General features: G+C 43.3%; 2 protein-coding genes across 5 annotated transcripts; one reads left to right on the top strand and one right to left on the bottom strand.

Moving 5' to 3' along the window:
* Positions 1–17,582: 17,582 nt before the first annotated feature.
* slc30a4 (solute carrier family 30 member 4) lies at positions 17,583–43,616 on the bottom strand. Of its 2 annotated transcripts, XM_060924296.1 has the most exons (9): positions 43,412–43,616; positions 27,471–27,591; positions 26,992–27,360; positions 26,720–26,866; positions 26,485–26,638; positions 26,194–26,389; positions 25,788–25,893; positions 19,209–19,343; positions 17,583–18,729 (listed from the first exon to the last, which is right to left on the bottom strand). In XM_060924296.1, the coding sequence occupies exons 3-9, from the start codon at positions 27,218–27,220 to the stop codon at positions 18,575–18,577; spliced, it is 1,122 nt and encodes a 373-aa protein (XP_060780279.1). In that variant the 5' UTR covers positions 27,221–27,360; positions 27,471–27,591; positions 43,412–43,616; the 3' UTR covers positions 17,583–18,574. The 2 variants fall into 2 exon arrangements, with proteins under 2 accessions (XP_060780279.1, XP_060780278.1); XM_060924295.1 differs by having other exon boundaries at positions 26,992–27,591.
* Positions 43,617–43,949: 333 nt separating this feature from the next.
* Positions 43,950–46,236, top strand: bloc1s6 (biogenesis of lysosomal organelles complex-1, subunit 6, pallidin). 3 transcript variants are annotated; one of them, XM_060924299.1, is made up of 6 exons: positions 43,950–44,055; positions 44,343–44,428; positions 44,535–44,670; positions 44,755–44,842; positions 44,940–45,026; positions 45,299–46,236. In XM_060924299.1, the coding sequence occupies exons 2-6, from the start codon at positions 44,374–44,376 to the stop codon at positions 45,416–45,418; spliced, it is 486 nt and encodes a 161-aa protein (XP_060780282.1). In that variant the 5' UTR covers positions 43,950–44,055; positions 44,343–44,373; the 3' UTR covers positions 45,419–46,236. The 3 variants fall into 3 exon arrangements, with proteins under 3 accessions (XP_060780282.1, XP_060780280.1, XP_060780281.1); XM_060924297.1 differs by having other exon boundaries at positions 43,953–44,055; positions 44,529–44,670; XM_060924298.1 differs by having other exon boundaries at positions 43,955–44,055; positions 44,312–44,428; positions 44,529–44,670.
* Positions 46,237–72,089: the final 25,853 nt, after the last annotated feature.

The following is a 72,089-nucleotide window of genomic DNA, read 5'->3' as shown; positions in this document are numbered from 1 at the left end:
AGCATGGGTCAAAAATGACCCGCATTCATTTTCCAGGTTATTTCATGCTGACTGAGTTTTTCTTTGCTCTATCTTTTGAAATCAATTTATTTTATGATTGAATATTCCAAGTATTCTTTAAATATCTTGTTTTTAATTACCACAAATCATTAATTTAATTTTCTCTACTTTATGAACAAAAATACTTTTTATATTACTACACATGGGTCATCCAAGTGTGATTTAAAATTAAATGTCTTAATACTATAATAATAATTTGTTTCAAGTAATTACTTTAGCAGTGAATGGGGCCAGTTATTTATTTATTAACTATGTCGTTAGCTAAGCCAACTACAATAAAATTAGCTAACTAAAGTAGAATATGTCGACAGCTCGGTAGCTAATAGTAATTACTGTAACTTTCTGACAGGTAATCGACTCACTCTCAAGGGAACCTAAACATCATCGATTTTTTTCTAAGGTAATGTTAGAACAATTGAAAAACATTCCTTGCATGTATGAGATGGGCAAAGGGCGCCGTGCTGAGCTGTGAAATGTCCGACACAAGCGCAATTCACAGTTCCCACCAAACGCTGGAGTAAATGCATGCGGGTCGGTTCTGACCCATGTGTGTAAACTTGATGTAGAATTACAAAAGCTGTGCTTGTTCATAACTTAAGAAAGGAAAAATAAAAATGATGATTTGTGCTAAACAAAAACAAGATATTTACTGCATATTTGGAAAAGTAAATGACAAAATGAATTTATTTCAAAAGTATATGATAGAAACACTCAGCCATACATGAAATAACCTGGAAAATGAATGCAGGTCGTTTTTGACCCATGTTGTGCATTAGAAGGGTAGTGATACAAAAAGGGTTTTTATTCAAAAAGTAAGAAAGGAAAAAATAAAATAAGGATGTATGATGATCAAAAACAAGTTAATTGAGGAATACCTTGAATACTGAATGATGGAATTAATTTATTGCAAAGATATAGAAGATAAAAACTCAGCCGGGTCACTTTTGACCCATGTTTTGCATCAAAGGGTTAAAGAACAACTTTATTTGTGACGTGCACACTCAAATTCCTCTCTGCATTTTACCCATCTGAAGCAGTGAACACACACACACACACACACACACACACCCAGAGCAGTGGGCAGCTATGCTACAGCACCCAGGAAGCAGTAGGGGGTTAGGTTGCTAAAGGGCACTTCAGCCCAACCTCAGGCGCTAGCTGCCCCACATTAACCAAACTGCATGTCTTTGGACTGTGGAAGAAACCAGAGCACCTGGAGGAAACCCACACAGACACAGGGAAAACATGCAAACTCCACACAGAAAGACCCCTGCCAGCCACTGGGCTCAAACACATAACCTTCGTTCTGTGAGGCAACAGTGCTAACCACTACACCACTGTGCTGCCCGCAGCCCCTGTATAGAGTTACCTCCAGAAATATTGTCACCTTTCTATTGAAAATGAGTAAAAAGCCAGTGTAATGTTTGGACTAAAGTGTACAGAGACTATATTGAGTTGTATCTGAACTAGAAATGGCATCAATCTGATACCCAGCTTCACTCTCAGGCCAAACCCGGTTAAAAATGGTGGATTGGATATTTTTGGAGAAAACATGATGAATATCAGACTGTGTAAGAAATGGTGAAGAGTGACTAAGTGTGTATTGTGGTGCACCTGTCAGACAGGTAACACTGGTGCAGGTGGTTGGTACAGTAACGAAAACCAACACGAGACAGAGGGATTAAAGTGGCTGGTGTGTGATGGAGGCGTGTGGAAGTTTATCACTGAGGGCTTGTGGAAGGAAGCTGTTCTTCTGCTGAAGTTGATAGGTGGGATGGGTGTGGTCAGCTACTATTATGGTGGCTTGACTGTGGCAGAGTTTGTGGTCTGTGTCCCATTGCGGAGGCAGAAGTACATCACCCCATGGTGTTCTCCACTGTCTTCAGAGTGGTCTTGTGGTCTGATTCGCTGCAGTTCCCGTATCAGACAGCGATGCTGGTTGCAAATGCGATGTGTTTGAAATGTGAAGTTCATCTGATTAAAGATTAAAGTCCCCAGAAGCATCTGGCTGTGCAGTCTGTAATCTACTCACTGACTCGCGCTTCTTCTGTATGAGCTTCTGGAGGGATGTGCACAGGGACACAGATGTGAAGCAGATAGAATGATCCAGATTTTACCACTAAAGACTCAGGTATGCGAATAGTTCACACTACCACAGTGTTCACACTCCAGTCCATGTTTGTGTAGTTCTATAAACCACACCATGAGTCTTCCCAGGTACAGCATTAAAGTGCATCCAGCTGAATAGTGAGTCAGGAATGTTTTTCTGGATCCACGTTTCGGTGAAAATGAAGATGCAGCAGTCCATTTGGTTTGGATTGAGCAGAAGTTGGTGAGTAAAATGGTAGGGATGGACCATCTGCTGAGGTTAGCCTTTAGCCTGGCCTAGATATCACTTCTGTTTCCAGGGTTGCCTTCTTCAGGGAGCTGTGTCAGGTGATGTCGAGGTCCTGAGGCCAACGCCCCATCACTACTACGGCTAACTCCGTTTTTTTAGATGCCTGTAAAACACCATTCCACAATTTGAAGGACTCATTGATAGGAAAAACCCACCAGTAGGAATGCTGAAGTGATGTGAGCCAGCCAATGGTTGGTCTAGCAATGTAATTTCTGCGTGACACACAAGAAGAAGAAGCCTGGACTTCACTGTCGGCCCATTTGTCCATTTTTTCTTTTTTAACAATAACGTTGTGTTTATTTACACAGCTAACATTTTACATGGATTTTTTTTTAAATGGCTGTTGCTGGTGCTGCATTGGCTTGTGCTCCACCAATCACTGTACACTTCCATCACTCAGGGTTCCTCTTGTGCTGGGAGAGAACCTACCCTGAACTATCCATCCATCCGTTATCTGTAGCCACTTATCCTGTTCTACAGGGTCGCAGGACCCTGAACTAGGAGATAAAAAAGTCCCTCAAAACAGCATTCTAAGAACCATGATCATCCTCAGGTCCTGCAGTATGAAGACACAAAGAAGGGGGAATCCATAGGTGCTAAAGAAGGCAACTGGACTTGCTTGAAATCCTTGAAGATGTTTCACCTCTCATCCGAAAGACTTCTTCAGTTCTGTCTGACTAGTGCGGAGTTCCAGGTATTTATCCTCCAGTGGACCAAAACCAACCCTAAGGAGAGTCATTGAGGTCACATGGGTCGTTGACTCGCTCAGTCATCCTGTAGGTGTTAGGGTCACTGGAGGCCGGGTGTGAGCGGTGTTAATAGCCTTGAAGGTCGTTAGGCTTCTTTAGCACCTACAGATTACGACATATATGTCAAGTTATACGGTTTCCCCGTATTTTGTACAGGGAAATGCAATTTTTTGGTTAATACAGCGTACACTGATTTTCATATGGGAAAATTATGTTTTGTATCAGAGATTTTTTCCGTTACTCCGAGAAAATTTTCTTAGCATCCACCATTTATTTTTTCAAACATGTATGCTCAATGAAATGGAACTATTTTCGATTTATGTGGTTTTATAGTTGCACGTGGTTTTTTCGGTCATTTGTAGTTGAGTGGTCCTCGTGTGTACATCAAATTTGACAAGTTTTATCTTTTAAAAATGGGATCTGGAAACGCAATGGCAAAGAGAAAACATGCTGGAACTGGAAAACATCTGAAGGAATGGGAAACTCTGGATGGAGAATACAAAGGATGGATCCAGGCGTCTTCGAATGGCCCCCAATATTCGCTCTGTGTTCCGTGCAGAAAGCACATTAAAGTGGCAGCTTCATGTTTTTATGACCTGAAATTGCATTTCCAAACCAAGGCACATAAAGACTGAATAGTTAAATGCAGGACCTTCAAGTCTGTGGAGCAGTATTTTGGCACAAGTCCATCGGCTCGGACTGCCCAGGCTTCTGTGACGGCTGCAGAAGTCATGTTCTGCCAATTTTTCATGGAACACAACATTCTCCCGACTGTGGCAGACCATTTTTTGCAGCTAGCAAAAAAAAGTTTCCCGTTTCAAAGACTGCACAGGTAAGCATTTGTGTGTGTTTTTTTTTTTTTTAAGTTTTTACTGTTTGCATGTAGGAAAGCTTCCTCCATTATGATGATAATTTAGGGAGGCGATAGTGGGATGCGCTGTTTATACAACGGCAACTGTAGTTACCCGCGATTTCTGGTTTCGCTTCCCTAAACATTTTAATTGCTGATAGACAATTGACAAAAAAGTACCAATAGCTGTATACTGGGGAAAGGTCTTGGATGTAAAAACTGCTCTGGGTGTTGCCAGGCTTCCAACGCTGAAACAACTTTTTACTGCTTTGCTGTGCCTCCCACAGAGCGATGCAGATAGCGAGAGGGTTTTTTCATTGGTTAGGAAAATTCATCCTGAGGACAGAAAAAATACGGCTGCAGACACATGAACTGCACATCTGCAAATTAAAATGAAGTGTGATAAGGAGCTACAACTGCGACCCAAGCAGTGATATTATAGCTCGTGCCAAATCTGCAACATCTTTGTATAACAAAGAACACTCCACAAAGGAATAAGATTTAAATTCTTGTTATAAATTACTGGGAAGATTTTCAATTTAATGTCATCATTTATTAATATTTTCACTTATCCTTGTTTACATAATATACTTGATGTGGTTCAGCCATCTTTAGTTGGATCGAACACCGCTTGTGGTGTCGACACTTTTTTTCTCAAATGGAACTTTTACTAACCTTCATTTCCTGTTTGACATGATTATATATAATTTATTACATGTAACCTACTATTTTATTTAACACACCGACTTAGTACTGCTGTTATATTTCCAGTAATTTTCTTCGGTGGAGTGTAATATTGTAGGTGATGTCAACACTTGTCAAATAGAACTGTGTAATTTTTATGAACTATTTAATATTAATACATTTTATTTGCAAATTTTACATCAATATTTCTGGTATTACTGATAGAATGTATATTAAATAATTAAGTTTATAGTTCAGTCATTCTCTTTAGTAGATAATCGTTTACTTGACTGGACATATAGTCCTTTTTAATTCAGTTGTTTTCTCTGGGATCTAAAATTTCTTTTTATTCAGTACATGCTTATTTGATCCCTTTAACTTGATGCAGTGTGATAAATATGCCGATTACAATAGGAGTGTATAATGTGGAATAAAACAATCGGTGCGTTGGATTATATATTGGAAATGTTTCTGGTGTATAAGGGCTCATGGGTGTGTGTAAGGGGAAAGTACAGATTTTGTAAGGGTATGGGGAACTAAAGGGTGACATGTATGGATTACGATGATCTGGATGACTGAGAACCTTCACAAAGAAAAAAAGGGGAACTTCCTTGAACAGTTCTAAGAATTATGAAAAAGTCTGAAAGCGTCTGTAGACAAACAAGGAGGAGAAACAACATTTAATGCTTTTTTTGTTGCTGTTGTTGGAACTAGATTAGCCTCAGGGCTAACACAGTGCCATCTTGGTAGCATGACACCATCAATGTTTATACAAGCTGCAAAACAACTCCAACACATCGCTGATCATCACTCCGGTTCCTGTCAGACTCTAAAGGGTTCATGAGAGTGATGTTTGTTAGAGAACATTTCAGTTGTTTATTTTAGAACAGTAATTTTACCAAATAAGCAGTTTATTGAGCTGCTGGAAAGTAAGTTGCTTATACGTTTTTCTATAAACAAGGACAGGAATTTAAAATAAATACATTAAATCTCGTTCATGGATAAAATTCTGACGTGATTGAAGGAGTTTGATGCTGCAAAGGTGAAAAATTAACCTTCATCTGTCCATCCTTCCAATTCAACGGCTTATAAACACATCGTTCCTTTCAAGAAGTGTGCTGGTGTAGTGTGTGTGTGTGTGTAGTGTGTGTGTATTGGGTGTAGTGTGTGTGTGTGTGTGTGTGTGAGTGTGTGTATGTGTATTGGGTGTAGTGTGTGTGTGTGTGTGTGTGTGTATTGGGTGTAGTGTGTGTGTGTGTGTAGTGTGTGTGTGTGTGTATTGGGTGTAGTGTGTGTGTGTAGTGTGTGTGTGTGTGTGTGTGTGTATTGGGTGTAGTGTGTGTGTGTGTGTGTGTGTGTGTGTATTGGGTGTAGTGTGTGTGTGTGTGTGTGTGTGTGTGTGTGTGTATTGGTGTAGTGTGTGTGTGTAGTGTGTGTGTGTGTGTGTGTGTGTGTGTGTGTATTGGGTGTAGTGTGTGTGTGTGTGTGTGTGTGTGTATTGGGTGTAGTGTGTGTGTGTGTGTGTGTGTGTGTGTGTGTATGTGTATTGGGTGTAGTGTGTGTGTGTGTGTGTGTGTGTGTGTGTGTGTGTGTATTGGGTGTAGTGTGTGTGTGTGTGTGTGTGTGTGTGTGTGTGTGTGTGTGTGTGTATGTGTATTGGGTGTAGTGTGTGTGTGTGTGTGTATGTGTATTGGGTGTAGTGTGTGTGTGTGTGTGTGTGTATTGGGTGTAGTGTGTGTGTAGTGTGTGTGTGTGTGTGTGTGTGTGTGTGTGTGTGTATTGGGTGTAGTGTGTGTGTGTAGTGTGTGTGTGTGTGTGTGTGTGTGTATTGGGTGTAGTGTGTGTGTGTGTGTGTATTGGGTGTAGTGTGTGTGTGTAGTGTGTGTGTGTATTGGGTGTAGTGTGTGTGTGTGTGTGTGTGTGTGTGTGTGTGTGTGTGTGTGTATTGGGTGTAGTGTGTGTGTGTAGTGTGTGTGTGTGTGTGTGTGTGTGTGTGTGTGTGTATGTGTGTGCGTGTATTGGGTGTAGTGTGTGTGTGTGTGTGTATTGGGTGTAGTGTGTGTGTGTAGTGTGTGTGTGTATTGGGTGTAGTGTGTGTGTGTAGTGTGTGTGTGTGTGTGTGTGTGTGTGTATTGGGTGTAGTGTGTGTGTAGTGTGTGTGTGTGTGTGTGTGTGTGTGTGTGTATTGGGTGTAGTGTGTGTGTCATGTGTGTGTGTGTATTGGGTGTAGTGTGTGTGTATTGGGTGTAGTGTGTGTGTAGTGTGTGTGTGTGTGTGTGTGTGTATTGGGTGTAGTGGTTCCATAGTGATGATGTTTCAAGGTCAAATGTTTCTCTATGTACACAACATTACAGCAGGAATGAGTTAAACGATAACCCCATTGTGTGTGTGTGTGTGTGTGTGTGTGTGTGTGTGCGTGCTTGTGTGTGTGTGTGTACGTGACTGAAACACACGTCCTGTCATTGTCATACACTGAGGAAGTGGTCTGTGTGAGACCTGGTGTACGTGTAACACAGTCAGGACTGATTTATCCTCTTGTGATGTACAGTGCCTTGCAAAAGTATTCATACCCCTTGAACTTTTTCACATTTTTCCACCTTACAACCACGAACTTAAAAGTTCTTTATTGAGATTTTATGTGATAGACCAACACAGAGTAGCGCATAATTGTGAAGTGAAACGAAAATGATAAATGGTCTTCAAAATTTTAAACAAATATAAATCTGAAAAATGTGGTGTGCATTAGTATTCAGCCCCCTGTCCTCTGATACCTCTAAATACAATCCAGTGCAATCAATTGCCTTCAGAAGTCGTCTAATTAGTTAATAGAGTCCTACTGAGTGTAATTTACTCTCAGCATAAATACACTTGTTCTGTGAAGGCCTCAGTGGTTTGTTAGAGAACACTGAAGAACAAACAGCATCATGAAGACCAAAGAACTCACCAGACAGGTCAGGGATAAAGTTCTGGAGAAGTTTAAAGCAGGGTTAGGTTATAAAAAAATATCCCAAGCTCTGAACATCTCAAGAAGCACTGTTCAATCCATCATTCAAAAATGGAAAAAGTATGGCACAACTGCAAACCTACCAAGACATGGCCGTCCACCTAAACTGACAGAGCGAGCAAGGAGAGCACTGGTCAGAGAAGCAGCCAAGAGGCCCATGATCACTCTGGAGGAGCTGCAGAAATCCACAGCTCAGGTGGGAGAATCTGTGCACAGGACAACTATAAGTCGTACACTCCACAAATCTGGCCTTCTTGGAAGAGTGGCAAGAAGAAAGCCATTGTTGAAAGACAGGCATACAGTGGTGCCTGAAAGTTTGTGAACCTTTTAGAATTTTCTATATTTCTGCATAAATATGACATAAAACATCATCAGATTTTCACACAAGTCCTAAAAGTAGATAAAGAGAACCCAGTTAAACAAATGAGACAAAAATGTTATACTTGGTCATTTATTTATTGAGGAAAATGATCCAATATTACATATCTGTGAGTGGCAAAAGTATGTGAACCTTTGCTTTCAGTATCTGGTGTGTCCCCCTTGTGCAGCAATAACTGCAACTAAACGTTTGCGGTAACTGTTGATCAGTCCTGCACGCCGGCTTGGAGGAATTTTAGCCCGTTCCTCCGTACAGAACAGCTTCAGCGCTGGGATGTTGGTGGGTTTCCTCACATGAACTGCTCGCTTCAGGTCCTTCCACAACATTTCCATTGGATTAAGGTCAGGACTTTGACTTGGCCATTCCAAAACATTAACTTTATTCTTCTTTAACCATTCTTTGGTAGAACAACTTGTGTGCTTAGGGTCGCTGTCTTGCTGCATGACCCACCTTCTCTTGAGATTCAGTTCATGGACAGATGTCCTGATATTTTCCTTTAGAATTCGCTGGTATAATTCAGAATTCATTGTTCCATCAATGATGGCAAGCCGTCCTGGCCCAGATGCAGCAAAACAGGCCCAAACCATGATATTACCACCACCATGTTTCACAGATGGGATAAGGGTCTTATGCTGGAATGCAGTATTTTCCTTTCTCCAGACATAACGCTTCTCATTTAAACCAAAAAGTTCTATTTTGGTCTCATCCGTCCACAAAACATTTTTCCAATAGCCTTCTGGCTTGTCCACGTGATCTTTAGCAAACTGCAGATGAGCAGCAATGTTCTTTTTGGAGAGCAGTGGCTTTCTACTTGCAACCCTGCCATGCACACCATTGTTGTTCAGTGTTCTCCTGATGGTGGACCCATGGACACATTAACATTAGCCAATGTGAGAGACTCCTTCAGTTGCTTAGAAGTTACCCTGGGGTCCTTTGTGACCTCACTGACTATTACACGCCTTGCTCTTGGAGTGATCTTTGTTGGTCGCCCACTCCTGAGGAGGGTAACAGTGGTCTTGAATTTCTTCCATTTGTACACAATCTGTCTGACTGTGGATTGGTGGAGTCCAAACTCTTTAGAGATGGTTTTGTAACCTTTTCCAGCCTGATGAGCATCAACAACGCTTTTTCTGAGGTCCTCAGAAATCTCCTTTGTTCGTGCCATGATTCACTTCCACAAACATGTGTTGTGAAGATCAGACTTTGATAGATCCCTGTTCTTTAAATAAAACAGGGTGCCCACTCACACATGATTGTCGTCCCATTGATTGAAAACACCTGACTCTAATTTCACCTTCAAATTAACTGCTAATCCTAGAGGTTCACATACTTTTGCCACTCACAGATATGTAATATTGGATCATTTTCCTCAATAAATAAATGACCAAGTATAATATTTTTGTATCATTTGTTTAACTGGGTTCTCTTTATCTACTTTTAGGACTTGTGTGAAAATCTGATGATGTTTTAGGTCATATTTATGCAGAAATATAGAAAATTCTAAAGATGTTCACAAACTTTCAAGCATCACTGTAAGAAGCCATGTAGGGGACACAGCAAACATGTGGAAGAAGGTGCTTTGGTCAGATGAGACCAAAGTTGAACTTTTTGGCCTAAATGCAAAGCGCTGTGTGGCGGAAAACTAACACTGCTCATCACCCTGCACACACCATCCCCACTGTGAAACATGGTGGTGGCAGCATCATGCTATGGGGATGCTTTTCTTCAGCAGGGACAGGGAAGCTGGTCAGAGTTGATGGGAAGATGGATGGAGCTAAATACAGGGCAATCCTGGAAGAAAACCTTTTGGAGGCTGCAAAAGACTTGAGACTGGGAAGGAGATTCACCTTCCAACAAGACAATGACCCTAAACATACAGCCAGAGCTACAATGGAATGGTTTAGATCAAAGAATATTCATGTGTTAGAATGGCCCAGTCAAAGTCCAGACCTAAATCCCATTGAGCATCTGTGGCAAGACTTGAAAATTGCTGTTCACAGACACTCTCCATCCAATCTGGCTGAGCTTCAGCTATTTTGCAAAGAAGAATGGGCAACAATTTCAGTGTCTAGATGTGCAAAGCTGGTAGAGACATACCACAAAAGACTTGCAGCTGTAATTGTAGCAAAAGGTGGCTCTGCAAAGTATTGACGCGGGGGGGGGGGGGCTGAATACTAATGCACACCACATTTTTCAGATTTTTATTTGTTTAAAATTTTGAAGACCATTTATCATTTTCGTTTCACTTCACAATTATGCGCTACTCTGTGTTGGTCTGTCACATAAAATCTCAGTAAAAAACTTTTAAGTTCGTGGTTGTAAGGTGGAAAAATGTGAAAAGTTCAAGGGGTATGAATACTTTTTCAAGGCACTGTAACTCCTCACACATGCAGTAGTGGGCGTGTCCACTAGGGAGCAGTTTATATTTATAATAAGCTTTGACTCAATGCACAACACTGTTTCTGTTCTTCCCCCTTTATTTTATGTAATTTTATTTTCTATTGTTTACTGTTTTGCCTTTACCTCTGTAAAGCACATTGAACTGCCACTGGGTATGAAATGCGCTATAGAAATAAACTTGCCTTGCCTAGAATTATAAATTATATATAGTGATATGACTTTCTCTCTGAAACCCTTGATAAATCCCACCAAAAAGGGTTGCAGTGTTTTGGGACACGCCCCTGGGGCTTGACCAGCTGTACGCGTCAGATAACTCAGTATCAACATGCTGTTAGGATTTTGGGGCGTGGCATTAGTGTGTGTGATACTGGGTGATTGAGCTGGCAGGAGGACATGGTGCATGACCTAATTTGCATATTTAAATCATCATCATAGGATTTGCTGTTGCTTTAAACCAGAACTGAAACACGGTGGTTTATTCCACAGGAAGTGTGTTTACTTGGTGTCAAGTCAAGTCAAGTTTATTTGTATAGCGCTTTTAACAATAAACATTGTCACAAAGCAGCTTTACGGAATTGGAACGACTTAAAATACGAGCTAATTTTATCCCTAATCTATCCCCAATGATGAAGCCTGTGGCGACGCTGGCAAGGAAAAACTCCCTCAGACGACATGAGGAAGAAACCTCGAGAGGAACCAGACTCAAAAGGGAACCCATCCTCATTTGGGCAACAACAGACAGCATGACTATAACATTAACAGCTTTAACATGAAGTCAGTTTCGTTGATGCTATAAACCCCCACCAATGGAAACCCGAGCGCAAAACCATTCATGATAACCGCAGTCCCAAAGTCAGCAAGTCAACTGCAGTCCCCAGCCACAAAAGCACCACTGTAAGAGTCCAGAGCGTCCTCCAGGCGCGACCCCCAACTGTCCACATGGGGCCGTCCTCCACAGGAGCGATGCGATGAGACTCTAAACAGACACAGGGCACCAGGATGGATCAGGCAGGTCCGAGGAGCAGAAGAGGTTCAGCACCTCGATCCCAGGACCGACATGTAACTCAGAGGGACAGATTTGGGGGGGAGAAAGTCAGAACTCTGTGTGTGTGTGTGTGTGTGTGTGTGTGTGTGTGTGTGTGTGTGTGTGTGGTTTCCTGGAGATGAGCATGGAGTCACACTGCTTCCTGTTCTCCAAGTTCTCCTCACAGAAACGTCTTTATCTGATCTAAATCTCCATTTCTGCAGTCTTTGATGATGGTGATAATGATGCCTGGAGCTCACTCTGCCCTGTGTCAAGGGAAACTCTGTGTAAAATATGCTAACGTGATTAGCAGTGAATATGACCTTGACCTGCCAGCTAGCGTGATGTTAACTCTTCCCTCTCAGCCTCAAATAGAAGAAGAAGAAACCTTTATTCGTCACATGCACACTTCAATTAGAGGTGCATTAGAGGTGGCGATGATGGCGGTCAATCTCTGTGAAAAGCTCTTGCTTGCTTTCGTTATTTGTGCAGTTTTAGTGTTACAAATCAAAGTCAAACCGAAATCATTGACAACTGGAAGATACATAGACCTCATTGGTGAACTTTTAACGGCTGATGGTGATTTTATTGGTGAGAATTTTGGACTTTTGTGTGCTGGTGGCTTGCTGCCCAGCGCTGACGGTCGCGAATGTAAACAACAACAAAGATGGCGGCGCCCAGGTGACAGTTTGACAACAACAAGATTGACAACTTCACAGACCTGCTGGCATCACGGACTGATACTACTGCTGTTGAGCGGAGATGTTCACATAAATCCTGGTCCAGTTCAACAGTTTAACCAGGATCCCTGTGGAGTTTGCCAAAATCAGGTGAAATCCGGTGAGAAAGGGATACAGTGTGATTCTTGTGATGTATGGCACCATGTCAGGTGTCTGCCAGCAGCAATCTCGTTGACTGATTACCAGTACGATGTCCTGTCATCAAGTGATGCCGAGTGGCACTGTCATACGTGTAAACTTCCGGCCGTCGGGGCTGATTCAGAACGCGAGGCTGAGCCGGCGCAGACTGAGATTGAGAACGATGACTGGACGTGTTTGAAGAAGAAAGGTCTTCACATACTACATCTGAACGTGAGGAGCCTTTTTCCGAAGATTGATGAGGTGAGAAACATCGCTCATCGATGGAACCCATCAGTGTTGTGTTTCTCCGAAACCTGGCTGGACTGTACCATCTTGGATCCAGAAGTTGACATCCCTGGCTATTCCTATGTTCGAAAGGACAGAGATCGGAATGGCGGCGGTGTCGTAGTTTATATACGCAACAACATTGCGTTCAACGTACGACCTGACATGATGGACAATGACCTGGAAGCTGTTTGGGTGAATATCCTCCTCCCAAAGACTAAGCCCATTCTTCTCGGTGCCTGTTATAGACCACCCGATGTGAACAATTTCTATAACATCTTGGAGGAAGTGTGCTTGAACGCTGAAGGTTTTGTTGACAGTGAAGTGATAATAACTGGTGATTTCAATACAAATGTGTCAACATCTAAGACTAATTCACTTGTTAACTCTCTAAAATATTTCTGTTCAATGTTTGATCTTCATCAAATGATTACAGAACCAACAAGAGTGTGTGAATCTAGTCAGACTACTGTAGATTTGATGCTTGTATCTGATCAGGATAAAATCTGTCAAAGTGGTGTGATAACTTGTGGTATGAGTGATCATATGGCTATTTATTGCACCAGGAAGGTTCTAAGATCAAAAGCAACAGGTCATAATACGATAAAGGTTCGGTCAATGAAACATTACACTGCTGAGGTATTCTGTGAAAGACTGTCTATGATTGATTGGTCGAGTGTATTAAACTGTATGAATGTTGATCAAGCTTGGTGTAACTTTACAACCATGTTTATCTGTGTGTTGGATAGTATCGCTCCTGTCAAGTCTATCTCTGTGAAACACCGTACTGAGCCTTGGGTCAGTACTGAGATCCTGGAGGCGATCAACAGAAGAGATCAAGCTTTGAAGGAGTCCAAGAAATCAAATGATCAGTCTGAATTCAAACGTCTTCGGAATAAGGTTAATCGAATGATAGACAAGGCAAAGGTGGACTACTACAAAAATAATCTTCAATCAAACCAAAATAATCCCAAAAAACTTTGGCAGCTGTGTAAACAGCTTGGTTCTTCCAAAAAACAAAAATCCAACTTTTCAATAGGTCTCAAAATTGATGGGATTGTATCTTTTAATCTTACAGCAGTGGTGTTAAAATTTAATTCCTTTTTTACCACCATTGCTACAATTCTTGTAGATTCCCTCCCCATACCTTCTGGTACATTTGGTCAAAATCACATAAATAATTTTTATAAAACTTTCGGAGTTTAGCAGGACGCTTTTGCTTTGTCTACCATCGAGGTTTCTGAGGTGTGTAAAATGCTGAGGACTCTGGACTCGTCGAAGGCCACAGGTCTGGATAATATCCCCGCCCGATTTGTGATTGATGCAGCAGAGCTTATTGCTCCAAGCATCACTCTTATAATTAATATTTCGATCCAAACGGGCAAGTTTCCCAAATTATTTAAAATAGCTAAAGTAACCCCCTTGTACAAAAAAGGTTCAAAAACAGACTGTGGTAACTATCGGCCAGTCTCTGTCCTCAGTATTTTGTCAAAGGTGCTGGAAAGGGTTGTTTACAACCAGTTGTACGAATACTTACAAAACAACGGTTTATTGTACCATCTTCAATCAGGTTTCCGTCAATCATATTCTACCGATTCATGCTTAATATACCTAAAAGACTACCTTAAAGGTGAGATTGATCAAGGTAGATACTGTGGTATGGTTCTTTTAGACCTACAAAAAGCATTTGATACGGTTAATCATGAGATTTTGTTGTACAAACTAAAGGCAATCAGAAGTTGTGATAGCGTCGTTGCATGGATGCATTCATATTTAACTGGTCGAGAACAAAGAGTGTCTGTAAATGGTGTTTTGTCGGAAACGGCAGCTATAACCTGTGGTGTACCTCAGGGTAGTATCCTCGGTCCATTGTTGTTTTTACTCTATGTCAAGGACATGAAATCAGCTGTCAACTGTGAGTTACTTTTATACGCAGATGATTCTGCTCTCTTGGTGTCAGACAAAGATGTACAGGTCATCGAACAATCTCTGAGTACCGAGCTATCCAATGTGTACGAGTGGTTAGTCGATAACAAATTGTCTCTCCATCTAGGTAAAACGGAATCAATCCTTTTTGGCTCAAAACCAAAAATCAATTAAATTCAAAATTTAAACATACAATGTAACAGTAAACAAATTATTCCAAAACTCAAAATAAAATATCTTGGAGCAATCATTGATAATTACGTTTCTGGCGAAGATATGGCCCAATCAGTTATTCAAAAGGTCAGCTCCAGGACCAAATATCTGGCTCGTAAATCAAAATACCTGGATGCCAAGACGATGAAGTTATTGGCTACCGCTCTGGCTCAGTGTCACTTCGACTATTCGTGTTCTTCTTGGTACAGTGGTCTTACTAAAAAAACTAAGCACAAACTTCAAACGTGTCAAAATAAGTTAATTCGTGTTGTATTAAAACTCCATCCTCGTACCCACATTACCCCTGCCCACTTTATTCAACTTAATTGGTTACCAATAGAAAAACATGTTGTCCAACTAAAGCTAAATCATGTTCATCAAATTGTAAATAACACCTCCCCTTCCTATCTCTCTTCGTTTTGTACCACTGTCAGCCAAGTCCATAACATCTGAACTCGAGCAAGTGTCGGGTCACTGGCCTTACCCAGATTTAAGACCACACTGGGTAAGAGTACATTCAGGTACACGGGAGCTGCAGACTGGAACAGCCTACCCACAAGTGTTCAAACGCTCACCAATAAACAAACGTTTAAGAAACAAGTCAAAAGGTTTTTATTAGAATCATTAAAAATGGACTCTCCCATGTACTTTTAATATGTTTGTAAATTGTCATTTAATTTCTGTGTAATAATAAGTCTGTGATAACAATTGTGATATTTTGTGATATATAAAACTTGTGATATGTTATATTTCTTAAATTTATTTACTATTAATATTATTAATGTTATTTTTATACACTTTTATTTACACATTTTTTGTAATTTTTGTCCTCTATCATATTGTCACCATTTTGTAATTTTTTATGAGGACCACAATGGAAATAAGTCATTTTATTAGACTTTTTTGTGTCATCCTCAGTTTTTTACGTCTTTATAATAATTAAATGTGTATTTTATTGTAAATGTACATGTGGAAAACCTAAATCAAATCAAATCAAATCAAGCACAGTGAAATTCATCCTCTGCATTTAACCCATCTGAAGCAGTGAACACACACACACTCAGAGCAGTGGGCAGCCACACCAGAGCGCCCGGGGAGCCGTCAGGGGTTCGGTGCCGCGCTCAAGGGCACCTCAGCCCAAGGCTGTCCCATATTAACCTAACCTGCATGTCTTTGGACTGTGGGGGAAACCGGAGCACCCGGAGGAAACCCACGCGGACACGGGGAGAACATGCAAACTCCACACAGAAAGGCCCTCGCCGGCCCCGGGGCTCGAACCCGGACCTTCTTTCTGTGAGGCGACAGCGCTAACCACTACACCACCGTGATCAACCAATCACAAACTAAAGTCTAACGTTCTTCCTGCACCGTATGGCGCATTAGGCGGCGCCAATCTCTGTTTCTGTAGTCCTCGGCTTCTCACCTATTAAATAGCTAGGGTTACAGTGGGGGGCGGGTCCTCTGGTAACCGCGAGAGTTTGACAATCACAAACTGGATCCTGTGATATCACTAACTTCTCTTTTCACTGCTTTGGAGCAGTTGAACCATAAAATTATTTTAAAAAATAAACAAATTCATAATCCATTAGCTACATTAGCTGAGCTCAACTAGCCAACAAATAAGATTGTTTTTTTTAACTAGTGTCTTTAATACTGGTAGCTAGAGGTGATTTCATATGATCAAGTTTGTGATTGGCTAATTCAATGTACTGCCAGCTCCGCCCACTTACTAACCCTCACACAACTAACAGGGAAAAACCCCATCTTTCTGAAGTGCTTTTGGTGAAACTTTGGACTGGAGTTTTATACATCAATATACATCTATACATGTGTACACACACACACACACACACACCTTTATTTTTATTGCAGTTATTGCCAGCTCTTTGGAAACAAGATAAGAGCTCTGTTTATCCCAGTTAACAACCAATATCCTGAGGCCTACAAGCTCCTCCTCCTCAGTGCCATCCTGAGGCCTATAAGCTCCTCCTCCTCCTCCTGGGGCCTACAGGCTCCTCCTTCTCCTGCCATCCTGAGGTCTACAAACTCCTCCTCAGTACCATCCTGAGGCCTACAAGCTCCTCCTCAGTACCATCCTGAGGCCTACAAGCTCCTCCTCAGTACCATCCTGAGGCCTACAAGCTCCTCCTCAGTACCATCCTGAGGCCTACAAGCTCCTCCTCCTGCCATCCTGAGGTCTACAAGCTCCTCCTCAGTGTCATCCTGAGGCCTACAAGCTCCTCCTCCTCCTGAGGCCTACAGGCTCCTCCTTCTTCTGCCATCCTGAGGTCTACAAACTCCTCCTCAGTACCATCCTGAGGTCTACAAGCTCCTCCTCCTGACATCCTGAGGCCTACAAGCTCCTCCTACTCAGTCCCATCCTGAGGTCTACAAGCTCCTCCTCCTCCTGATAGCCTGGGGCCTACAAGCTCCTCCTCCTCAGTCCCCTCCTGAAGTCTACAAGCTCCACCCCATCACAGAGAAAACAGCAGTCACACTAACCAGGGTTCATTAAAAGTTCATGTTCTGTTTAAGTGGAGACTGTTAGCGCCATCTTGTGTTTGTTTGGAGATTATATATCTATATATATATATATATAAAGTTTGTGTGTGTGTATATATATATATATATATATATATATATACACACACAAAAAAAAAATATATATATATATATATATAAAAAATGTATAAAATAAATAAAAATAAATATATAAAAAACAAATATAAATAAACAGAGAGATTCTTGCACAGGATTTTAAAAGAGCTTTATTTTGGGAGCGCTCTGATCGACTCCCACAGGCCGGAGTTTAACTGTAATGTAAATACTGCAGACAGAGAGGAGTAACTGCTGGTCAAGTTACTGGAATGTGCAGAACATCAGGCAACAAAAATCATTTAAAAAAAAAAAAATCAATGATAAGTTTTAAAGCAAAAACATTTATCGGCATAGATTGTGTTTTTTGGGTGATATACAACGATCACAAAACAAAACTATTTCTATCTGAAAAAATTAAAATAAAGACAGTAAAATACAAGGCTGTGATGCTCAGAGCCCAGCGGTATAACGTACAGGGCTGTTAGTGTAAAGGCACACACTGCATCGCCACTTAGAAATAAACACATGAACAGAGTGTGAGGAACACAAACACGGATTAAACACTTCAAACTCTGCATCGTCAGAGATCATTCATCAATTAAAGGCTGACACTGGAAAGGAATTTATAAAACACTCTGCACTTTCAAATACATTCAACTTCTTTTCAGACGTTTGAGTTAAACATAAAGATTATTAAATTACATTTAAAAAAAAAAAAAACGTAACCAAGCTCTAGTCAGATTAGCTTTGAGTTAAAGATGATCTGCTGAAACTCTAATCCAGGATGAACACTGACTCAGGATGGAGTTATCCACACCGAACAGCAAGACAGCGTGGCGCGCTCTCAGGAACTGAACGCCAATAAAAATGTTCAGGCTCGCAGTGGAGTTCGGCTTTATTTATCAGATGTTTATTTACTGGTGTGTGTGCGCGTGCGTGCGTGTGTGTGTGTGTGTGTGTGTGTGTGTGAAGGTGAAAAGAAGAAAATAATAATAAAACTGTTTCATGAATGAAAACAGCCTCTGACTGATTCACTAAAACTGAAAACACACTCGCTCAGACTTTGGTGCTTTTCACTGTTGCATAGCAACCTGTTGAGGGAGGAGATGCCCTGTGTGTGTGTGTGTGTGTGTGTGTGTGTGTTTCAGGCACTGGTTAACACACAGCTGGAGCAGGACTGTGTGCCGAGCTGTGTGTTGCTCTGCAGCTGCACTGTGCAGTGCGACACGCCGTGTGACATCATCAACAGGTGACGAGCTTTAGACTGCACTTCCTCCCAGTTACCCACGCTGCCTGGCGCTGGAGGGACACACACACAGTACATCTTTAAATCCTGAACAGTGGGAGGAGCGTTGCTGTTTATCAAATAAGGGGGTGGGGCAGAATATAAGATACACATAAACTAAGTATTTTTGACTCACATCAATATTTCATTTAAATTTCTTTAAAAACATGATTTTCGATGATTGTTTATAAGTTAGAATTTGGTTAATGATTTAACGCCAGGGCAGTGCGACCATTGCTGTTGCTTAGCAACCGTTTACTAAACACTAAATATTATATTACGATAATACTACATTATAATATTAGCTGATGTGCTAAGTGGCTAACGCAGTGTAAACTAGCCCCTAGTTTACACACTTGATAGCAATATTATTACACTGTTGCTTAGCAACAACACTGTGTGTAACTCGTTTTTTTCAAGGTGGACAATAAAAATCAGAAAAAAAACCTGCTTTACTTCAAAAGTAGTAAGTGTGTGTGTGTGTGTGTCTCACCGAGCTGAAGGTGTGCGAGAGCCACAGTGCGATCAGCAGTTAAAGCCCAGACCTTCAGATCCTCCACAGACTCCACACCATCCAGCTTTAACAGCTCTTCCCTCATCACACTCACATTCAGGTGTCTGGGAACGCCTACACACACACACACACACACACACACACACACACACACACACACACACACACACACACGGCAGTATTGTATACAGTATGGTCGATGGAGTGACAGTTGACTTGTGGAGTTGAAATAAATGTCTCTGCTGCCCTCTACTGGACACTCACACATTACATTTAGAATCCCAATCACACGGCCAGTCTCTCTCTTTTTTTCTTCCTTTCAGCAGTCAGTGCTGTCAGTCTTTCATCATTTCAAGTACAAGCAAGATGTAGAATCTGTTCACTTTTTACTTTCAGAACCCCAAAGGTGCCATTCTGTCCAACTATAAACAGTCTCAGGTCTCTGTTTAGCCAAGCCTTTTGTTAATGGTGTTTATGAGGTAAAGGAGTAGATCTGGAGGGTCCTCAGACAGAGTGTTTTGGTAAACTGGGATGTATGGATGCTGTCAGTCCCCACTCACTTGTTCACTCGAGTTTGTTGACGGTGTAGTGGCTGCTGCTTTATGTCCCGGGGCCCCTCATGCCTGTGTTACCTTCTGGCTCTCCCCTTTTAGTTATGCTGTCATAGTTAGTTGCCGGAGTCCCTGCTTGTACTCGGTGCAATATGTATACTGTTCCTACTTATTCAGGTGACATTGGGCATACCTAACCACCTGTGTTTTCTTTCCCTCCCCCCCACCCCAAATCTGTCCCTCTGAGTTACATGGAGTCAACAGGAAATCTTTTGGTGGAGACGGTGGGGACCTCGACTGGCTATCGTAGCCTGCAGGGAATCGGCCGTCAGACATTCTGTCGCATGTCCCAGACCCGGTGAAATGTAACTGAATTGTCTTGGCCAGGCCTAAGGGTCCCATCTGCATCTCATCATTGCTGAGGAGTGTGCTCCCATCACCCAATCAAGCATCCAGCCAGAGCAGGTCATGATATATTTTTTACCATATTAACATGCCATTGTTGTGTGTTATGCCTGATGTAAAGACTCTCGTCTCTGCGAGCCTACCACACAGATTTAATACTTGTCATTTTTAGGGCATACCTAACAACGTGTTTTCTTTCTCTCTCTCTCCCCCCCCCAATCTGTCCCTCTGAGTTACATGTTGATCCTGGGATTGAGATGCTGGCCTCTTCTGCCCCTCGGACCTGCCTGATCCATCCTGGTGCCCTGTGTCTGGTCGGAGTTTTATCGCATCACTCCTGTGAAGGATGGCCCCATGAGGACAGTTGAGGGTTATACCTGTTAAAACTGTTAATATTATAGTCAGGCTGTCTGTTGTTGCCCAAATGAGGATGGGTTCCCTTTTGAGTCTGGTTCCTCTCGAGGTTTCTTCCTCATGTCGTCTGAGGGAGTTTTTCCTTGCCACCGTCGCCACAGGCTTGCTCATTGGGGATAGATTAGGGATAAAATTAGCTCATGTTTTAAGTCGTTCAAATTCTGTAAAGCTGCTTTGCGACAATGTTTATTGTTAAAAGTGCTGTACAAATAAACTTGATTTGATTTGTTTATTATTCGTCACATGCACACTTCAAGCACAGTGAAATTCGTCCTCTGCATTTAACCCATCTGAAGCAGTGAACACACGCACAGTGGGCAGCCACACCAGAGCGCCCGGGGAGCAGTCAGGGGTTCGGTACCTCGCTCAAGGGCACCTCAGCCCAAGGCCGCCCCACGTTAACCTAACTGCATGTCTTTGGACTGTGGGGGAAACCGGAGCACCCGGAGGAAACCCACGCGGACACGGGGAGAACATGCAAACTCCACACAGAAAGGCCCTCGCCGGCCACGGGGCTCGAACCCGGACCCTAACTAACACTTATCAAGGGAGAATTTCATAATTGTCTTTATTTTCACACACACATTTATTAGGAAATCTCTTCATTTAATTAAAAAAAAAAAACAGCTGGGACACAAACTGCACGTTATGAGGAGAATGACCCCCCTCCCCCTAAAACACCCCCATCAGAATGGACTGCCCCGGGACACTATTTTCCCCCCCAAGTGGAACAGTCCATGTTTCTCCAAACGAGACACGGAAGAGCGTTTTGAATGCCCGGTGAGTGAATTGCTACTAGTCTGGCTAACGCGACTTCAAAGCTCTGTGAGCATTTGGTCTGGCAAAGATATTAAGCCCAACCGTTTCCCAAAGGCGTGGTTGACCCGCCTCCCTGAAATGCCTCAGTTTGCTACTGGTCGAAGCCAGAAAAGGCTGTGACGAAGCTTAAACCAATCACATCACTCTTTCCTCTGACGTATGTGACGCGACGGAAACTGCTTGAGTAACAGGAAGAAGATAAATACCTCCAGGGCTGCTCTTTGCTCCGTTTTCAGTGAGAACTTGCTCCATGTTCGTAATGTTTCTAGTGAATGAAGCGCTTCCGGCAGAGATTCTGTAAACAATCTATGGCTTCCAGTCGCAGTTCTACTACGTCACTGCCTTGAACACGCCTCTACCCAGGGCTGTTGGAGATGCTCAGAGTTGATTGGCTCCCGATTTTTCGGGAGCTTGGAAGAGCTGGAGATAGCTTGCCTTGCCAGACTAAGCTCACAACAGGCCCTCGTGTTGCGTCACACAGGATGGGCGGGCCCAGGCTAAATTGCTACCGGAGTTGTAATAAAAGGTTTTAACCAATAAATGAAGTTTTTAACAGCCAGTGTGGATTATTTTACTTTTTGAGACTAGACAAAGATTATACAGATGAAGAATGTAGCGACAGGACAGCAGTGATTTAAAAATGCCGGCAAATGGCGGCCTGCGCGCTCGCGCTGTCGGCGTCGCGGCTCAGCCCGTCACACTCTTTCACAGCATTGTGAAGGGAGACGCTTCGCGCAGTGAAATCTCCTCTCCACGCTTTTATATGTTTTTCAATGTAATTAAGAGGTTTTACAGGGTTTAAAACATGGATTTGGCTGTAAAATCGCAGTTTTAATGTTTTTTGCTGCTGTGCGTGCTCTAACATCGAGAGTGGGGGAGCTCCTTATGACGTCATCACTCCCATTCATTTCAATAGCACGGAATTTTACCGAAAAACGGGAATACCGGACGAACGACAAGGGGTAGCGCAACCATTTGAACAAGCACACCGTTCCAGACCGGGCTCTACGTTTCAGCGTCGGAACAGCGTCTCTATCTCAAAAGCCCTGGGAGGAGGAGTGGATCCAAAAAGAGGGTGAAAACGAATAATAAAAAAAACAAAACGCAAGAACAACAATAGTGTGCTTTCTCAAGCATGCTAATTATACCACAGTGCAGCTAAATCCTCTGACTCAGCAGGTGTTGATTAATTTTCTACACCAAAATGTTTGTGTAATTATGACTCTACCATTAGTTACTGGTTTATGTTAATGCACTTGCTCTAATACGGTATCGTTTCCATAGTAACTGCTCACCACGGATGTTCCACATAAACAGATTTTAAAAAATAAATGTCGATAAGGTGAAATTTTCTGTAAGATGATATTTATTTAACATTTGTAGGAGGAGTTACACAGTTCCTGTCCTCACTTCTTACAGTCCCTCAGCGGAACAAAACACACCGTCTCTGAGAAACCACAAGGAAACGTAAACAACTCTGTTCACAAGAGTCGAGCTTCATGACATTAAACGTGATGTGTCAACTGTTGACAAAGTGCTGCGGTATAAGAGGAATCAGCATACAAACACAAAAACTGAAAAATACTCCATTTTAAAGATGTTTATCTACGGGCTGTTTTACAATCAGGGGACAAAGTTTGTGTCACAGGGGTCCAAAATTCAAACTGGTTCAAACCGGTTCTTGTACCAGTGTTTAAGTGAAGGACGAGTTAAAGAACAGATTTCAGGTAAGTTTTTGACGTGTGTGTATGGTAGTTTTGTGTGATCTGCTATAAGATAAAGAAGATGAAGTGCAGCTTTAAGCAGGGCTGGGAGAAACAAATGAAGTGATTCTCAGAGAGGACTTTTTTTTTTGACAATTCAGAATCCACTACTTCCATAGTGCTTTTAAATATAAGGCTGTAAGCTTTGTGTTAGTCGTCTCTAATATTTATGTCCCAATATCTTGACCACATTTTAGGATGAAAATAATCATTTTAGATATGTTATTTTATATTGAACAATTAGCTGTCTCGGAGAGGACTTTTTTTTGACACAATTACAGACTAATTTGATCAAAATAGTCTGAAAACTTACTGGCATTCAACATTAAAACTTAACTCTGTTTCCAATGATATGGAACCAAATACAGTGGGGCAAAAAAGTATTTAGTCAGTCACCAATTGTGCAAGTTCTCCCACTTAAAAAGATGAGAGAGGCCTGTAATTTTCATCATAGGTACACTTCAACTATGAGAGACAGAATGAGGGGAAAGAATCCAGGAAATCACATTGTAGGATTTTTAATGAATTAATTGGTAAATTCCTCGGTAAAATAAGTATTTGGTCACCTACAAACAAGCAAGATTTCTGGCTCTCACAGACCTGTAACTTCTTCTTTAAGAGGCTCCTCTGTCCTCCACTCGTTACCTGTATTAATGGCACCTGTTTGAACTCGTTATCAGTATAAAAGACACCTGTCCACAACCTCAAACAGTCACACTCCAAACTCCACTATGGCCAAGACCAAAGAGCTGTCAAAGGACACCAGAAACAAAATTGTAGACCTGCACCAGGCTGGGAAGACTGAATCTGCAATAGGTAAGCAGCTTGGTGTGAAGAAATCAACTGTGGGAGCAATTATTAGAAAATGGAAGACATACAAGACCACTGATAATCTCCCTCGATCTGGGGCTCCACGCAAGATCTCACCCCATGGGGTCAAAATGATCACAAGAACGGTGAGCAAAAATCCCAGAACCACACGGGGGGACCTAGTGAATGACCTGCAGAGAGCTGGGACCAAAGTAACAAAGGCTACCATCAGTAACACACTACGCCGCCAGGGACTCAAATCCTGCAGTGCCAGACGTGTCCCCCTGCTTAAGCCAGTACATGTCCAGGCCCGTCTGAAGTTTGCTAGAGAGCATTTGGATGATCCAGAAGAGGATTGGGAGAATGTCATATGGTCAGATGAAACCAAAATAGAACTTTTTGGTAAAAACTCAACTTGTCGTGTTTGGAGGAGAAAGAATGCTGAGTTGCATCCAAAGAACACCATACCTACTGTGAAGCATGGGGGTGGAAACATCATGCTTTGGGGCTGTTTTTCTGCAAAGGGACCAGGATGACTGATCCGTGTAAAGGAAAGAATGAATGGGGCCATGTATCGTGAGATTTTGAGTGAAAGCCTCCTTCCATCAGCAAGGGCATTGAAGATGAAACGTGGCTGGGTCTTTCAGCATGACAATGATCCCAAACACACCGCCTGGGCAACGAAGGAGTGGCTTCGTAAGAAGCATTTCAAGGTCCTGGAGTGGCCTAGCCAGTCTCCAGATCTCAACCCCATAGAAAATCTTTGGAGGGAGTTGAAAGTCCGTGTTGCCCAGCGACAGCCCCAAAACATCACTGCTCTAGAGGAGATCTGCATGGAGGAATGGGCCAAAATACCAGCAGCAGTGTGTGAAAACCTTGTGAAGACTTACAGAAAACGTTTGACCTCTGTCATTGCCAACAAAGGGTATATAACAAAGTATTGAGATGAACTTTTGTTATTGACCAAATACTTATTTTCCACCATAATTTGCAAATTAATTCATTAAAAATCCTACAATGTGATTTCCTGGATTCTTTCCCCCCATTCTGTCTCTCATAGTTGAAGTGTACCTATGATGAAAATTACAGGCCTCTCTCATCTTTTTAAGTGGGAGAACTTGCACAATTGGTGACTGACTAAATACTTTTTTTCCCCACTGTATTAGTTTTATGGTATAAAGAATGATGTAAGTGCATCCCTTTTGGAGCTACCTGTGGTCAAAAAAAGCACTTTTTCTAAATGACACGAGTAATTTTGCTAAATATGACACATATCACCATACATTCACCAAAAATAACGTTATCACCATTTTTTTTTTGCATGGTAAATAGAGCTATCACAGGGCTACAATAAACAACCAAGTTTATTTAGTCAAGCCTTTTGATATTGAAGATAATAAGTGTTAAATGTGATTTTTAGCTTGCGTACCCTGATTGTAAAACAACCCTTACATATTACATCACTCGCTCGTCCAACTATGCCCAAACAAACCTCTGGGGTGCCAATACTTTAGTATTATGTGAAAATAGAGACTGAGGTGTAAGTTTTGTCAGATGAAAAGCAGAAGCAGTCAGATCTGCCATGTCTGAACCTCAGTCAGTGATGGCGAGTACGTAGTGAACACTGGACTTGACCAATCAGAGAGTGGCACTGTTTATAGCTCCGCCCACAAGTACGAGTCTTGTCGTAATAACGGAAATAAGAAAAGGAATGAGAGAAGAGGTAAAGAGAAAGTGAGGAAGGAAAGAAAGGAGTGAGTGTGTGTGTATGTGTGGTGTGTGTGTGTGTGTGTTACCCTCCAGCAGGATGAGCCCAGTGTCTCGGATGATGCGCACCGTTGTGACCAGCACCAGCACGGAAAATATGTATGTACACACAGGATCAGCCAGCTTATACTCTGGCTAGAACACACACACACACACACACACACACAGGTTCAATTATAAATAAATAATTATGTTTGACTAGTACAAGTGTAAAAATATCTGCAGCTACAATAACATAACGGAGTGGACCTCAACACACACACGAAGGCTTCACACTCTCAAATATCAAACACACACAAAAAAGCAGAGTTAGCAAGCTACAAAGCATCAGGATACAAATCAACCAACACGCTACTAACACACCACACACACAGAATATAAAAGTCTTAAAAGAGCCTGAAGAGTGTGCGTGTGTGTGTGTGTGTGTGTGTGTACCTTAAACCTGATGATGTATGCAGCGACGAGAACCCCGACACTCTGTACCAGATCCCCCAGCGCATGGACAAACGCTGCACGCACTGCTAAGCTGCCATGAGACTGTTGACTCCGCCCCCGTCCTTGATCCCTCCTCTGGGTGTGGCCAGAAGAGTGGGAGTGGAGGTGACCTGACTGGTTGAGGAGAACACCCATTCTACACACACACACACACACACACACACTTTATACCAGTGATAATACAATAAACAGATTTAAAAATCCATTGGCCAATCAGAAAGCAGTACACACAGGAGGTTGACGGCCACGCCCACAGCAGCGGTGATGAGCATGACATCTCCATTGATGGTGAAGTCGGGCTGGATTGTTCTCTCCACCGCTTCGTTCAACAGCACGCCAGTCAGGATGTAGATCAACAAAACACTGATTGCTGCAGCGATCACCTCTACACACACACACACACCAGAACATGAAGTGTGTGTGTGTGTGTGTGTGTGTGTGTGTGTGTGTGTGCGCGTGTGTGTACCCAGTCTGTGCAGGCCGAAGCTGAAGGTGCGTGTTGGTGGTTTTGCTGAGAGCCACAGAGCCAGCAGCGACACAACAATCCCCACCAGGTCAGTGAGCATGTGCAGAGCGTCAGTCATGATGGCCAAACTGTTCGCAATGTAGCCACCTGGAGAGCGCGCACACACACACACACACACACACACACACACACACACACACACTCAGGGGTCTTAATAATATTTATTTTCTGTCGTTTTTTTTTATCATCATCATTATTATTTTTTTTTTTACCTACGAGCTCTCCGATCATGAACAGGAAATAAAGCACAGCGGCGATCACCAGCTTCTTCATCACTTTGCGCCGTTTGACGTCCTCCTTCCTCTTCACACAGTTCTCGCATGGCTCCGTCTCCAGCTCGGAGGTGGAGCCCAGCAGCAATTCGTCATCGTCGTCCTCTCTGGTCCTGAGGAAGGTGCTGATGGCGGCGCCGTTCGGCGACGACCCGTTGTACTCGTCCATCTCGGCCGACACCACCACCTTCAGCTTGGTGAACCTGGGCGGCTCGTCCTCGGCAAGGTCTTCAGAGAAATCGAAGGGGGCCGAGTCACTCAGCTCCCAGGCTGTTCGCTCCCTGCGGAACACAGAGCTCACACGGGACACTAGGTCCGCCCCCGACATCGTCAGAGAGACAGGGAGGGGGAGAGAGAGAGAGAGAGAGACACAGACAGAGAGAGCGAGCGCGAGTGGTGCGAAAATATTAACCAATTACCAGAGTCGATTAGAGATCAGCTCGTGTGATGCAACGCCGCCAGCCGAGAGCTTTGATTTACAGCGGAAAGGGAATCTTCCAGTTTCCTTCTCATGGTGCAACAAAATCCACACCAAAGCACCTGGAATTCAAAAAGAAAGCAGGTTAAACCATCCAGACGTTTCAGATCCTCATCATCATCTTTAGTCTTGACAACAAACTGGAGTGTTTTTACGTTCATGACAAGAACAATGTGATCAATGTCACATCTGAGCATTTTCACCATAAAACGGAACAAAACAAACCTAGTTAAAATGTAATTTTAACCATTTAATAAAAATGTACAGTTTAAAAGATTAAAAACTTTAGAAACTTTTTTTTTATTATTCAAAATAAGGCTGGATGATCCAGCCAAAAATTTAAATCTCTTTTTTTTTCAGTGTTCTGGAGGATTCACAATTTGAGTCCAGTTTATTTTCTGTCTACAGTCCTTCGCGGTTCACACGGCTCATCAGACGTCACCAAGCTCCGTTCCAGTGACCCTCGGCCTCTCGCCTGTTACACAGCTGAGGTTGCAGTGTGGGCCAGGTCCTCTGGTAACCATGCGAGTTTGAGTCCCGACTCACGTCTGTATTGTCGGGCCTCACGCAGTGGCAGTAGGAACCATTTCTACGATGGTCTTTGGTACCCGACCAAGAGTAGAACTCGCGCTCTCCCGGTCGAGAGGCGGACACGCTAACCACTAGGCCAACTCGCAGTCTTTTCCGTCTACGTGAACTCAACCTAAAACAAAATTTATTAAAATTATCAAGCATGTATGAGGGTACTTCAAAAAGTTCTCCTCCTCACCTGGAAATAAGGGGCGTAACTGTAGACTATAAAGCTTTAGATCACAGTCCACAAAAACTCAAGTCTTAGAAGCAATCAAAGAACAACGGAGACGAACGCTTGGAGCTGGCGTGCTGTTTCTCCAGGACAAATGCACCCGTCCACACAGCACAGGGGGCAGAAGCAGCCAGATGTGGCTGTAAACTGTTGCCCCGTGCACCTTACTCACCCTCCCTGGCACCGTCTGACTTCTATCTGTTCCCCAAACTGAAATCCCACTCGCGTGGTCTCCATCTTCACAGTGATGAAGTCATCCATGCTGATGAGGAGGAACTGGAGGCTCAGGATGTGACCTTCTTCCACAAAGGAACAGTGAAGCTTGAACATCAGTGGACCGAGTGCATTGAAGTTAAAGGAGGTGATGTTGAAAAATAACGCAAAGAACGATCTTCCTCCTGCGTGAGGGCGAGAACTTTCTGAAGTACCCTCATACGCACAATATTAACAAACACCAATAACAAACCTCTTCAGCAACTCCAGAACGACAGTGAGCTGAACATCTTCTGGAATTAACAACCTTCCGACTGTAAACTGAACATATAAAGAGGACGAGCTGCAACACGGGTCACCTGCGTGTGTGTGTGTGTGTGTGTGTGTGTGTGTAGCTTCCGCAACACACCATGTTAACACACAGGGGTTCAGGTTTCACTCAGCTGATGGTCGTTAAATATCTGAGCTGTTTCACAATCAGGGGAAATTTTCACAATAGTCCACAAATCAGACTTCAGATTTTTGTGGTTCTTTGCTGCCAAGAATGCTGCGTTCTGAGAAGGAAACGAACGGCGCAGAGTTTCAGAGCTACAGGTCGGATACTGGGTGCTGGGCGTGTCGCTGTGGCAAGAAGAGGCATGGAGCGAGTTTCGACAACTGACCACCTTTCCGATAGTCCACAACAGAAAGCTGTAGAGCGTAAACCTGTCGAAACGTCTGTGACGGATGTTAAGCCTAGGTCACAACCGGACGTACGATTTTTTGGCGTTTCCCAAATCGCTGCGGTTTTTTGGTTCGTGGAGAAAGACGCACGTTGGCCGCAAGTTTGTCTTGCAACCTGAAAAAAACATAAGCGCCCGTAGAGTTTGTTTGACATGACAAAGAACCTCTGCGGCCGGTCTGCGGCTCGAAAATCAGCACGTCACACGCGTGCCCTCCGTGCGTTTCACGCGTTTTTTGCACGTACGGCCGGTTGTGACCGAGGCTTTAAGGATGAACTTTCCCGTCCTGTGCAGCGGTGTGTGTACACGGTGGTGACTGTAATAACCGCTGAAGTGATGATCCTCATGGCTTTTCCAGAGAGGACACTTTCCGACAGACTAACATTTCAACCACATGTGAAGCTCTGCTGCAGATGTGTCTCACATCTGTTTCAGGTCCTGTTTTTTACCGAGCAACAACAGAATACAGTATTCCAGTTCTAAAGAGAAATATTTTCTTCAAAAATCGTTTCCAGCCTCATCACACGGGGAGTGATTTCCAGAGAGGACATTTCTGATGGACAGAGGATACAGTCAGAGGCACTTCGTTTACAGAAAATATAACTTCCACTTAATATCTTTCTCTTGTGAATGAAAAGTACTGAATACGTCTGAAAGTAAAACCGAGTTGGTGCTAAAAAACACAGTTCTGAATTTAACCAGTAAAATTTCAGTGTAATAAAGTAGAATTAAATGAAATGAGCACAAGGTCAAAACTGAGCCACATTTAACTCTTAAACATATAAAGAGACGTTTCTTCCCCTTGTGGCATCCATTTACGGAAGAGCACCCCATTTTCCATGAAGTATCCCCTCGCTGCTCCCAGTGCGTCTGTGGGGGACAAAACGTTTTTAAACAAACCAGCCAACCCTGGGTCAGCAGCCTGCTCCCTGCTTAACTCCTCCCCTGACAAAGGAAAAGGTAGGTCAGACAAGTCAGGAACCCCAAGCACAGAGCTAAAACTCTCCCCCCGCTCATCAAATGGCCCCACTGGTTCAGCGGCACTCATTGACCTAGTAACTGCACAGGAGAAGCTCAACTCCTCATTACTTGGGGCCCAATCTGCTGCAATTGGTAAATCACATACAACAGGTGCAGGCACATCACCCCAAACACGACACCCCGCAATTGCATTTCCCAGTATAACATGAACCCCATCTACTGGAAGAGCAGGACGGACCCCAATGATAATTTCCCCCTGCACGAAATCAGATTGGATATAAAGCCTGTGAAGGGGAACAGAGATAGTATTCAAACCAATGCCACGGATCAGAACACTTTCACCAGTATAAGACTGCTTATTAAATGGCAGCACAGACTGCAAGATGAACGAATCCACCGCGCCCGTGTCTCGCAGGATTTTTACAGGCACAGTGGGTTGACCTTGGAAAGAAACACAACCGTCAGTAATGAAAGGCAAATATGAAAGCAAACAATCCTTGGCATTAGCGACACCTCGGCCCTCCCCCAAACTATGCTTAGTTGACTCGATGGAATGGAAAGGCCCCGCTAATACATTCGGTTTAACATATTTATCACTCGAGCGCGTTGGTCTTTTCTTTAGGGCGGGGCAATCTACCTTCCAATGCCCAATTTCGTGACAATAACTGCACACGTCCGATGCCGGATTTTGCAACGACGTAGAAGACACCGGAAATAGTCGATTCCACCCCTGCGCTATATTAACCTCAGATTTACCAACAGATTGCAAACTGCTCTTATGTATTAATGTAAACTCATCTGCCAATTCCGCTGCTTTTTCAGATGTTTTAGCCTTAAGCTCAGAGATGTAAATAGCTACACGTTCAGAAATAGCAGATTTAAACTGCTCAAGTAACATCAACTCAAACAAGTCATCAAAGGTTTGGACTCCGCTAGCAGAACACCATCGTGTGAAATGAAACACGCCGCTATACCTACCAGGGGGAAATCACATTCATTTGCACACAGTTTATTTACCTTTTGAGACTTACTCCAATAAGGACCCACTAACCCTATACTCACCCAATCTATTTAATTAGGCTAAATAAACTAAACAGAAACTAATCAAAATCGCAATTAGACGAGCCCCCATTATGTTACATTCTGACTCAAACAAATAACCCCAAACCCAAAATAAGGCACTCAAAACAGAAAATCATGCTCTTTACTGGAATTCATACAATTTTAACAAATACAAATTACCAAGCCCAAACCCATGGCCAACGTGAAGCCTAACACTCACGGCGCACATCACACACAAACAAAGTCCTATTAATAGGCCCAGGTGAAGGCTTCGCAGCTGGCGACATTCAGCACGATCAACTTCCAGCTCCGCGCTGTCAACAGAGGCACCGCCCCCGAAACACTCGCAGGCGTCACACGGCTTCCTTTCCCATGTCACAACGTCACTGCCGGGGTCAGCGTATGGTCAGTGTGACTGCGTATATTTTATATAGGAGTGCCTTGAGAATTTGCATACTTCTGAAGGGTGCCGTGACTGAAAAAAGGTTGAGAAACGCTGCAATACAGCATTAGAAACTCCAGCGTGTGTACAGAAACACAGCCGTGATTGTGAAAGAACACGGTTAATCACGTTCATGAAACACGCTGTGGATTTCAGCGTGCTCATCAGGTTCAGGATTCACTTTCAGTCCTGAAACGTCCCTCTCTCTCTCTCTCAGACTGGAATAACAATAAGGAAATCTTCCCATTAAAGATCTTCTGTTGTGCGGAGAACCACATGACTCGGAGGAGGAAGAACTTGTTTATATTTACTGATGTTCAGCATCACATTGAGATACAAGTGTGGAAAAACCCACCGACGTTGAGAGGAGGAGGAGGAGAACAGGAGGAGGACAGGAGGAGTGAGGAAGAGTTTACACTGAAAATTCTTTCATTGCTTCAGTAGATGCCAGCTGGAGGAAGCTCAGCTCCAGGGTTGTCTGAGGTCACTGGATGAACAGAGGTGACTCATTTCACTTTCAACATTCTGGTTGTTTCCACAGCATCATTTCCTCTCTGGGTGTGTAACAGTGTTCTCGGAAACACAACTGTGATTGATATGGATTTCATCATCACTTCCTTCTGAGTGTTTGTGATCTGGGCTCAGGTTCATGCTGAAGCATGCAGAAGAACGACAGCAAGGAGACGTGCGGAAAGATGGAGCCTGAGAGCATAATGGGGTTACAGCAGGACTTCACTGTGGGGAAATAAAGTTCTCTTCGTCTGTGATGATAAATAACGGAGGTTACCGGTGTATCGTTGTCACTGTCCACTCGCGACGTTTTCTAAATCTTCACCGTTCACTTCATTCATGTGTCGCAACTCACCGATGATGTCAGCAGTCATTTTGTCCCTTTATCGATCCTTTGATCACCGTTCTCAATAACGGTTAGTGATCAACACCTAAGCGAGGCTCGTTAAGCCTCTCTTATGGCATTAACACGTATTGTTAAATAAAGTCAAAACATGCTTTTCTGAAATAATTTTAAATTGCAGTTTAATTATAAACTGGCAGGATGGAGCTGACGTAATGTTAGAATTTTGTACTTAAAACTATAATTTTTTAAAACAGATTTCTCTTTCTACTTTTCAGTGCTCAATTTATTTTTATAAATTAAAATTCTGTTTCCTGTAGACTAAAAGCAGCACATTTTTTTCAAAATAAATAAAATCCTGAAAGCGGTTTAGTGTGATGTCGGTTAGAAATTTACACAGCGTCTCTGAGAACTCTGAGAATCGGAACCTGATGCTTCCCCGAGCCCCGTTAACTCCACAGCACTGTGGAGCCCCGACAGCACCGGCACCGGATCCACTCCGCATACCGTGATCACCCACGGGGAGATATTTATATAAACTCATACAGTCAGCGGTTACAGTCACGAGTTTGTTCTTTGGTTATAACAAGGAATGAACGGTTTTGGCCTCAGATACTGGATGTTTTGAAATGATACCCAGGTCTCAGAACAGAAATGGGAGATGAACAGAAGCTGTAAATTCTGATCAATCACTGAGATGTTCGGTCCGTCCTCACTGAGCCCGGTGCTGATGTTACTCTGAGGCTCTGACCACTTTTCTGTCAAACCAAAACCCTACGGTTCAGATCCTGAGTGGAACCTTCAAAGCTGCTTTATTGTTTGAGTCCCGTCACCTGAGACAAAGCCGAGGGCGGGGCCACATGACTCACATCCTCCAGAGTGGAAAGCTGTGCGTGTTGTAGCATGTTTCTGTCCTTCAGAATGCAGCAGGATAAAAAGATAAGCTCCAGTGAAGGCTCTCAGACCAAACACACACTGGTTAAACAGCGGGGAAGATCTAGTTTGTTATTCTGGCCCCAAACTCTGGAATTCTCTCCCTGATGACCCGAGAGTGCTCCATGACCTGGATGGGTTTAAGGAGAATCTAAAGCTGCATCTCCTCCACTTACAGTCATTTTATTAATTTTTCACTGTCTGTAAAGCAGTGAGTAAACTGAGCTCCTGAGGGAAAATGTAATGTTGGATGATGGTGGTGGTGAGGGGGAGGAGGACGACGGTGGGGAGGAGGAGGACGACGGTGGTGGTGGGGAGGAGGATGGTGGTGGTGGTGGTGGGGGGGAGGACGATGATGGTGGTGGGGAGGAGGAGGACGATGATGGTGGTGGGGAAGAGGAGGACGGTGGGGAGGATGATGATGGTGGTGGGGAGGAGGAGGACGGTGGGGAGGAGGACGATGGTGGTGGGGAGGAGGAGGACGGTGGGGAGGAGGACGACGGTGGTGGGGACGATGATGATGATGGTGGTGAGCAGTTTTATCTCCTGAAGCAGTCGAATCCCTGCACCATCCTCATCCCCTCACAGCTCCACTCCACTGGTGGGAAACATTTTCTCATTACATCATTAAACTCTGTGACCGAGTTCTAAAGATCAGGAACCTTTTCAAATCCAGGACGTGTTAAATCGTTTCTCTCGTTACATTTAATGGTTTGTTGGATTGGTTCGAGACGAACAGCTGAATCATAACTGAGTGGAGATTATATTCACGTGCTGAATGAATAAAGATTAATATTCATCCACAGGAGGGGACAGAAGAGTGCAGGATTCAGTACATATCAGTACGCCCACATTCAGTACTCCCCTTCACATTCAGTACATATCAGTACCCCTGCATTCGGTAGGCCTGTCATGATAAATTTTGTTGGACGATATATTGTCTCAGAAATTATTGCAATAAACGATATTATTGTTGACGTCTTTTCAAGACAATTTTATGCCACTAGTAAAATAATAATGATCATGCAAATACACCCTTTCAAAGAACAGTAAACTTTTTAATTAAGTCAACTAATTCAATTCAACAGTGGAACGTAAAAAATATATAAATATAAATAAATAACTTAAAGAAATAAAACAATCAAACAAAACCACTCAACAAAAACAAGAAATAAAATAAAATCTGTGGCTCTTAAAAACTGCACTTCAGTAAATATTAACTTGGCACAGGGTAATAAAGACATTCTTTTCTTCACAGGCGACATTCTGCCAATCCAGTTTCTCAAAGATTAGCACCCAGATAAACAAAGTGCAAAGTAACAACGTATTGCCAGCTGTCATTTAGATAAACGTAACAATTAGAACGAGATAACATGTCGGCAAGGGCGCAGGTTTGGTATTAACACTGGTGGGGACAAAAACCCAATGCCAACCCCCAGTGGTGCCAATTTCAGGTCAACATTAGAGGATCACAATATTTTGCTCCGTTGTGTTCCACCAAAAGAGTCTCCATCATCTCTCCAAAGGCCAGACTTTTCCTTTCCCTCATAAATGGAAATAAAACCCATCCGGAGCCTTAAACACTGCGTTCCATGAGGCTGCAGGGGGAGTCGCTCTCTTCTGTGGGATCTCTAACTGGTTTAGAATGCCAGTTTAAGCTGATGTGTGATTGATCGAACAGTAAAACAGCACGAGGGCTCAACAACTTATTTGATACGTTGAAAGGTTACAATTTTACTTGGCAACAGAATGTATCTGAATTCTGATTGGCTGTTGTATCTGGATTCTGACTGGCTGTTGTATCTGGATTCTGATTGGCTGTTGTATCTGGATTCTGATTGGCTGTTGTATCTGGATTCTGATTGGCTGTTGTATCTGGATTCTGATTGGCTGTTGTTATATTATTGCCCTTTTGTTGTCTTCTTGAGCCGGGGTGGGGGGGTGGTGGGACAGGGTTCTACAGAGAAAAGTTTTTGGCCTCCAGCTTTCAAATGAACCGCCTCGAAAACCAATCAGTTCAGCGGATGTGTGGACTGAGTATGTGACGTTTTCAAAAAAAGAGGCGGAGTCACCAAACATTTCTGATCCAGAAGGCGGAGGTTGTTCTGCTTATTACGTGAAAATGTTTGATTTGATTAAAAGGTGTCTGGGCCTCGAACAATGTCCACATCACCATTGGGTTGTTGTTGTTTACATGTGCCATGTTCCCCGAACTCGGTCAGGGCTCTGCAGGTCTGAACTGAAGCGCTTCAGATTCAGGGTTAGCGGGCTGCTAAAGTTTGCAGGCACTTCACAAGCAAGACTCGGTGCAATATTAGCTAACATCAGCACAATCTGATATGATTTAATAATGTCTTTGGGACCTTAATGAACACCAGTTGTTGTCGGTATCAAGTCGGATTGTTATTTACACGCCACACAAACTCAGAAAACAGTCATATTCATATGTTGTCGTTTTTACACACTGAATACAAACTGTTGTTAACTGATTCATTTTACGAGCTAATCTAATGCTACATTCCTCAAGGACAGTTTGCTAGCTAGCAGCCGCTCACTGCACTGCAACCGCACTTGCTAATTGACACGGTAGCCAAACCTGCTTGCTGTTTTTGCGACCACGCCCCCCAGAGCGAATATTCATGAGCAAATTTTGTGTGGTTTCGCCCAGTGGAAACCTACAGGAACCATTTGTGTACCGCGCACGGAGCAGGATTTTTTTTTCTTCAAACAGAAATATTGGTAGGGACACGCCCACACCCAATTCTACACCTATGGTCTGTACAACGGAGCACCGTGTTGTTGTCTTTTCCCCATTCAGTGGATCCCCTGGCTGGATAACTGCTACATGCTGGGAGGCCCCGCCTCTGACAGAGAGCCGCGTGAGACGACAGAAAACAGTGCTGTGTTTTATTCAGTCAGTGGGTCAAGCTAATACTCTGGCAACTTCCCTTTGTAGATGTAAACGCAGAAACAGGGGACAGAAAATATTAACATGGGTAAAAATATCCCTCATTTGTTCCAGTTAGTGGGGACAGAAAAAATAATACATTGGTAGATATTTTCAAGAGTACACCTATAAACAGAACAGTTTTATTAATCTTTACTTTTAGAATATCATTAACATAATACTAAATTGAACTTTCAACAAGAAAAATTAAACAAATTACTAAAAAAAAAACTAGCAATCATGTAGAATGTGTAAGATTACCAGGACTACAAAAATGCAGAAAAATAGGCTTTACTTATCCAAATGCACCTGTTGGTTCAAAAGTTAAAGTGCAGAGAACCTCACAGCACAACATGAAGTTACCTTCAAATATAATATAAATGCCTCAGCTTTCATGGAAGAAAAAAAACAAACAAACTTAATACTAGTACTGTGTGCAGGCAGTCTCTCCTGAAGACTAAATTAAACAATAATTATAAACTAATAAAATAAATGGCTCAGGCTTCATAGAAGAAAAAAACAATTTGAACAGAATCTCACAGTATGATGCTGAAGCTGCCTAAACAATGGAAAATAAAATACCATTTTGGCAAAAATGTTGGCATCCATTAATTTCTTGTATTAAGTTAAAAAACAAAGTGCGCACAGTCCTTCACTGTAAACATAACACACTTTCAGTAAGAGAATTTAAGCCTATTCATGCAGTGTTGCCAGATACTGCTGACGTTTTCCAGCCTAAATATGTTCAAAACCCGCCAAAATGCACTTAAAACCGCCCAATCTGGCAACACTGCGCGCATACTGCTTCTCTTGAACGTATACACGGAAGTAAGGCGGAAGGTAGTTTGTCGACGTCACCGCAAGACAACGCCAACGACTGGTCAGATTTGCGGGAAAGTTGCGGTGATTGGATATAATTGCAACACCGCCCTGAATTCGCGGGGATTGGTTGAATTTGTGTTGATGTTGCAAATCGCGAAATCCTGGAGGCTCTGAATGTTATGTTTGGATGAGACAGAACGATATGCCATGTGCTTTTGGGTATTTTTAAAACACTTCACACGATTGGTTGAGATACACTGTCTTCCGGTTCAGTGACCAATGATATAATAGTTCACAAAACTGTTTTACCCGCTAAATAAACCATTCGGAATACTTCGGTCCTTTCCGATATTTTCCGATTGGTGTGTAAACAACGCTGTATTTACCGCAGTGCTTGCTAGCGGGTGCTGACAAATTGATGCGCACAAGATTCAGTAAAACGTGACTACACGCTCTACTTATAAATGCGCCACAAAATGAACAGATACGCGATATCACTCTCGCGCCCAAAAAGTGGATGTGCGACAGACAGATAAAAAATGCGTATTATCGCGTATTACGCGCCCTAGGTTAGGCTCTGAGCAATCAGTACTCCCCAAACATCAATACCCCTACTGTCAGTACCCCCGACATTCAGTACATATCGGTATCCCACATTCAGTATTCCCCTACACATTCAGTACATATCAGTACCCCTACATTCAGTACTCCCCTACACATTCAGTACATATCAGTACCCCTACATTCAGTACTCCCCTACACATTCAGTACATATCAGTACCCGTACGTGTCAGTACCCCTACATTCACTACTCCCCTACACATTCAGTACATAATCACTACCCCTACACATTCAGTACTCCCCTACACATTCAGTACATATCAGTATCCCTACATTCAGTACTCCCCAAACATCAATACCCCTACAGTCAGTACCCCGACATTCAGTACATATCAGTACCCCCTACATATTCAGCACATATCAGTACCCCTACATTCAGTACTCCCTGAACATCAATACTCCTACAGTCAGTACCCCTGACATTCAGTACCCCTACACATTCAGTACATATCAGTACCCCTACAGTCAGTGCTCCCCTACACATTCAGTACATATCAGTACCCCTGCATTCAGTACTCCCTGAACATCAGTACCCCTACATTCAGTACTCCCTGAACATCAGTACCCCTACTTTCAGTACTCCCTGAGATGATTATTGACCTGAGGAAGGGGAGGAGAGACCAGCATGCCTCGCTACACATCAACAGGACACAGGTGGAGAGGGTGAAAACATTTAAATTCCTTGGAACTCACATCAGTGAGGATCTCACCTGGACACAGAACACACAACAGACAATCAAGAAGGCTCAACAGAGACTCTTCTTCCTGAGGAAGCTGAGGAAACTTGGACTGTCCACCAAACTCCTCAGCAACTTCTACAGGTGCAGAGTGTCCTGACAAATTCCATCACTGTGTGGTACGGGAACTGCACAACTCAGGACAGAAAGGCTCTCCAGCGTGTCATTAAAATGGCACAGTTCATCTGTGGAGCTGTCCTCCCCCCACTACAGGACATTTACAACACCCGGGTCACAAAAAGGGCACAGAGCATCATCAGGCACCAGACACGCCCCCAACACAGACTATTCACGCTCCTACCATCTGGCAGACGCTACAGGAGTGTGAAAGCAAGGACTACAATGCCGCTTTTCCACTACAAACGCGGCTGAGTTGGGCTGAGCCGTGCCGTGCTGAGTCGAGCTGAGCGGGGCTGTTGGAGTTGCATTTCGACTACAACCGCGCTGAACCGTGCTGGCTGGAAGTGGGTGGACACATTGGGTGGAGTTAGCAAAAGTGGGTGGATGTCACGTGATGTCGTTAAGCAGCGCAAACAGTGACATCAGTGAGCTTTTAAGCGGTAGTCTCACGACCCGGATAGTAAACAATAAACATGGACATGGAGTCGTTAGTGTTGCTGGTCTTGGTTCTGTGGCTTGTTGTCACCGACAACGCCAACAGGTACTGGCAAGAGCGTATAGATGAGGCGAGGCGCATAAGGCTTCAGGAATTCTCGTAATTCTTCTTCCGGGTTTACGGTGTTTACAGATCCCAGCGTGCTCGCGGGGCATGTGTGGGCATGTGAGGACACTCCTCCTCACCAATCAGTGCACAGGGGAGTGCCTGCTCACGCCCCCAGCCTCACTCGGCTCGCTTTGGCTCGCTTCAGCCCCACTCCAAAACGGTGCGAGTTTTAGGGGCTAAGCAGGGCTGAAGCGAGCTGAGTCGTGCTGTTTTTTGGTAGTCGAAACGCGAGCCGTGTCGGGCTGAAGTGAGCTGAAAAAGGGTAGTGGAAAAGGGCCACTAGACTGACAGTTTTTACCTCCAGGCCATCAGGCTTTTGAACCACGGATTATAATCACCATCTACCTCTATATTTCCATCAGGCTTTGAGCCACGGATTATAACCATCTACCGCTATATTAGCAATTTTTCACAAGACATTGCACAGTATATCTACCTCTATGTTTGCACATTGTTTGCCTTTTTTTTAAAATTATGTTATCTTCGTTTATTTTCATTCTACTTTTATATTTTGCATTGCATATGAACTTTATATTTTATATACATTTCTTTTTATACACTGTGTGCACAATTATTAGGCAAGTTGTATTCCTGATGATTAATTTTATCGTTGAACAAATACAGTGCTCTCAGTCAATCCAAATTGTTAATAAACCTAAAATCAGAATGATTAACAAAGGAAAGGGGAGTTTAGGCCTTCTCAGGGGAATATACAAGTGTGCAGAATTATTAGGCAACATTTAGTGTGCAGAATTATTATGCAACTAAATGAAAAGCTTAAAGTTTCCCATCTCACTTGTTTATTTTAATTTTCAGTGTAACAAATAAACAACTCAGAATTAACAAATAAACACTTCTAGCATTTCAAAAATATTCAGTGACCAAGATAGCCACCCTTCTTTTCAATAACTGCCATGAGCCTTCCATCCAGTCTGTTAGTTTTTTGATTTGTTGACGATCAACTTTTTGTGCAGGAGCAACCACGGCCTCCCAAATGCTATTCAGAGTGGTGTATTGTCTTCCCTCGCTGTAAATCTCATGCTTAAGAAGGGGCCACAAGTACTCAATAGGGTTTAAGTCAGCTGAGGAAGGGGGCCATGTCATTACTTTGTCATCTTTAAGGCCTTTGTGGGCTCGCCAAGCAGTGGAGTACTAGGGTGCATGTGATGGTGCATTGTTCTGCATAACAATCATGGCCTTCTTGAATGATGCAGACTTCTTCCCATACCACTGCTTGAAGAATGTATCTTTTAGAAACTGGCAGTAGGTTTGGAAGTTGATGTTAAGTCCATCTTCAACCTGAAATGGTCAAACTAGCTCATCCTTAATAATAGCAGCCCATGCCATTACCCCTCCACCACCTTGCTGGTGTCGGAGTCAAAGTGCCTTGTGTCCATTAGTTATCCAGCTATGGGCCCATCCATCTGGTCTATCCAGAGTCACTCTCATTTCATCCGTCCATAAAACCTTTGGAAAATCTGTCTTCAGATATTTCTTGGCCCAATCTTGACATTTCAACTTGTGAGTCTTGTTTAGTGGTGGTCGTGTTTCAGCCTTCCTTACCTTGGCCATGTCTCTGAGCACCGAACACCTTGTCCTTCTGGACACTCCAGGTCGGTTGCAGTTCTAGAATATTGTGGCACTGGAGGATAATGGGTTCCTGGTAGCTTCATGTTTAATCCTTCTCAAGTCTTTTGCGGTTAATTTGTGTCTTTTCTTCTCCACACCTCCACACCTGCGACCCTGTTGACTATTTGCAACAAAATGTTTGATTGTTCTGTGCTCACATTTCTATAGCTTAGCTATTTCAAGAGTGCTGCATCCCTCTGATCGGCATTTTACAATTTTTGTCTTTTCAGTGTCTGTTAAATCTCTTTTTTGGCCCATTTTGCCTGAGATAAAGAAGCTGCCTAATAATTATGCACACCTTAATATAGGGTATTAATGACTTTAGGTCACACCCTCCCTCATTACACAAATAAATACCACCTGAGAATGCTTAAATCCAATTAGCATTCAAGTGTATCTAGCTTGCGGTTGGAAAACATGCATAAAAATAATGGTAGGGTCAGAGTACTCACTTGCCTAATAATTGTGCACACAGTGTATAAGCAAGCATAGTTTGGTCAGGTAGTTGCAAAATAAGAATTTCATTACCCAATAATAAACCGCTGTGTCTGTTATTGTGTACATGACAAACATCTTGAATCAGTACCCCTACATTCAGTACTCCCCTACACATTCAGTACATATTAGTACCCCTACACATTCAGTACATATCAGTACCCCTGCATTCAGTACTCCCTGAACATCAGTACCCCTGCATTCAGTACTCCCTGAACATCAGTACCCCTACATTCAGTACATATCAGTACCCTGCATTCAGTACTCCCTGAAAATCAGTACCCCTACATTCAGTACATATCAGTACCCTGCATTCAGTACTCCCTGAACATCAGTACCCCTACATTCAGTACTCCCCTACACATTCAGTACATCAGTACCCCTGCATTCAGTACTCCCTGAACATGAGTACCCCTACATTCAGTACTCCCCTACACATTCAGTACATATCAGTACCCCCACACATTCAGTACATATCAGTACCCTGCATTCAGTACTCCCTGAACATCAGTACCCCTACACATTTAGTCCCCCCGACACAAACATTCAGTATTCCCCTACAGTCATTACCCGTACACAATCAGTACTCCCCCCACATTCAGGACTCTATAGAGTTGGATATTCCTTACACTTTCTACACATTTTCAGTCCTCCCTACTCTTCACCAACATCCCCTTCTCATGTGTTGTCTTTAAAAACGCTATTCTGAAATAGCAGCACACCAGTCAGTCAGACAGATGGTGTTAGTATCGCAATATTTGGTGAACACTGAGCTTCAAATCACAGATACTGTGTAGTATCGCGATATTTGGAATAGACAAGCCAATCGCTAACCGTCACAAACCCGTGCAATTATCTTATAAAGAATCTTAAATGTCTTCAGTAAAGTGAGTTTTGTGAAATTACCACTCAGTGAGATGAGAGTGAGCCTCAGTGAGATGTAGAGTGAGATGTAGAGTGAGCCTCAGTGAGATGAGAGTGAGCCTCAGTGAGATGTAGAGTGAGCCTCAGTGAGATGAGAGTGAGCCTCAGTGAGATGTAGAGTGAGATGAGAGTGAGCCTCAGTGAGATGTAGAGTGAGATGTAGAGTGAGCCTCAGTGAGATGTAGAGTGAGATGTAGAGTAAGCCTCAGTGAGATGTAGAGTGAGCCTCAGTGAGATGAGCGTGAGCCTCAGTGAGATGAGCGTGAGCCTCAGTGAGATGAGCGTGAGATGAGAGTGAGCCTCAGTGAGATGAGAGTGAGCCTCAGTGAGATGAGAGTGAGCCTCAGTGAGATGAGAGTGAGATGAGAGTGAGCCTCAGTGAGATGAGAGTGAGCCTCAGTGAGATGTAGAGTGAGATGAGAGTGAGCCTCAGTGAGATGTAGAGTGAGATGAGAGTGAGCCTCAGTGAGATGTAGAGTGAGATGAGAGTGAGCCTCAGTGAGATGAGAGTGAGCCTCAGTGAGATGAGAGTGAGCCTCAGTGAGATGAGAGTGAGCCTCAGTGAGATGTAGAGTGAGATGAGAGTGAGCCTCAGTGAGATGAGAGTGAGCCTCAGTGAGATGAGAGTGAGCCTCAGTGAGATGTAGAGTGAGATGAGAGTGAGCCTCAGTGAGATGAGAGTGAGCCTCAGTGAGATGAGAGTGAGCCTCAGTGAGATGAGAGTGAGATGAGAGTGAGCCTCAGTGAGATGAGAGTGAGCCTCAGTGAGATGTAGAGTGAGATGAGAGTGAGCCTCAGTGAGATGAGAGTGAGCCTCAGTGAGATGAGAGTGAGATGAGAGTGAGCCTCAGTGAGATGTAGAGTGAGATGAGAGTGAGCCTCAGTGAGATGAACCCCTCCCTCATCAGTGTGAAACTAAAGTCAGTGCCGCTGTTTGACAGGCGCGAGGCCAAACACAGTAAACACACTCACCGTCCGTCCCTCATCCCGGAAGTGAAAGGAGCGAGTCCTGACAGCAGATTACAGGCGCGTAAACGCCGCCATGTCGCAGCTCAGCGCCACTAGCACAGCTGCACACAGCTGCACACACCTCAGTACCGCCAGCACACTGTTACAGGACTCACGCGGACGGAGTTATTATCGCGCTCGCTCTCGGTTTGGCAGGCTGTTTGCGTCACACTTTAGTCACGAGGTACATTTTCCCCACCCTTTTCATTAAAACTCCGCCCTCCTGCGCTAGGATTGGCTCGCTTGGATCTAACCTCCTCCGCTGATTGGTCAGTGAACGTTAATCTTTTAAGAGTCGTTCACAGCCGCAGGTCAGTCAGTGACAAACGGTGAATTAAATAACAGTAATAAACAATATTTATTAAACAAATAAATACTTTTAAAATATTTTAGAGACATTTTCCTTATAAAAAAGAGTCGATAAAAGTCTTCCGGGCAGTACACGTCATCGTGGTCACATGACTAACATGGCGGTTAACCTGACAGACTTACAAATCATTCCCGATTCTCATTTCCGCATTCCAGTATTTTAAAATCAGCGCAATGAGGGTCAACACTTCCGGTGTGGGAGTGTTATGTGATTATTTTCGCGGTTGGTATGCGGGAAGGTAAGATTTTTTAAAGTAAATATTTTTCTTATGTTTTAAGAGAAACAAGGAAATATTTTAACACTTGTAATACATTTATTATTTGCAAAAGTATATAAAAGCGTCCCGGTTTATTTCTGTAAGGGTGAGAGAGGTGAAATAAGCGAGCGGACCGATGCAGGATAGAAACATGGCGGAATGTTAAACGCGCGCTATAGAACACAGGAAGATGGCGGAGTGATGTGATGTGATGTAATGTGATGTGATGATGCTACAGGAAGCTGAACAGCAGCTATTAATATTTCCAGTGAGGAAGTGAACGGGGAGATTTGAGACACGATGGAGTCAGAGGGAGGAGGAGGAGTGGAGGACCTGTCCCCTTCACCTGAGAGAGGTCTCTCACACACACACTCTCACTCACTCACACACACTCTCACTCACTCACACACACACACACAGCAGGTTAAACACATTAATGCTGAGTGTGTGTGCAGGAGCAGGTGTGTGTGCTGGGAATGAGCAGCAGGACGGGTTGGTGTTGGTCAATGAGGAGTGTGTGGAGAAACTGAGTGAGGGTCTGATCTCACACTACCTCCCAGATCTCCAGCGCTCCAGAGACGCACTGCAGGAGCTCACGTAACACACACACACACACACACACAGACAGATGTGTGAGCTCGGAGTCTAGTCTGCTGCTAATAGTCTTTATCTCTCTGTTAGACAAAATCAGGATGTTCTGCTCGACACCCTGGAACAGGAAATAACCAAGTTTAGGGAGTGCAACTCTCTGATGGAGCTCAACGCTCTGGTCAGTCTCCATTTACACACGCGCATAGAACATGTTATTTCATCAGGAGCATGCATGAACGCGTTTCTGGGTGTTTTGATGAATTGTGTATGTTTAGTTCACAGAGGCTAAAGTTTATCACAGTAAGCTGGTGAACATGCGCAGAGAGATGATCAGCCTGCATGACAGAACATCCAAACTGAAGGTCAGATATTTGTTACTTATACATACACACACACACACACACACACACACGCACGCAGATGTGTAAATGCTGGAGAATTTAAACTCTGCCAGCTGGAGAGCAGCCAACCAATCAGCAGCTATGATTCAAGCTCACTTAATCTGGTGCAGATCAGTGCACCCCTTTCCTTTCCTCTCTTTCTCCCCCCTTTTGCCCCTTTCACAGTGCACTGTTGTCTTTGGTTAGTGTTAAGTTTGTTGTCCTGGTGTGTGTGTGTGTGTGTGTGTGTGTAGAAGCGAGCTCTGAAGTTGCAGCAGCAGAAACAGAAGGAGGCGCTGGAGCGAGAGCAGCAGAGAGAGAGAGAGCTGGAGAGAGAGAGACAGCTCATTGCCAAACCAGCCAAACGCACCTGAACACACACACACACACACACACACACACACACACACACACACACACACGTTGGTGTTTTAAGTGAACTGCGTGTGTGGCAGATTGGGGAGACGCAGCTCGGAGTGTGAGGTCTCGTCCTAAACACTCATCATGTCTGATAGAAGTGTTTTATTAGTGTTTATTCAGCAAGAGGAAAAACGATCATGCCATCATTCATCTCTCTCTCGTGCTCTCTCTCCTTCTGGCCCGTGTTCTGAGAGAGAGAGAGATGGATGTGAACGTTCTGCCGCTGAACCCTTCCCCTCAGGATGATTTTTACTCTCCGACTCCTCCTCGACCCCGAGCTCAGAACATGCCGCTGTCTCGCCATCAGCAGTAAACAGAACCGGTTTATGGCACACATCAGTGGGTTACATCTACAACACTGAGTGTTCAGCTCTCTCACACACACACACACCCAGGACCAGTCAAAAGTTTGTATGCCCCTTGTAATTCAGTGTTTTATTTTTATGAATCGAATCACTTCCTGTCTTGATGGATGTCGTTTCTCTTTACTGAATTGTTTTGGTTCTTGACATAACATGGATTTACTACGGTTGTGTTATAGGGCTATTTACTGTATTTTTATTCTTTACTGTTTGATCTCTAACACATTAAGAAGAAAATAAACTCCTCCACTAATGACCTTTTGATGAGACACGGCTGTTAATTGTAAAGTATTCCAGGTGCCTCCCTCATGAAGCTGCTTAAGAGAATGCTAGCAGTGTACAAAACGCCATCAAGGGAAACGCTGGATACGCTGAAGAATCTAAAATATTAAACATTGTTTTTAACACTTCTTTTTGTTCACATAATTCCTGATATGTTCCAGATGTTATTTCATAGTGTTTAATGTCTTCAGTTTTGTTGTACAGTGTAGAGAATAATCACAATACAGAAGCGCCTGTGCATGAGTGCAGTAGGGGTTTACATCAACTGGCTAACTCTCTTATCAACAAAACGCTGTTTCATAGAGGGGTGTGTGTGTGTGTTTCGCCCGGTTACTTGGCACCATGTCCCAGGTGAGGGTTCAGTGAAGTGAAGTGAAACACTGCGTGCTGTTTGAATCCACTCAGGTCTTGAGGGTGGAGTCTGTAGTGTGGAATGCCGGAAGTAGCAGAACTGTTTGACCACTAGGTGGAGTCAGAGCTCTATTACCATGAGATGGTTTAAATACTGTACATCTCATCTCATTATCTGTAGCCGCTTTATCCTGTTCTACAGGGTCGCAGGCGAGCTGGATCCTATCCCAGCTGACTACAGGCGAAAGGCGGGGTTCACCCTGGACAAGTCGCCAGGTCATCACAGGGCTGACACATAGACACAGACAACCATTCACACTCACATTCACACCTACGCTCAATTTAGAGTCACCAGTTAACCTAACCTGCATGTCTTTGGACTGTGGGGGAAACCGGAGCACCCGGAGGAAACCCACGCGGACACGGGGAGAACATGCAAACTCCACACAGAAAGGCCCTCGCCGGTCACGGGGCTCGAACCCGGACCTTCTTGCTGTGAGGCGACAGCGCTAACCACTACACCACCGTGCTGCCTACTGTACATTTATTGCATTAACTTATACACAGTTAACAATTTGTCCAGTTATATAGTTTGTCTTGTGCTTTTTAACGTTAGTCCTTGTGTAAACTTTTGTCAGTAATAAACACCTGGTTAATAAGAGTTTTATATTTTAAAGCTAGACGGCCTTTTGATTTCATCAAATCAGTGAAATTTAGTTCCGTCTGAAATGTGGTGATTGTGATATCTGTTTATTTCTGTAATATCTCACAAAATATCATGGCTGGGAAGTTATTTAATTTGAGGGGATTAAAGCAAATAATGTGCATGAAATCGCTCGCTTGGCGCAGTCAAGCAGACAGAGGAAGTCCGTGTGCGCATGCGCAGGTTTACCTTCTTCTTCTTTTGGGTTTTACGGGAGCTGGCATCCACAGTGTTGCATTACTGCCATCTACAGGTTTCCCTTTGAGCGTGCACTGACAGTTCCATCATTCTGTCGCTAAACGAACAGCTGATCACACCGAGGTGCTCGCTGAGCGCCAATATTTATTAGTTCGGTCCTGCGTTTCCTTTCCTTCATATATAACATAACGTCTTTTCTTCTCGCTTTCCATTACTGTAGTCGCTCTTTCATGTTTCATTCGCACACTCACGTCCTCCATTTTTCTCTCCTGTTTCAAATTTGTATCCCACAATGCCTTGCGTGAACGGGGAAAGCCCAGCACATGATGCATGACATAGTATCTTGTATTGGGTCATGGTGAAGCAGGAAAAAATAGTGGAGAATTTTGGGCCATGTGGCTCTAAAGTCATTAATTGTTCTATTTATAATAATAATAAAACTGGAAGTCTGTGATTCGAATTTAGTAGCTTTCGGTCACTAAACAAAAATAGAGTGTTGGGAAAATTCTTTTTAGTTTTTATGACCGATTGTACTGACAGAAGCAGAGGTATCAGCCAGTTTGGCCAGAATTAAACCACATAAACGATCTGGTCCAGACGGACTTAGGGGCAGGGTGATCAAGACATGTAGATTTGAGCTAACTGCAGTTTTGACAAAAATATTTCAACTCTTACTGAATAATCATGCTGTTCCAAGGCTATGGAAAATATCTAATATCATCCCTGTCCCTAAGAAGAAAATCATTGAGCTACGGAGCTCAATGATTTTAGACCTGTTGCGCTGACCAGTATCTTGTGCAAATGTATTTAGAGGGTCATAGTAAATCATCTTTCAACATCACTTCGTGAGTATTTTGACCCACTCCAGTTTGCATACAAGAAGGGTCGGGGTACTGGTGACGCAACACTGACACTGATGAACACTGTCTGTAAACACCTGCAACAGCCTAAGAGTTATGCCAGAATATTATTCATTGATTTTAGCTCAGCTTTTAATTGTATGTAGAAAAACATTCTTATTGAAAGACTCTGTGATATTAATACTAACAGCTACATTGTACAGTGGATTAAGGAATTCCTTACAGACCGCCCACAGACAGTGAGGTATAGCAGCTTCTCTTCAGACACTGTTATACTAAATTCAGGGGCGCCCCAAGGCTGTGTGTTGTCACCCGTTTTGTTCTCTTTATATACTAATGAAATGCAAATTATGAATTCTACCTGTCATTTATACAAATATGCTGATGATATGGCACTGGTTGGCCTTATGCAGGCAGGGGAAAATGTAGTCAATCAATCCACCTATCTCCAATATATTGATGCGCTTACAAAATGGTGTCATGACAGTAGCCTTCTCATTAATGAGACAAAGACCAGGAACTTGTCATTGCAAGATCTAGCAATGTCTTTCAGGATTCACCTGTCATTATTAATGCACAGCTTGTAGAGGAATTCAAATATTTGGGAACTTTTTTTGATTGCACTTTAAGTTTTACAATGAACACTGAATATATTTTTTAAAAGGCAATGCAACGAATGTATCTAATCAGGAAGTTCGATTCATATGGGGTTAGCAAGTCCATTCTAGAGACAGTATACAGAAGCCTTGTGGAAAGTGTTTTGACTTTTAATATGCATACATGGTATGGGAACCTTGGGGCTAAGAACAGGAATAGACTAACAAGAATTGTTAGCATGGCAAGTAAAATTATTGGAAGAGGCCAGAAACAGCTGGGTTACAGCTATGAGACACAGGTCAAGCAAAAAGCCCAACAAATTGTGTCTGACTGTATGCATCCCCTGTTCCGAGAGTTTATTAAATTGCCCTCAGGAAGACGTTTTAGAGCTGCAACCAAAAACACCGACAAAAAATCATTCATACCAACTGCAATAACACTTCTAAATTCAAAATAGGCATAAAACATCCGTATTCGTGTACTAGGCTTCTTCTGTATTGTCTGTGCAATGTTTAGTAATTAATTGTGTGGGATTTTTTTTGTTTGTTTGTTTTTTTATTTTATTTTTTTAAACAACTACCTGTGGAGCCAAAGATAAATTTCCACATCGGTGGACCAATAAAGTATTTGAAACTCGAAAAATCTGAAAGACAATCTAGCTTTAATACTGTAAATATTAAAAATGCTGAGTCTGGAAAAGTCAATGTTTTTTATTCTTTATATTTATTGTATAATGTGTTTATCAAATATGAATAAGACATGAAGGGTGTGGCTTCACTTTTTTGAATAATTTTGTTTTACTTCTCAGTGATGAACTCCCCTTAATACACACTTTCATTATCAACAACTTTAAAGACATCTGTAAAAGAAATCACAAAATAAATCTTTAAACGAAACAAAAAAAATATTAGTTGTGCTAAAATGAGCTGAAATATTTTTTAATTATGTTGCATTTTATTTGTATTAGTTTGCGCTGTTGTGTTATATGAAAGACAAAAGATTCCAGCTTGTGTGTCACTCTCAGTGTTATTAAAGCGTTTATGAACATGTAGAAGGAGGCAGTCAGCCATCTGATGATTCTTTTCCAACAGAGGAGTTCACACTTCTCCACAGTTTCTCAGGAACATGATGGAACCAGCTGTGATTTTAATCTTTTTAATTTAAAGAGAGAATAAAGAGAAAGTGGTGAAGGAACGACTGTTGATAGCTGCTATAACATAAGTGACAACAGGAACTCCAACTCTTTAAAACAATGCTTGTTGGACACTCAAACATGTCATCATCTGGAGTAATGGTTATGTCATTGTTTTACTAACTGTTTTTTTCCCTCTCTATTTATTTTGACGGGCGGCACAGTGGTGTAGTGGTTAGCGCTGTCACCTCACAGCAAGAAGGTCCTGGGTTCGAGCCCCGGGGCCGGCGAGGGCCTTTCTGTGCGGAGTTTGCATGTTCTCCCCGTGTCCGCGTGGGTTTCCTCCGGGTGCTCCGGTTTCCCCCACAGTCCAAAGACATGCAGGTTAGGTTAACTGGTGACTCTAAATTGAGCGTAGGTGTGAATGTGAGTGTGAATGGTTGTCTGTGTCTATGTGTCAGCCCTGTGATGACCTGGCGACTTGTCCAGGGTGAACCCCGCCTTTCGCCCGTAGTCAGCTGGGATAGGATCCAGCTCGCCTGCGACCCTGTAGAACAGGATAAAGCGGCTACAGATAATGAGATGAGATGAGAGATGAGATTTATTTTGACCAATTTCTGTGTAAGTGTTTCATCGAGCATTTATATGTCTTTGTCTGGTTTGTTCATCTGACTAGCATGAGGTAATGTCCTTGTTGTCTTAATCTGTACTTTTGCATCATTTATGTGTGATGTGCTTTTGCCCATGTTTTCAAAGTCACTGCATGTTAATTGTGTACTAATTGTCTGCGTTAAGTGTCAGTGTCCTTGCTTTTATGCTTCTCGTACATGTCTGTATGTCATGATTGCTTCCTCTTCTTTTTAGCATCAACCTGTCAGGGACTACATCAGGAAATTAGTCTATATGGCTAAATCCAGTACATTTATGTTTAATTATATTGCAGCTATGTAAATGAGCATGTTAATTAATGTACACTGTCCCTTTTAAAGAAATAAACAAACATAAACTATATTTACATTGTGTCATGAATGTAACTATAAACGGATAAAAAGAATAAAATAAACTAATCGTCTGTAGATTGCTGTGGTGTCAGTGGAACAGTGAGTTAATATATTTTCTATAAATGACCAGCAGGAGGCGCTGTAACAACTGATACTTTCATTCTTACAGTATTTATTTATTTATTTATTTCTAAAAATATATATAATCACAACGAAGTGTATTGATGAATATTAACTTCATTGTTTATGTACTTATTATATATTAATTTAAATCCTTGTCTTCTTTTTTTGCACATTAACACATCAAGCTAAACTTTTTATGCAAATTTTTTTTTACAGTTTTATATTTTTTCCTGTCCTCAGAAAGCTATGTAACAGAAACCTGACATCCTCAGAAGTGTGAGATTTCAAAACACGAACATCAGCAGCGCTAATCACAGCTATTAGCATTAGCCAGTGTTACATGGAGTTAATGTAAGATAACCACACATGATTGGTGAATGGGAATTGTATAAACACCCGAAGGTGTGTGTTAACGGTCTCTCTGTTCATGGCTGACCGCTCGGGAAGCTGTAGCACTGTTTTAAGTTAGTAAAAGATGTATCATACTTGTTTTTGTTAAAAGTGCTTCAATAAAGGAGAAGAGCTGTATTTCACGGGGTTTTCGGGTTTTTTTTATAAGAATACACAACAACTGGCGACGAGGATGGGATCTCCGTTTAATCAGCACCTGTGAGTAGCTCCTGTGGTTAACAAAAGCAAGTCACTAGCAAGCAAGTTAACGACCAAAATAAAAAACGGCACTGTAACGCAGTGAAATGGGCTGAGTTTTTGACGAAATGGTAGAAGACTTCAAAACCTATGAGGAGAGGCTTTAACAATTTTTAGAAGCAAGTGTTTCATATTTTTTAAAATAAGAATTTTAAAAAATTCTATTCTAAAAGCCCCTATTGCTTCAGGACAAACTGAACAGGATGTGAGTGGACCCCTGCCTGGTCACCTGGATCTCCAGCTACCTCACTGACAGGCCGCAGTACGTCAGGCTGAAGGACATCACGTCTGACACTGTGATTAGCAGCACCGGAGCACCCCAGGGCACGGTGCTGGCCCCTCTTCTCTTCACCCTGTACACCACGGACTTCTGCTACAACTCGGAGCTGTGTCACATTCAGAAGTTTGCCGATGACAGCCATAGTGGGGTGTATCAGGGACGACAGAGAGGAGGAGTATAGGAGCCTGGTGAGGGACTTTGCTGTGTGGTGCAACAGAAACCATCTGCAGCTCAACACCTTGAAGACCAAGGAGCTGGTCATTGACTTTGGGAGGTCCAGACCAAGGTCACGACCAGTTCTGATCGAGGGAGTCGAGGTGGAGGCTGTGGATTCCTACAAGTACCTCGGGCTGTGGCTGGACAGCAAGCTGGACTGGACTTGCAACACCAAACACTTATACAGGAAGGGACAGAGCAGGCTGTACTTCCTTAGGAGGCTGCGGTCCTTTAACATCTGCAGGAAACTCCTGTGGATGTTCTATCAGTCTGTGGTCGCCAGTGTCCTGTTTTACACCGTGGTGTGCTGGGGAGGCAGCACATCCAAGAAGGACACATCCAGGCTGGACAAACTGATCAGGCGGGCCGGCTCTGTGGTCGGCATGAAGCTGGACTCTCTGGTGACGGTGGCAGAGAAGAGGACTATGGACAAACTGCTGAACATCATGGACGATGCCAGTCACCCTCTGCACACCGTCATCAGCAACCAGAGGAGCCTGTTCAGTGACAGAATGCTCCTTCCCAAGTGCAGGACGAACAGACTCAAAAACTCCTTTGTCCCTCACGCCATCAGACTGTACAACTCCTCTCTGGGGGGGAGGAGGGGGAACAGGAGGACAGAGGACGGGAAGGAGCAGTAGCCTAGCCTGACAATAAGCAATACCGGACAATGTGCAATATAACGTGCAATATCTCTCCTGCAGCCGCCCCCCTTTTCCCCTCCTTCCCCCCCTTCCCCATATCTTATTCTTTTTATATTTGTATATGTAAATAATTTATTTTAATTTATCTAGAAGTTTTTCTCTATTTCTTTTCTCTGTTTATCTGTAATGATGCTGCTGGAATCTTAATTTCCCTGAGGGAGCCCGCCCAGAGGGATCAATAAAGTTTTATCTAATCTAATCTAATCTAATCTAATCTAATCTAAGAATATACGACATCCAGATTAGTGATGGTGAAGTAAAATGGTGAGAATCGACCAATCAGAACCCAGCATCACTTGCACACCTGTGTTAGAACACATTCATTAGATTCTGTGACCTGAAGAGGTTCAGGAGTGTGACCTTCACTGGCCAAAACGCTGGGTAAATAATGTGTGTGTGTGTGTGTGTGTGTGTGTGTGTGTGTGTGTGTGTGTGTGTTAATGTACAGTGGCATCTCAGGCCTGAAAGGGGACAGACAAGAAGCACATCACACTCGCGCTGTATAAACGACCTAAACGTCTCTCTCAGAGGCTTTATCTAGTATTTCCCCCCACAGTGTTACACACACACACACACACACACACGCAGATTAACACATCCTGCCACAGTGCATCATGGGTAATGAGGCAGACGCACAGTAAATATCTGCTGCCACTTCAGCCCTGATTTTGCTCTTAACTCTTCACTCAGCACGTAGCAGGTGTTTATTACACACACACACACACACACACACACACACACACACACACACACACACACACACAGAGAGCATTAAAGACAGTCCCAGTCCAGCGGCGCTCATCATCATCATCCTCACACCTGACACACTGTGACACACCAAAAATGTGTATCTACACATGTTAAAGCCGACCTGAAGCTCCGCCCACCTCCACTAACTTCAGTGGTGTGTGTGTGTTGTCTCACATTCTTGTATATGTATCATGCAGTTGTATGTGTTGTATAATTACTTCTATGTTCAGTTGTCCATTGTGTAGATTTGGTTATAGTGTAAATGTGTTTTGTGTAGTTTTGGTTAATATGTAATCGTGTACTGTGAAGTAGTGAGTATTGTGTAGTTATGTATAATGTAGCAGTTCTTTTTTGTATTTTATATAATGTATTGTGTAGCTGTGTGTGCTGTGTGGATATGCCTACTGTGTACTTGTGTAGTTTTGTTTTGGGTGTATTTGTCATTGTAATTGTCTTGTGTAATGGATCCATTGTGTAGTTTTGTGTATCATGTGAGTTGTGTAGCTACAGTATGTGTAATAATGTATTGTGTTGTTATGTACTGTGTAATTGTGTAGATGTATTTTGATTTTGTATTGCATGGTTATATGTATTGTGTAGTTTTCAGAATTGTGGTTGTAGTTGTGTGTAATTGCGGAGTGTGTAGTTATGCACCATATAAATTTTTGCAATTGTGTAATTACATGTATGCTGTAGTTACTGTGTGTTGTGTAGTTGTGTGTAACTGCGTATTGCATAGTTAGGTGTATTATGTATGGTATATTTGTGTAATTGTGCAGCTGTATGTTTTGTGTAGGTGTGTATTGTGATTGGATGCTGCGATTGTGATTCAATCAGCCAATCAGAGCACTGGACTGTGTTTACTGAGGTACAGTTAGGGTTAATGCTGTGTATATTGTTTCACTATGATCAGTGTAAGACACACACACACACACACACACACATACACAGGTCATTATTCAGAAGTATTATGCCCCCTGATGGCACAGAGTTGCTCTGTGTGTGTGCGTGCATGTGTGTGCATGTGAGCATGTGTGTGTGTGTGCGCGTGTATGTGCGTGTGCGTACGTGTGTGCGTGTATGTGCGTGTGCGTACGTGTGTGCGTGTGTGCATGTGTGTGTGCGTATTTGAGTGTGTGCGTGCGTGTGCATGTGTGTGCTTGTGCATGCATGTGTGTGTATGTATGCGTGTGTGTGCATGTGTATGTGTGTGTGCATGTGTGTGCATGTGTGTGTGCGTGCATGTGTGTGTGTGTGTGTGCATGCGTGTGTGTGTGCATGCGTGTGTGTGTGCATGCGTGTGTGTGTGTACGTGTGCGTGTGCATGTGTGGATGTGCATGTGAATGTGTGTGCGTACTTGAGTGTGCGCGTGTGCGTGTGCGTATTTGTGTGTGCGTGCATACGTGTGAGTGCGTGTGCAAGTGTGTGTGTACGTGTGCGTGTGCATGCATGTGTGTGTGTGTATGTATGCGTGTGTGTGTGCATGCATGTGTGTGTGTACTTATGTGTGCGTGCATGTGTGGATGTGCGTGTGAATGTGTGTGCGTGCGTGTGTGTGTGTGCCCGTGCGTGGGTGTGCGTGGGTGTGCATGTGTGTGTGCCCGTGCGTGGGTGTGCATGTGCGTGCGTGTGTGCGTGCGTGGGTGTGCATGTGTGTGTGTATGTGTGCGTGCGTGTGCGTGTGCATGTCTGTGCGTGTGTATGCATGTGTATGTGTGCGTGCATGGGTGTGCATGTGTGTGTGTGTGTGTGTGCGCGTGTGTTAGCTCCTGCATGAAGTGTTTCAGTAAAGTTCTCAGACACTCGGCCTTGAAATATGGTGCCGTGTCCTGATGTGATAAATAATTTAGTGTTGGACTTAAGGAAGTGCGCACTCCATCGAGTGACACACTCTCGGGCTTCAGGATCAAACTGCGGCTCTGAGTTGACAACTCAAAAACACCAGTGTGTGTGTGTGTGCTTATGCACCACTTTTTGTCCTTGTCAATCACAGACAGAGTGTGTGTGTGTGTGTGTGTGTGTGTGTGTGTGTGTGTGTGTGTGTGAGACTGCAGGGATACACCGTCACACGGCATTAATGTCCCACAGAGACACGCTGTGCCCTTAACATAACAAAAAAAGAGGGATCAATTATTAAAGACGAAGATCAGATATAATCAGAGGAGAGACAGAGAACAGTGAGAGATCATCACACATGCGCACACACACACACACACACACACACACACACACTATTAGCGAGTGTGCACTGTGTATTAAGTAGTAAAGTCTGTCCTGTTCTTGTGTTCGCTGATGTGTAATGCATGTGTATTGCATTGTTGTGTGTTGTGTAGTTGTGAGTAACTGTGTATTATTTTTGTGTCTGTGTGTATTTTTCCATTGTGTGTAATTGTTTTTGCACAGGTGTGTATTATGTAGATGTGTGGAGTTGTGTGCTCTGTGTATGGTTTAGTGTTGTGTATGCGTGTTTAATTTCTGTAAGTGTGCGGTGTGATGATGTTTGTTGGTAAAAGTGTAGGATAGTTTCAGTAAAAGTGAGCTGAACTGAATTGTGTAGTTCTGTCTACTGTGTAACTGTGTGTATTGTGCAACTGCTGTAACAATGTAAAACTCTAACAGTGTAACACTAACACTACACACCCATGCTGGAGAAAAGTAACACTCTGATCATAACAGTGTAACAATGATCATAACAGTATAACACTACACGCTCATGCTGGAGGAAGGTAACACTCTGACCCTAAGAGTGTAACACTCTGATCAGAACAGTGTAACACTCTGAGCCTAGCAGGGTAACACTCTGATCATAACAGTGTAACACTCTGAGCCTAGCAGGGTAACACTCTGATCATAACAGTGAAACACTCTGAGCCTAACAGTGAAACACTCTGAGCCTAACAGTGTAACACTGTGACCCTAACAGTGTAACACTACACGCTCATGCTGCAGGAAAGTAACACTCTGACCCTAAGAGTGTAACACTCTGATCAGAACAGTGTAAGACTCTGACACTAACAGTGTAACACTCTGAGCCTAACAGTGTAACACTCTGAACATAACAGTGTAACACTCTGAGCCTAACAGTGTAACACTCTGAAGATAACAGTGTAAGACTCTGACACTAACAGTGTAACACTCTGAACATAACAGTGTAACACTCTGAGCCTAACAGTGTAACACTCTGAACATAACAGTGTAACACTCTGAGCCTAACAGTGTAACACTCTGAACATAACAGTGTAAGACTCTGACACTAACAGTGTAACACTCTGAACATAACAGTGTAACACTCTGAGCCTAACAGTGTAACACTCTGAACATAACAGTGTAACACTCTGAGCCTAACAGTGTAACACTCTGAACATAACAGTGTAAGACTCTGACACTAACAGTGTAACACTCTGACCCTAACACTGTAACACTCTGACCCTAACAGGGTAACACTCTGAGCCTAACAGGGTAACACTCTGATCAGAACAGTGTAAGACTCTGACACTAACAGTGTAACACTCTGAGCCTAACAGTGTAACACTCTGAACATAACAGTGTAACACTCTGAGCCTAACAGTGTAACACTCTGAAGATAACAGTGTAAGACTCTGACACTAACAGTGTAACACTCTGAACATAACAGTGTAACACTCTGAGCCTAACAGTGTAACACTCTGAACATAACAGTGTAACACTCTGAGCCTAACAGTGTAACACTCTGAACATAACAGTGTAAGACTCTGACACTAACAGTGTAACACTCTGAACATAACAGTGTAACACTCTGAGCCTAACAGTGTAACACTCTGAACATAACAGTGTAACACTCTGAGCCTAACAGTGTAACACTCTGAACATAACAGTGTAAGACTCTGACACTAACAGTGTAACACTCTGACCCTAACACTGTAACACTCTGACCCTAACAGGGTAACACTCTGAGCCTAACAGGGTAACACTCTGATCATAACAGTGTAAGACTCTGACCCTAACACTGTAACACTCTGACCCTAACAGGGTAACACTCTGATCATAACAGTGTAAGACTCTGACACTAACAGTGTAACACTCTGAACATAACAGTGTAACACTCTGAACATAACAGTGTAACACTCTGAGCCTAACAGGGTAACACTCTGAACATAACAGTGTAAGACTCTGACACTAACAGTGTAACACTCTGACCCTAACACTGTAACACTCTGACCCTAACAGGGTAACACTCTGATCATAACAGTGTAACTCTCTGACCCTAAAAGTACAACACTTTGATCATAATAGTGTAACACTCCAACCCTAACAGTGTAACACTCTGATTATAACAGTGGAACACTCTGATTATAACAGTGTAACACTCTGATCATAATGGTGCAACACTCTGACCCTAACAGTGTAACACTCTGAGCCTAGCAGGGTAACACTCTGATCATAACAGTGTAACACTCTGAGCCTAACAGGGTAAGACTCTGAGCCTAACAGTGAAACACTCTGACCATAACAGTGAAACACTCTGACCCTAACAGTGAAACACTCTGAGCCTGACAGTGTAACACTGTGACCCTAACAGTGAAACACTCTGAGCCTAACAGTGAAACACCCTGACCCTAACAGTGAAACACTCTGAGCCTAACAGTGAAACACCCTGACCCTAACAGTGAAACACTCTGAGCCTAACAGTGTAACACTGTGACCCTAACAGTGAAACATTCTGAGCCTAACAGGGTAACACTCTGACCCTAACAGTGAAACACTCTGAGCCTAACAGGGTAACACTCTGACCCTAACAGTGAAACACTCTGACCCTAACAGTGTAACACTCTGAGCCTAACAGGGTAACACTCTGACCCTAACAGTGTAACACTCTGAGCCTAACAGGGCAACACTCTGAACATAACAGTGTAAGACTCTGACACTAACAGTGGAACACTCTGACCCTAACAGTGTAACACTCTGAGCCTAACAGGGTAAGACTCTGACCCTAACACTGTAACACTCTGACCCTAACAGTGTAACACTCTGAGCCTAACAGGGTAACACTCTGAACATAACAGTGTAAGACTCAGACACTAACAGTGTAACACTCTGACCCTAACAGTGTAACACTCTGAGCCTAACAGGGTAAGACTCTGACCCTAACAGGGTAACACTCTGAGCCTAACAGGGTAACACTCTGAACATAACAGTGTAAGACTCAGACACTAACAGTGTAACACTCTGACCCTAACACTGTAACACTCTGACCCTAACAGGGTAACACTCTGATCATAACAGTGTAACACTGAGCCTAACAGTGTAACTCTCTGACCCTAAAAGTACAACACTCTGATCATAATAGTGTAACACTCCAACCCTAACAGTGTAACACTCTGATTATAACAGTGGAACACTCTGATTATAACAGTGTAACACTCTGGTCATAATGGTGCAACACTCTGACCCTAACAGTGTAACACTCTGAGCCTAGCAGGGTAACACTCTGATCATAACAGTGTAACAATCTGACCCTAACAGTGGAAAACTCTGACCATAACAGTGTAACACTCTGACCCTAAGAGTGTAACACTCTGAGCCTAACAGGGTAACACTCTGAACATTACAGTCTAACACTCTGAGCCTAACAGTGGAACACTCTGACCATAACAGTGTAACACTCTGACCCTAACAGTGGAAAACTCTTACCATAACAGTGTAACACTCTGACCCTAACGGTGTAACACTCTGAGCCTAGCAGGGTAACACTCTGATCATAACAGTATAACACTCTGACCCTAACAGTGTAACACTCTGAGCCTAGCAGGGTGACACTCTGATCATAACAGTGTAACACTCTGAGCCTAACAGTGAAACACTCTGAGCCTAACAGTGTAACACTGTGACCCTAACAGTGAAACACTCTGAGCCTAACAGGGTAACACTCTGAGCCTAACAGTGTAACACTGTGACTCTAACAGTGAAACACTCTGAGCCTAACAGTGTAACACTGTGACCCTAACAGTGAAACACTCTGAGTCTAACAGGGTAACACTCTGAGCCTAACAGTGAAACACTCTGAGCCTAACAGGGTAACACTCTGACCCTAACAGTGTAACACTCTGATCATAACAGTGGAACACTCTGACCCTAACAGTGTAACACTCTGACCCTAACAGTGGAACACTCTGAGCCTAACAGTGGAACACTCTGAGCCTAAGAGTGGAACACTCTGACCATAACAGTGGAACACTCTGATCATAACAGTGTAACACTCTGACCCTAACAGTGTAAAACTCTGACCCTAACAGTGGAACACTCTGACCCTAAGAGTGTAACACTCTGAGCCTAACAGTGTAACACTCTGATCATAACAGTGGAACACTCTGACCCTAACAGTGTAACACTCTGACCCTAACAGTGGAACACTCTGACCCTAACAGTGGAACACTCTGAGCCTAACAGGGTAACACTCTGACCCTAACAGTGGAACACTCTGAGCCTAAGAGTGGAACACTCTGACCATAACAGTGGAACACTCTGATCATAACACTGTAACACTCTGACCATAACAGTGGAACACTCTGACCATAACAGGGCAACACTCTGAACATAACAGTGTAAGACTCTGACACTAACAGTGTAACACTCTGACCCTAACAGTGTAACACTCTGAGGCTAACAGGGTAAGACTCTGATCCTAACACTGTAACACTCTGACCCTAACAGTGTAACACTCTGAGCCTAACAGGGCAACACTCTGAACATAACAGTGTAAGGCTCTGACACTAACAGTGTAACACTCTGACCCTAACAGGGTAAGACTCTGACCCTAACACTGTAACACTCTGACCCTAACAGTGTAACACTCTGAGCCTAACAGGGTAACACTCTGAACATAACAGTGTAAGACTCAGACACTAACAGTGTAACACTCTGACCCTAACAGTGTAACACTCTGAGCCTAACAGGGTAAGACTCTGACCCTAACAGGGTAACACTCTGAGCCTAACAGGGTAACACTCTGAACATAACAGTGTAAGACTCAGACACTAACAGTGTAACACTCTGACCCTAACACTGTAACACTCTGACCCTAACAGGGTAACACTCTGATCATAACAGTGTAACACTGAGCCTAACAGTGTAACTCTCTGACCCTAAAAGTACAACACTCTGATCATAATAGTGTAACACTCCAACCCTAACAGTGTAACACTCTGATTATAACAGTGGAACACTCTGATTATAACAGTGTAACACTCTGATCATAATGGTGCAACACTCTGACCCTAACAGTGTAACACTCTGAGCCTAGCAGGGTAACACTCTGATCATAACAGTGTAACACTCTGACCCTAACAGTGGAAAACTCTGACCATAACAGTGTAACACTCTGACCCTAAGAGTGTAACACTCTGAACATTACAGTCTAACACTCTGAGCCTAACAGTGGAACACTCTGACCATAACAGTGTAACACTCTGACCCTAACAGTGGAAAACTCTTACCATAACAGTGTAACACTCTGACCCTAACGGTGTAACACTCTGAGCCTAGCAGGGTAACACTCTGATCATAACAGTGTAACACTCTGACCCTAACAGTGTAACACTCTGAGCATAGCAGGGTAACACTCTGATCATAACAGTGTAACACTCTGAGCCTAACAGTGAAACACTCTGACCCTAACAGTGGAACACTCCGACCATAACAGTGTAACACTCTGAGCCTAACAGGGTAACACTCTGACCCTAACAGTGGAACACTCTCACCATAACAGTGTAACACTCTGAACATAACAGTGTAACACTCTGACCCTAACCGTGGAACACTCTGATGATAACAGTGTAACACTCTGCGACTAACAGGGTAACACTCTGATCATAACAGTGTAACAATCTGACCCTAACAGTGTAACACTCTGAACATAACAGTTGAACACTCTGAGCCTAACAGTGTAACACTCTGAAACTAACAGTGTAACACTCTGAACATTACAGTCTAACACTCTGAGCCTAACAGTGTAACACTCTGACACTAACAGTGGAAAACTCTTACCATAACAGTGTAACACTCTGACCCTCACGGTGTAACACTCTGAGCCTAGCAGGGTAACACTCTGATCATAACAGTGTAACACTCTGACCCTAACAGTGAAACACTCTGAGCCTAACAGTTTAACACTGTGACCCTAACAGTGAAACACTCTGAGCCTAACAGTGTAACACTGTGACCCTAACAGTGAAACACTCTGAGCCTAACAGTGTAAGACTCAGACACTAACAGTGTAACACTCTGACCCTAACAGTGTAACACTCTGATCCTAACAGGGTAAGACTCTGAGCCTAACACTGTAACACTCTGAGCCTAACAGGGTAACACTCAGATCATAACAGTGTAACATTGAGCCTAACAGTGTAACTCTCTGACCCTAAAAGTACAACACTCTGATCATAATAGTGTAACACTCCAACCCTAACAGTGTAACACTCTGATTATAACAGTGTAACACTCTGATCATAATGGTGCAACACTCTGACCCTAACAGTGTAACACTCTGAGCCTAACAGGGTAACACTCTGAACATTACAGTCTAACACTCTGACCCTAACAGTGTAACACTCTGACCATAACAGTGTAACACTCTGACCATAACAGTGGAAAGCTCTGACCCTAACAGTGTAACACTCTGAGCCTAGCAGGGTAACACTCTGATAATAACAGTGTAACACTCTGAGCCTAACAGTGTAACACTCTGAGCCTAGCAGGGTAACACTCTGAGCCTAACAGGGTAACACTCTGAACATTACAGTCTAACACTCTGACCCTAACAGTGTAACACTCTGACCATAACAGTGTAACACTCTGACCATAACAGTGGAAAGCTCTGAACCTAACAGTGTAACACTCTGAGCCTAGCAGGGTAACACTCTGATAATAACAGTGTAACACTCTGAGCCTAGCAGGGTAACACTCTGAGCCTAACAGTGTAACACTCTGAGCCTAAGAGGGTAAGACTCTGACCCTAACAGTGTAACACTCTGACGATAACAGTGTAACACTCTGAGACTAACAGGGTAAGACTCTGACCCTAACAGTGAAACACTCTGAGCCTAACAGGGTAAGACTCTGACCCTAACAGTGTTACACTCTGACGATAACAGTGTAACACTCTGAGACTAACAGTGTAACACTCTGATCATAACAGTGTAACACTCTGAGCCTAACAGGGTAACACTCTGACCCTAACAGTGGAACACTCTGACCATAACAGTGTAACACTCTGAACATAACAGTGGAACACTCTGACCCTAACAGTGGAACACTCTGACCCTAACAGTGTAACACTCTGACGATAACAGTGTAACACTCTGAGACTAACAGGGTAACACTCTGATCATAACAGTGTAACACTCTGAGCCTAACAGGGTAACACTCTGACCCTAACAGTGGAACACTCTGACCCTAACAGTGTAACACTCTGAGCCTAACAGGGTAACACTCTGACCCTAACAGTGGAACACTCTGACCATAACAGTGTAACACTCTGACCCTAACCGTGGAACACTCTGATGATAACAGTGTAACACTCTGAGACTAACAGGGTAACACTCTGATCATAACAGTGTAACACTCTGACCCTAACAGTGGAACACTCTGACCATAACAGTGTAACACTCTGAACATAACAGTGTAACACTCTGACCCTAACAGTGGAACACTCTGATCATAACAGTGTAACACTCTGACCCTAACAGTGGAACACTCTGACCATAACAGTGTAACACTCTGATCATAACAGTGTAACACTCTGACCCTAACAGTTGAACACTCTGAGCCTAACAGTGTAACACTCTGATACTAACAGTGTAACACTCTGATCATAACAGTGGAACACTCTGACCCTAACAGTGGAACACTCTGAGCCTAACAGTGGAACACTCTGAGCCTAACAGTGTAACACTCTGAGCCTAACAGGGTAACACTCTGATACTAACAGTGTAACACTCTGATCATAACAGTGGAACACTCTGTCCCTAACAGTGGACCACTCTGAGCCTAACAGTGGAAGACTCTGAGCCTTACAGGGTAACACTCTGATCATAACAGTGGAACACTCTGAGCCTAACAGTGTAACACTCTGATACTAACAGTGTAACACTCTGATCATAACAGTGGAACACTCTGTCCCTAACAGTGTAACACTCTGACCCTAACAGTTGAACACTCTGACCCTAACAGTGGAACACTCTGAGCCTAACAGTGGAACACTCTGAGCCTAACAGTGTAACACTCTGATCATAACAGTGGAACACTCTGACCCTAACAGTGTAACACTCTGACCCTAACAGTGGAACACTCTGAGCCTAACAGTGTAACACTCTGACCCTAACAGTGGAACACTCTGAGCCTAACAGGGTAACACTCTGATCATAACAGTGTAACACTCTGACCCTAACAGTGGAACACTCTGATCATAACAGTGGAACACTCAGACCCTAACAGTGTAACACTCTGACCCTAACAGTGGAACACTCTGACCCTAACAGTGGAACACTCTGAGCCTAACAGGGTAACACTCTGACCCTAACAGTGGAACACTCTGAGCCTAAGAGTGGAACACTCTGACCCTAACAGTGGAACACTCTGAGCCTAAGAGTGGAACACTCTGACCATAACAGTGGAACACTCTGATCATAACAGTGTAACACTCTGACCCTAACAGTGGAACACTCTGACCATAACAGTGGAACACTCTGACCATAACAGGGCAACACTTTGAATATAACAGTGTAAGACTCTGACACTAACAGTGTAACACTCTGACCCTAACAGTGTAACACTCTGAGCCTAACAGGGTAAGACTCTGACTCTAACACTGTAACACTCTGACCCTAACAGTGTAACACTCTGAGCCTAACAGGGCAACACTCTGAACATAACAGTGTAAGACTCTGACACTAACAGTGTAACACTCTGACCCTAACAGTGTAACACTCTGAGCCTAACAGGGTAAGACTCTGACCCTAACACTGTAACACTCTGACCCTAACAGTGTAACACTCTGAGCCTAACAGGGTAACACTCTGACCCTAACAGTGTAACACTCTGAGCCTAACAGGGCAACACTCTGAACATAACAGTGTAAGACTCTGACACTAACAGTGTAACACTCTGACCCTAACAGTGTAACACTCTGAGCCTAACAGGGTAAGACTCTGACCCTAACACTGTAACACTCTGACCCTAACAGTGTAACACTCTGAGCCTAACATGGTAACACTCTGAACATAACAGTGTAAGACTCTGACACTAACAGTGTAACACTCTGACCCTAACAGTGTAACACTCTGAGCCTAACAGGGTAAGACTTTGACCCTAACACTGTAACACTCTGACCCTAACAGGGTAACACTCTGATCATAACAGTGTAACACTGAGCCTAACAGTGTAACTCTCTGACCCTAAAAGTACAACACTCTGATCATAATAGTGTAACACTCCAACCCTAACAGTGTAACACTCTGATTATAACAGTGGAACACTCTGATTATAACAGTGTAACACTCTGATCATAATGGTGCAACACTCTGACCCTAACAGTGTAACACTCTGACCATAACAGTGTAACACTCTGACCCTAAGAGTGTAACACTCTGAGCCTAACAGGGTAACACTCTGAACATTACAGTCTAACACTCTGAGCCTAACAGTGGAACACTCTGACCATAACAGTGTAACACTCTGACCCTAACAGTGGAAAACTCTTACCATAATAGTGTAACACTCTGACCCTAACGGTGTAACACTCTGAGCCTAGCAGGGTAACACTCTGGTCATAACAGTGTAACACTCTGACCCTAACAGTGTAACACTCTGAGCCTAGCAGGGTAACACTCTGATCATAACAGTGTAACACTCTGAGCCTAACAGTGAAACACTCTGAGCCTAACAGTGTAACACTGTGACCCTAACAGTGAAACACTCTGAGCCTAACAGGGTAACACTCTGAGCCTAACAGTGTAACACTGTGACCCTAACAGTGAAACACTCTGAGCCTAACAGTGTAACACTGTGACCCTAACAGTGAAACACTCTGAGCCTAACAGGGTAGCACTCTGAGCCTAACAGTGAAACTCTCTGACCCTAACAGTGAAGCACTCTGAGCCTAACAGTGTAACACTCTGAGCCTAACAGGGTAACACTCTGAACATAACAGTGTAAGACTCAGACACTAACAGTGTAACACTCTGACCCTAACAGTGTAACACTCTGATCCTAACAGGGTAAGACTCTGAGCCTAACACTGTAACACTCTGACCCTAACAGGGTAACACTCTGACGATAACAGTGTAACACTCTGAGACTAACAGGGTAAGAAACTGACCCTAACAGTGAAACACTCTGAGCCTAACAGGGTAAGACTCTGACCCTAACAGTGTTACACTCTGACGATAACAGTGTAACACTCTGAGACTAACAGGGTAACACTCTGACCCTAACAGTGGAACACTCTGACCATAACAGTGTAACACTCTGAACATAACAGTGGAACACTCTGACCCTAAGAGTGGAACACTCTGACCCTAACAGTGTAACACTCTGACGATCACAGTGTAACACTCTGAGACTAACAGGGTAACACTCTGATCATAACAGTGTAACACTCTGAGCCTAACAGGGTAACACTCTGACCCTAACAATGGAACACTCTGACCATAACAGTGTAACACTCTGAGCCTAACAGGGTAACACTCTGACCCTAACAGTGGAACACTCTGACCATAACAGTGTAACACTCTGATCATAACAGTGTAACATTGAGCCTAACAGTGTAACTCTCTGACCCTAAAAGTACAACACTCTGATCATAATAGTGTAACACTCTGAGCCTAACAGGGTAACACTCTGACCCTAACAGTGGAACACTCTGACCCTAACAGGGTAACACTCTGATCATAACAGTGTAACATTGAGCCTAACAGTGTAACTCTCTGACCCTAAAAGTACAACACTCTGATCATAATAGTGTAACACTCCAACCCTAACAGTGTAACACTCTGATTATAACAGTGTAACACTCTGATCATAATGGTGCAACACTCTGATCCTAACAGTGTAACACTCTGAGCCTAACAGGGTAACACTCTGAACATTACAGTGTAACACTCTGACCCTAACAGTGGAAAGCTCTGACCCTAACAGTGTAACACTCTGAGCCTAGCAGGATAACACTCTGATCATAACAGTGTAACACTCTGAGCCTAACAGTGTAACACTCTGACCCTAACAGTGAAACACTCTGAGCCTAACAGGGTAAGACTCTGACCCTAACAGTGAAAGACTCTGAGCCTAAGAGGGTAAGACTCTGACCATAACAGTGTAACACTCTGACGATAACAGTGTAACACTCTGAGACTAACAGGGTAAGACGCTGACCCTAACAGTGAAACACTCTGAGCCTAACAGGGTAAGACTCTGACCCTAACAGTGGAACACTCTGACCATAACAGTGTAACACTCTGAACATAACAGTGTAACACTCTGACCCTAACCGTGGAACACTCTGATGATAACAGTGTAACACTCTGAGACTAACAGGGTAACACTCTGATCATAACAGTGTAACACTCTGACCCTAACAGTGGAACACTCTGACCATAACAGTGTAACACTCTGAACATAACAGTGTAACACTCTGACCCTAACAGTGGAACACTCTGATCATAACAGTGTAACACTCTGACCCTAACAGTGGAACACTCTGACCATAACAGTGTAACACTCTGATCATAACAGTGTAACACTCTGACCCTAACAGTTGAACACTCTGAGCCTAACAGTGTAACACTCTGACACTAACAGTGTAACACTCTGACCATAACAGTGTAACACTCTGATCATAACAGTGTAACACTCTGATCATAACAGTGTAACACTCTGACCCTAACAGTGGAACACTCTGATCATAACAGTGTAACACTCTGACCCTAACAGGGTAACACTCTGACCCTAACAGTGTAACAGTCTGAGCCTGACAGGGCAACCCTCTGAACATAACAGTCTAAGACTCTGACACTAACAGTGTAACACTCTGACCCTAACAGTGTAACACTCTGAGCCTAACAGGGTAAGACTCTGACCCTAACACTGTAACACTCTGACCCTAACAGTGTAACACTCTGAGCCTAACAGGGTAACACTCTGAACATAACAGTGTAAGACTCTGACACTAACAGTGTAACACTCTGACCCTAACACTGTAACACTCTGACCCTAACAGGGTAACACTCTGATCATAACAGTGTAACACTGAGCCTAACAGTGTAACTCTCTGACCCTAAAAGTACAACACTCTGATCATAATAGTGTAACACTCCAACCCTAACAGTGTAACACTCTGATTATAACAGTGGAACACTCTGATTATAACAGTGTAACACTCTGATCATAATGGTGCAACACTCTGACCCTAACAGTGTAACACTCTGACTATAACAGTGTAACACTCTGACCCTAAGAGTGTAACACTCTGAGCCTAACAGGGTAACACTCTGAACATTACAGTCTAACACTCTGAGCCTAACAGTGGAACACTCTGACCATAACAGTGTAACACTCTGACCCTAACAGTGGAAAACTCTTACCATAATAGTGTAACACTCTGACCCTAACGGTGTAACACTCTGAGCCTAGCAGGGTAACACTCTGATTATAACAGTGTAACACTCTGACCCTAACAGTGTAACACTCTGAGCCTAGCAGGGTAACACTCTGATCATAACAGTGTAACACTCTGAGCCTAACAGTGAAACACTCTGAGCCTAACAGTGTAACACTGTGACCCTAACAGTGAAACACTCTGATCATAACAGTGTAACACTCTGAGCCTAACAGTGTAACACTGTGACCCTAACAGTGGAACACTCTGACCATAACAGTGTAACACTCTGAACATAACAGTGTAACACTCTGACCCTAACAGTGAAACACTCTGAGCCTAACAGTGTAACACTGTGACCCTAACAGTGAAACACTCTGAGCCTAACAGTGTAACACTGTGACCCTAACAGTGAAACACTCTGAGCCTAACAGTGTAACACTGTGACCCTAACAGTGAAACACTCTGAGCCTAACAGTGTAACACTGTGACCCTAACATTGAAACACTCTGAGCCTAACAGGGTAACACTCTGAGCCTAACAGTGAAACACTCTGACCCTAACAGTGAAGCACTCTGAGCCTAACAGTGTAACACTCTGAGCCTAACAGGGTAACACTCTGAACATAACAGTGTAAGACTCAGACACTAACAGTGTAACACTCTGACCCTAACAGTGTAACACTCTGATCCTAACAGGGTAAGACTCTGAGCCTAACACTGTAACACTCTGACCCTAACAGGGTAACACTCAGATCATAACAGTGTAACATTGAGCCTAACAGTGTAACTCTCTGACCCTAAAAGTACAACACTCTGATCATAATAGTGTAACACTCCAACCCTAACAGTGTAACACTCTGATTATAACAGTGTAACACTCTGATCATAATGGTGCAACACTCTGATCCTAACAGTGTAACACTCTGAGCCTAACAGGGTAACACTCTGAACATTACAGTCTAACACTCTGACCCTAACAGTGGAAAACTCTGACCATAACAGTGTAACACTCTGACCCTAACAGTGGAAAGCTCTGACCCTAACAGTGTAACACTCTGAGCCTAGCAGGATAACACTCTGATCATAACAGTGTAACACTCTGAGCCTAACAGTGTAACACTCTGACCCTAACAGTGAAACACTCTGAGCCTAACAGGGTAAGACTCTGACCCTAACAGTGAAAGACTCTGAGCCTAAGAGGGTAAGACTCTGACCATAACAGTGTAACACTCTGACGATAACAGTGTAACACTCTGAGACTAACAGGGTAAGACGCTGACCCTAACAGTGAAACACTCTGAGCCTAACAGGGTAAGACTCTGACCCTAACAGTGTTACACTCTGACGATAACATTGTAACACTCTGAGACTAACAGGGTAACACTCTGACCCTAACAGTGGAACACTCTGACCATAACAGTGTAACACTCTGAACATAACAGTGGAACACTCTGACCCTAACAGTGGAACACTCTGACCCTAACAGTGTAACACTCTGACGATAACAGTGTAACACTCTGAGACTAACAGGGTAACACTCTGATCATAACAGTGTAACACTCTGAGCCTAACAGGCTAACACTCTGACCCTAACAGTGGAACACTCTGACCATAACAGTGTAACACTCTGAGCCTAACAGGGTAACACTCTGACCCTAACAGTGGAACACTCTGACCATAACAGTGTAACACTCTGAACATAACAGTGTAACACTCTGACCCTAACCGTGGAACACTCCGATGATAACAGTGTAATACTCTGAGACTAACAGGGTAACACTCTGATCATAACAGTGTAACATTGAGCCTAACAGTGTAACTCTCTGACCCTAAAAGTACAACACTCTGATCATAATAGTGTAACACTCCAACCCTAACAGTGTAACACTCTGATTATAACAGTGTAACACTCTGATCATAATGGTGCAACACTCTGATCCTAACAGTGTAACACTCTGAGCCTAACAGGGTAACACTCTGAACATTACAGTGTAACACTCTGACCCTAACAGTGGAAAGCTCTGACCCTAACAGTGTAACACTCTGAGCCTAGCAGGATAACACTCTGATCATAACAGTGTAACACTCTGAGCCTAACAGTGTAACACTCTGACCCTAACAGTGAAACACTCTGAGCCTAACAGGGTAAGACTCTGACCCTAACAGTGAAAGACTCTGAGCCTAAGAGGGTAAGACTCTGACCATAACAGTGTAACACTCTGACGATAACAGTGTAACACTCTGAGACTAACAGGGTAAGACGCTGACCCTAACAGTGAAACACTCTGAGCCTAACAGGGTAAGACTCTGACCCTAACAGTGTTACACTCTGACGATAACAGTGTAACACTCTGAGACTAACAGGGTAACACTCTGACCCTAACAGTGGAACACTCTGACCATAACAGTGTAACACTCTGAACATAACAGTGGAACACTCTGACCCTAACAGTGGAACACTCTGACCCTAACAGTGTAACACTCTGACGATAACAGTGTAACACTCTGAGACTAACAGGGTAACACTCTGATCATAACAGTGTAACACTCTGAGCCTAACAGGCTAACACTCTGACCCTAACAGTGGAACACTCTGACCATAACAGTGTAACACTCTGAGCCTAACAGGGTAACACTCTGACCCTAACAGTGGAACACTCTGACCATAACAGTGTAACACTCTGAACATAACAGTGTAACACTCTGACCCTAACCGTGGAACACTCTGATGATAACAGTGTAATACTCTGAGACTAACAGGGTAACACTCTGGTCATAACAGTGTAACACTCTGACCTTAACAGTGGAACACTCTGACCATAACAGTGTAACACTCTGATCATAACAGTGTAACACTCTGACCCTAACAGTTGAACACTCTGAGCCTAACAGTGTAACACTCTGACACTAACAGTGTAACACTCTGATCATAACAGTGGAACACTCTGAGCCTAACAGTGGAACACTCTGAGCCTAACAGTGTAACACTCTGATCCTAACAGTTGAACACTCTGAGCCTAACAGTGTAACACTCTGACACTAACAGTGGAACACTCTGAGCCTAACAGTGTAACACTCTGACCCTAACAGTGGAACACTCTGAGCCTAACAGTGTAACACTCTGACCCTAACAGTGGAACACTCTGAGCCTAACAGTGTAACACTCTGACACTAACAGTGGAACACTCTGACCCTAACAGTGGAACACTCTGAGCCTAACAGTGTAACACTCTGACACTAACAGTGGAACACTCTGAGCCTAACAGTGTAACACTCTGACACTAACAGTGGAACACTCTGAGCCTAACAGTGTAACACTCTGACCCTAACAGTGGAACACTCTGACCCTAACAGTGTAACACTCTGACACTAACAGTGGAACACTCTGAGCCTAACAGTGGAACACTCTGAGCCTAACAGGGTAACACTCTGAACATTACAGTGTAACACTCTGACCCTAACAGTGGAAAGCTCTGACCCTAACAGTGTAACACTCTGAGCCTAGCAGGATAACACTCTGATCATAACAGTGTAACACTCTGAGCCTAACAGTGTAACACTCTGACCCTAACAGTGAAACACTCTGAGCCTAACAGGGTAAGACTCTGACCCTAACAGTGAAAGACTCTGAGCCTAAGAGGGTAAGACTCTGACCATAACAGTGTAACACTCTGACGATAACAGTGTAACACTCTGAGACTAACAGGGTAAGACGCTGACCCTAACAGTGAAACACTCTGAGCCTAACAGGGTAAGACTCTGACCCTAACAGTGGAACACTCTGACCAT

This window comes from Neoarius graeffei, chromosome 6 (assembly GCF_027579695.1).
Source record: "Neoarius graeffei isolate fNeoGra1 chromosome 6, fNeoGra1.pri, whole genome shotgun sequence".
Classification (NCBI taxonomy): Eukaryota; Metazoa; Chordata; class Actinopteri; order Siluriformes; family Ariidae; genus Neoarius; species Neoarius graeffei.
The sequence above is the reverse complement of the archived record's forward strand: the minus strand, read 5'-3'. Positions and strand labels throughout refer to the sequence as shown.

Excerpts from the sequence above, each read along its gene's own strand:
- slc30a4 (XM_060924295.1), bottom strand. The coding sequence starts at position 27,379 with ATGTCGGGGGCGGACCTAGTGTCCCGTGTGAGCTCTGTGTTCCGCAGG. Across the intron at positions 19,344-25,787 it reads TGGGCTCATCCTGCTGGAGG|GCGTTCCCAGACACCTGAAT; the intron begins GTAACACACACA and ends GTGTGTGTGTAG. Across the intron at positions 18,730-19,208 it reads TCTCGCACACCTTCAGCTCG|CGCCAGGCAGCGTGGGTAAC; the intron begins GTGAGACACACA and ends GTGTCCCTCCAG.
- bloc1s6 (XM_060924297.1), top strand. The coding sequence starts at position 44,374 with ATGGAGTCAGAGGGAGGAGGAGGAGTGGAGGACCTGTCCCCTTCACCT. Across the intron at positions 44,843-44,939 it reads TGATGGAGCTCAACGCTCTG|TTCACAGAGGCTAAAGTTTA; the intron begins GTCAGTCTCCAT and ends GTGTATGTTTAG. Across the intron at positions 45,027-45,298 it reads ACAGAACATCCAAACTGAAG|AAGCGAGCTCTGAAGTTGCA; the intron begins GTCAGATATTTG and ends GTGTGTGTGTAG.